Genomic DNA, 72,089 nt, shown 5'->3' on the forward strand with positions numbered 1-72,089 from the left:
CCCTTTTCAAAGCTCGTGGTTATCTTTGGGTGTTCTTATCTCCCCAGCTAAAGGACAATGTGAATAAGGGCAGTTATTATATCTTATTCACATAACAGCTCCTAATTCTCGAGTCAAACTGCCTAAATTGTATTCCTTGTCGTCTTGGTTATTTACTGACTAGTCTTGGTTTTCTCATCTGTAAAAGGGGAGGGAGGTATGGCAGGTCATCCTCTACATGGGGTTTGTGGGCATTAAACAAGAAAGCACACGAAAAGATTAGTATTTGGGATTTTGTAATCATCCAATAAATACTAGCTTTTACAACTGATATTCATCTTGCCACCAAAGTACATCACACAGTGGCCTGATCTTCAGCTGCTCAATCCACATTCACTGGACTTGGCTGAGTCAACTGCAGGATAAGAGAAAGGCTGCGCAGGCAGTACATGGAGAAACTTCCTGGTGTCACTAAAGTCATGTCATAAGGCTGCTACTTACTGTTGTCTGCCAGCCAAATTCTCTCTAAGTCCCTGCCACTCTCTTAGTCCTGCTCCAGAGATCTGTAGGTTTGGCTGAGTATACAGGGGCGGCTTTCCCAGAGTATTCCCTCCTTCTTGCCAAAAAAATCTGACCTGCTGCAGAGAGCAGATTGCTAGCCTTCCTGGGGTCTCCAATGTGATACTAAAACTGTGTCCCACAGATGCCAACCTCCTGTCTGCAATCTTATTGAACAGGCCCCAAAAGTGGTCTGCCAAAAGTAGAGAATTGGCTAAGTAAGACACTCTGCTTTCCTAGGCTGACAGTGTCCATGGCATCATGTGAAGGGTGCTTTCAGCTGGGGCCTCCTCAATACCTAAAGTGCAAAACAGATGCAGTGGGGAGAGATGTGATTCTCAATGGAGCCAGGAAGGCAGGTTTCAGTTTTGTAAAATGAAAAGAAACATTCAGCTATACAGTTTGAGCTTCAGTAAATATCATGAATACTAGAACATTGAGTAGCCAGGGACTCAGGCTTAAATGATCTACGTCCTATTGAAAACAATTGAGAAAGATAAGAAACAATCCTAATAAAGGTAGAACATGTAACCAAAGGCGTCATAGACCAGCCCTGAGACAAACACATAGGAATCTTTCTTCTAATCTAAATTGTATAAAATTTTAGAACTTCGAAAGTCTGACGATAAACTGGATCCTAATAGCTAGCTCACCTGGCTGGAATGGCAATTTCATGAAATAAGTAAACTACTGATGGCAGGCACATGGTCTATTAGTGATCCTCCTGTTTCAGTTAGATGCCGCCGTCTGCAAGGGCAAGAAGTAAGACTTTGATGATAACATTTCCATAAGCAGGTGAGTAAGAGGTGGGAGCATTTCTGAGAAGCTGACCTAGATTGCTCTAGGTGTAGTTCACTTCTCTGAAACAGGAACGCTCAGCGCTCAGGGCTATTCACAGGTGTCTACCTCGGTGCACAGGGCTGCCTGCTTCCAACCGAAAGTGATCTACGTTCATCTCGGGTTTAACCTCAATTCCGATGTTGATTGCCATTTCCAGCAAAGCCGGTTTCCTAGCTGAAGGAAGCCCTTCCCAAAGGGTGAATTCCCTACAGCTTCATTTGTTTAAATTCCCTTAGTGGTCTTTATTGCGCAGGGTGTGGTGTTTTGTTTGCCCCTCCCCCATTTCAAGGTATTAATAATAAGTCAACAAACAAGTAACAAGCACCGAGAAAGCAACACGTCGATTTCCTTGACCACTCAGGGCATGATCTGGGATAGTGCAAGGTGAAGATGCTGTGGCCAGCACAAGAGGCGCCATCGGGGACACGGCAGGGGACTGGAAATGTTGTTGGGGAGAGGACTAGGGACCCTAGGGTTGGGCCCGGAGGGGAATGCAAGGGCGGGGAGGAGGCTCGGGTAGAACCCGACAGGTCTCAGCAGCTCCCCTCACCCCTCTCCACGCCTCCCGGGTTTCCCCCACTGGCTTAGGGTTTCCTGTTTCAGTTCTCGGCGTTCTCCAGCAGCAGGTGCTGGTTTGCCAAGCTCCTCTCCAGTGGCAGCGAAGGAAGTCCAGAGAGCGGAGGGGAGGAACGCGGCACGCAGTAGCTGCAGCGGCTCGAGGCGGGCAGGCGGGGAGGCGGGCGAGCGAGGAGCGTGGCGGCGGGCGGCGGAGCCCCGGGGCGCCTGAGAGCCGCGGCCCTGGCGTGCGGTCCGCCGGGCGTGCGGGCCGGCCAGCGGCATGGGGGAGCGTCCCGCTCGGCCCGAGCCCTAGCGGCGGCCGCGGCGGCCCGGCGCTGAGGCGAGAGGCGGCCGCCTGGCGGAGGGAGCCCGGGGCCGGCCCGGCTTCCAGAGCATGCCGTGATGGCTGCGGAGAAAACACTGCAGGTGGGTGGCACCGAGGCCCGCGGGGTGTGCGGAGGGCCGGGGTGGCCGCGCTAGCCTTTCCTCGCCGTCCTCAGTGTGGCTTGCACCCGAGCGAGCGGCGCGGGAGGCCCGCGGGGCAGGGAGGCCGCGCCCGATCGCCGAGCTCAGGCTCCGCCGGGGTCTGAGCGGCCGCGCTCGGGGAGCTCCAGGCCCAGGCGGCTCCGACCCCCGAGGTCGAGTGGCGCAGCGCCCGCCGCCGGGAACGCCGAGCGGGAAAGCCAAGCGCATCCTGTCCGCGGGCGGCGCCAGCCCCTTAGGGAATTCGACGAGGGGAGGCCGGGCCCGGCGGCCTAGAACGGCGGTCCAGTAGCTCCCGCCCGCCCCAGGGCCAGGGCCGGCGAACATGGAGGCGGGCCCGGTCGCCGCCGAGGGAAACGGACCCACGGCTGTGATCCTGCCGCTCGGACCCTCGCGCGCTCGTGGGGTGAGGCGTCGCCCGGCATCTCCATCCTGCCCCGGCCATTCGCTTTCATTACCATCTCTCCACCCGTCCTCTGGCGAGCCCTAGGGAAACCGACCTTCCACCCCTCGCCTGGTCTCCGTCCTCAGCCTCTTGCCCAAAGCCCGCGCCCATTTCAGCTAGGCTCATTTTTAACTCCCTTTGAGCGACAAGGTGTTACTTAACTTGGAGAAATGAATCCCGCTTTTCCTCCCTACACTGTTTTATCCTTTATTGTCCCTTAAAATCCTTACAAACAGCGGTTGCTTCCAAGCACTGATTACTCTAACTGGGTCTCCTGCTGCTTTGGGTATCCGTTAACACTGGGGGTTTGTGTTCTCAGTTTTGTGATAAAGAGATGAAGCCGTAATCCACATTTAAGGAAAGTTCTCCTATTGGTTGCAGGACTGTCTTGGAGTATCTCCAGCTCCATCAGGCGCTTATTGATTCAGATTTTTTTTAACCGCCTTAGAATAGATAAAGAGATAATTGGGCCTAAGCGTTGTATATTTAGAAATCTGAGAAAGTTGTACAGTTCTTCACTCATTTCCTTATTGAGATTTTCGTGTCTACTTCAAATATAAACAGAAACCAGGAGACCTACCTAACTTTTTTTTTTGGGGGGGGCTTTCCAAGACCCATTTAAAAAGACTACAGCTAGAAGCAGCGGGACGCATGCCTGTGAACCTAGCACTCAGCTAATGCAACAGGATCCTAAGTTCGAGGCTAGCCAGGGTTGAGTAGGAGGATGTATCAAACAAAATAATGGGACAAGAGATAACCTAAGTTTATTTATTCTCTTACATGTATAATTAATTGATTTTACGGCTTCTTAAATCTTGGTAGTCTCTGACTTCTGAATAGATGGCCCAAGGCCATTCTCTTTTCAGACATTTCTTTCTGTTCTTGCACTTCAGCGTTGCTAAGTCTACCCACTTGAAGGTACCATAGACACATCAAAATGACCTGTTTGGTTGAATCTGAATTCATGACTTGAACTATTTGAATATTTTTTTCTTGGAGAATCGGTTTTACTTTCCTAGCAAGTTGCAGTTCTTCTAGTATCTGACCATTAAGAAGAGTAAACACGCCTTTAGTCCCAACATTTGGGGGGCAGAAGCAGGCAGATCTCTTGAGTTCTAGGCCAGCGTGGTCTATATAGCAAGTTCTAGGTTGGTCAGGGATATAATGTTGGTATCCTTGCCTCCAAATAGGCAAAAACAAAAACAAAAGAGGAAACATTGTAAATAAAATTAATGACTACTTTCTTTTCTCTTTGATATTTGGGGTTGAATTTTGGAATTTTCTGAATGCTAGGGTTTCTAAACACTGACTTTTAAGCCCATAACCCAAGTGAATGACAACAAAGAGATCAATATTTTTTAACTTCTATTTAATAATGAGAGTCTAATGGAACTATTTTGTTGTAATGGAAATTGACACTTGGAATGTTTGTGTACTGGGGGAGGCACTTTTATTACTCATTTCCTTTTACCATCTTTTTAAATGATTACAATAAAAATGTCCTGTTTTATATTTGGGGGCTCTCTGGAGACATCTTAATGGGTTACAACTGCCAAATTAGACCCCAAGTGGTTAGTATAAAATTATCCTTAAGACATTTTCTACTCCAAAATTGAATTACCTTGTTATTCTAGCCGAGTTCAATGGTTCTTGCATTTAACTACTGCATATGTCTAAAAGTGTTGCTGTCAGTATATACTCGGTGATTTGCATAAGTGTAGAAGGGTTGCAATTCTTTTGCATTCTGATTTCAAGTTTTAAAAAAATAAGATGTTGAATTCTTTTAAAATTTTTAATGTTAGAATGTAAAATTATAAACTGGTCTTCCAGTTATTGTTCATTTAAAGTTGGTATACTTCTGTTTCATTGTTAAATAATTATTTAGGTATAGAGTAAGATCCCTAACCTCTGGAGAACTTCTTACTAACAGAACATAATGTTTAATGGAAATCTCTTAAGCATTGCGAGTGAAGTAGTGAAAAATTCAGATTCCATATAAGGCTTCACAATTAAGTTCAAGTAGATAGCACCATGTGAGGGTCATGTCCTAGGACCCGGGCTGGAAAGCAGAGTCGGTGGGCCTGTGGCATGTGGCAGTCATATGGTATTGTTTGTATTAGGAAGACAGGTAATAAGTGGGTGAATAATTAACATTTCTTGAAGGAAGATTCCAGGTTTAGTCTTTAACTATTGAGAGCCTGGAGGTTGACCTGCAGTGAACCAAATATTCCAGAAAAGCTTAGTGTGTTTTAAGTCAGCCCATGGGCCTGCAGCAGTTTCCCTCCAGTGGACAGTGGTAGGATGAGGTTTCAAAGGTAGCCATGCTACATCCTACTGTGACGATATGAATGTCTCTGTAACTTTACCATAGATTTGCCTGTTACTGTTAAGATGGAACAGTACAGAGCCATCAGCCTTCTAGGGAGTTTGTTTTTAAGAAGGCAGACCACTTTCCCAAAGATGTGGAGTTATATTGTTTAAAGAGTTGAATCCTTCCTTCTGGTTCCTAGAATAACATGCACCAAGGATTTACTTATGGTAATGACTATATTCCAAGTATTTTCTTTTTTTAAATGTTATTTTATGTACTCATCCTCCTGCTGTCAGGCACTTACACTTCCTAATATGAACATCATAATAACTTTTATCAAATAACTCAGTAAACACTTGTTTTGTATCTGTGGTTTAAGAATATATTTCTAAGCATAGCGATGGAAAAGAATGCATGTTTTACCACAAGGTGAATTGATATGTAAACCCATTAGCAAAGAGTAAGAAGACTGTGGGGCAGTAGTGGTACTCACCTTTAATCCTAGCACTCAGGAGGCGGAGGTGGGTGTAGTTCTGAGTTTGAGGCCAACCTGGTCTATAGAGCAAGTTCCAGAACAGACAGAGCTGCACCAAGAAACCCAGTCTCCATTAACAAAGAAACAAACTAGTAAGAAGGTTGATTTTATCATGCTTTAATTAAAGATTAACTTTAAAAATCTTTGACAGTTGGGCAGGTAAGATTGCTGCCAAGCCTGAAGACCTGGATTTGATTGACGGCACCAACAAGGTGGAAGGAGAGAATCAGCTCTCACAGGTTGTCCTGTGACCTCCTGTGAGCACTGTAGTGTGCACATATAAATTAATGGTCCAGGTGACTGAGTTACGTAGCTCTGCCGAATGTCATTTGTGTGAGGTGTGATAATGCCAGGAGCTTTGATGTTGACTCACATCAGTGACGGGGTTTTGTCTGTCAGTAGCTTCTCTTTAGTGACACTGTCACTCACTTTCTCTAATTTACAGATGATATCAGCTCTGCATTGTGAAACTAGATGATAGCTAGCCAACCTTGTACCTAAAAAGTCAGTGACCCGGTGGATCTGTCCAGCCTGTTCCCCACATGAGGCCCAGGATGACTAAGGATGGGGCCCAGCACAGCACTCTAGACTTGCTTCAAACATAAGGGGTTTGGTTCATTTGCTTTGCTAATTCCATTGTGTAGTTTTCAAGCTCTGCAAATCATGTTGTGTGTTACTGTGTCAGAAGCTTGGACACATATGGTAGAGGATGTTAAGATATAGAGGTTGAAGAATGAAGGGTTGTGTTGTAGGGAAAAGGCATATGCAGCCTCTGACGTCAGCCTGCCATAGCCCTGTCATTTCTGGGTCTTATCCTAAATAAAATTCTTCACTTTATTTCTGTTCCTACCCATCAAACACTATCTACTTTGTAGCTTTACTTTTACTGGGACAAAATAATAAATGAGGGCTGATAAGACTGCTCAGTGTAAGGCGCTTGCTTCCAGGCCTGACATCCAAAATCAAGAATCTACAGAGTGGAGGCAGAAAACTGTCTCTCATGGGTTGTCCTCTGACCTCCACAAGTACTATTCTCACACACACACACACACACACACACACACACAGAGAGAGAGAGAGAGAGAGAGAGAGAGAGAGAGAGAGAGAGAGAGAGACAGAGAGAGAGACAGAGACAGAGAGAGAGAGAGACAGAGAGAGAGACAGAGACAGACAGAGACAGACAGAGGGAGAGGGAGAGAGACAGAGACAGAGAGAGAGAGAGATACAAGGCATTAAACCACACTCAACAGTATCATTGGTTTGATTGCACAGGAGATTTTATTTCTTTTGCTTTTTACTTCCTGACTTTTAGTTGTATTGGGAGGAACTGAAGTTGCCAGATGTAAAACTTCTGTAAAATCAAGCTTTTATTGTTACAAATTTACAAGCTTATATTTTTAGATTTTTCAGAAATCCTTTAAATCTATTACTTTGTGTCTTTTAGGATGAAGCTAAAATTAGTTTTTATTCTTAGTCATCTGTGCTCATTTCCTATTCAAAGTTATGTGGGCTTCATTTTACCCTCTTCTGAGAGTTACTCTGTTTCAGATCTTGGCTTTTACTTCATAAGTTATTTTAATTGTTTCATTCACTTACATTAAATGGTTTGCTCATATAATGGAAGCCATCTCATTGGAACTTACCCTTTTTTAACTAGGTGTGTCCTTCTCTGTGGCCTGATTGAGTTGATCATAAACATTACTTTCTGGGATTTTCGTTATAATTTTAAGATGACTGGTACAGCTACAAACAACTTGAAATGTACAATAAATGGCTTTTATAGATGAAATATTCCTGGTTTTGCTGAGACAAAATGTGCCTAGAGTACCAGAAGTCATGGGTTTAAAGTCCAAGTCTATACAAGTGCTCACTCAGTAAACTAGGATATTTTTGTAAATGCTATCTCAGTTATTTTTTTACTACTTCAACCTAGCTTTTAAAATTAAAATTGCAGTGTGATATTTTATCACATTTGTAAAACATTGAAAAGGTATAAAATAATAATGAAAACATCTATAATTCTTACCTAAAGATAACTTAAAATGTTAACTAGTTATATATTCCTTGTTTTTACTTTAAAATTCCTTTAATCATTATAAGCACAGACTTCAAAAATGTTCCTGCTCTTTATATTCCTTTAAGGGGTTCTTTTTACTGCCTGGATGACATTGAACATATTCAAATATTACAATTTGATTTTTAAAAAAGACTCAAATAAGATTAGAAATGAAAAAGAAACATTAAAACTGATATCACGAACATAAAAACAGATTACTTGAACTTATGAAGAACTGCATGCTCCCAACTAGGAAAACCTAAAACAAGTGGAGACATTTCTGGACACAAAGATCCCAATAAAATTTTTTCCCCATAAGAAATAATTGAGGGACAAATTTCTCAGTATAAAGCTCTGTGCCCAATGTACCTTCTTATGAATTTTGTTTTTATTTTTATCATTTTAAAACCATGTGCATTTATGTGAGTATATGCACATAAGTGTCCAGGTCAGAGACCAGAAGAAATGTCAGATGCCCTAGAGCTGGAGTTAGAGGCACTTGTAAGTTACCTGAACTGAGTGCTGGAAACTGAACTCAGGTCTTTTAACTGCTGAAGCATCTCTCCAGCCCATATTTTAAGCACATTGTCTGGTATGTGATCACAGCAGCTGACCTCTGGAGAAGGTACACTAGTTGGCATTCCTGTAAGCATCCTATGAGTGTCCATTTCTATGCACCTGTCAGTGTTTGTGCCCACAGTCTGGTTGATTTGCTACCTGTGAGTGCACATAGTGCTCGGAAGCAGATTTTACAGTCAGGGGACCAGACTGAGCTCCTGTTGTGTTGCTGCCTGGCATGGATGAGATTTGGGCTGCATTTCATTTTCATTTCCTTAAGTCTCAGGTTCCTGGTCTATTAAATGGTGATAGTAACAGCTGTTAGGATATGATCATGTAGTATGACTGTTGGGAAGGACTGGTGGTACACACTGAATCACAGAAGCCCTTAACTGTCATAGTTATTAGTAACAGCTTCTCATTATTTTATAGGAACATAGTCTCATTATGTTAACATAATGCCCCAAGTAAAAAATTACATACCATGAAAACATACTTGATGAATCGCTCGATGAAGTGATTAGAATGTTATATAAGTGACTATATGTTCAATATAATAGCCCGTTACTCAGCTTGTTACATTCGTTATCTCTTTAAAGTGAACTGCTTAGTTTACAAATGCTGGTTCCATATGGACACACTTATTTACTAAATCGTTGCTTCCCTACAGCCTTAGCCATTGTTTACCAAACCCAATGGGTTAAAAGTTTTCCCAAGAAAAATAAATGGGGTTACCAGGGGCTGGAGAGATGGCTCAATTGTTAAGAGCACTGATTGCCTTTCTAAAGGTCCAGAGTTCAATTCCCAGCCACCACATGGTGGCTCACAACCATCTGTAATGGGATCTGATGCCCTCTTCTGGTGGGTCTGATGACAGTGACAGTGTACTTATTTTAAAAAGAAAAAAAAATGTTAATTTTTTACACAACGAATTCAAATTTCTTCCAAAAGACAGAGATAAACTAATTCTCTACGCATAAGCACACACACACACACACACACACACACACACACACACAAGAAGAATAAAAAAGAGTTATAGCAGCTATATTTACCTTTGTAACCTGTCTCAATTAGCATGTCTCTCCTGACAGTCGTACATATTAGTGAGTTGATGAATTTATTGGATACTGGCTTAAACCCCCATTGGCTTTGGATTGGTAATCTTGCCCCTTGTCATTTTCTCACTTTTCATCAAAGTATTACTTTAAAACTATTACTTGTGCAGACTTGCAATAAAGTTTAACTAGGTAACATGTAATTTATATGTCCTGAATTTTAGTTAAATGACTATCAGTTAGATAAACTTTTAAGTCATTGTTTGATTTCTTGCAAGTCAAAATGATTCTTTGGGGATATTTTTAAATACATGATTTTATCCAGTAGTGATATCTGGGGGAACTAATATGGCTTTAATTTTCAATAGTTAATTTGTAGGCCCATGAAGCAAACTAACTGAAGAGTATGGCAAACAGCAGTATATTGCTTTTGGCGACATGGTGGGTAGAAAGGACAAGGTTAGTGAGACCGTTCTGTAGGAAGGACGGCTGTTCTTAGTCTGTCCCCAGCCATGCGTTCTACAGGAAACTTTTAACATCTCCCATCCGAGTCATGAAAAGAAAGAAATGGCGCTATTTAAAGGAAACACCAGTTCCCTTTTAGGCACTTGTTTTATTGTCTTGTAAATATTGTCTTGTGATTTCATTTCTTCTCTCCACCAGTTTCCCTGTCCCTGACAGAGTTTCACTATGGCCTTTGGCTGTCCTGGAACTCACTGTGTACACAAGGCTGGCCTCAAACTCACGAAGATCCACCTGCCTCCACGTTCCTAGCAATGGGATTAAAGGATTGCACCCCAACACTTGCTACCTCCCATATTTCTGCCCACCAGTAAATCAATGGATTTCTTCTAAATTGCTGGTTGCCAACAATTTTCATGCATTTTTTTTTTTACCAGTTACTAACATCTTCTAATTAACATCACTAGCTGGAGTCTCTTCTGGCATCATAACCTTGTTTTTTTTCTAACAAAACAATATACTGTGTTTTTGGCTTTTCTGGACTAAATGTTACCTCTTTTTCCCTCGAGAAACATTGCTCTAGATTATTTTTGTTTTACAAGTTAGTAGGATGATATCACAGACAAAGGAATATAATAGAGCATGTGAACTCTGAAGGCATTTGATTTGCGGCTCTGTAAATGGGAGAACAGCTTGTAAGGTACAATAATAGGCTTTTCCTGAAGGGTGTTCTTTTTTCTGTATTCATAAGAAGAAAACTTTAGAGTTATATCCATGTGATATGAGTAACCAGCGTGAGCTGTTTGTTTCCTTGGCTCTTTAAACAAGTGGTGTGTGGGACCCAGTGAGGCCGTGGCCTGCATGCTATTCTTTCTTTAGGTTAATAGAGAGAACCTTTATAATTATTCTATTAAGAATATAAAATAAATACTATAAATCAAGCTTTCTACTTTCGGTACTGTAGTTTCCATTACTAACATTTTAAAGAATATGCTTCTGCCTTTCCTGTGTGGCAGGTACGAAGTTACTGTATGTATTAATCCCACTGGTGGTTCTAGACACTATGCTGAGGAGCTGAGAGAGGACGAGCAGCTTCTCTGGGCACCAGGTTATTCCAGGCAGCAGGGTATGGTACTCTTTCTTATACTCTAAACTGTAAGTGTATAATTGATTCTAGCCTTGTTCATCCTCTTCTCGTTAGATTCCTGCTGCAGTTAAATGTACCCTAGGACTTACAGTAAGTATTCAGAGACAAAACCAGTGAATCATCTCTAGAAATAGAGGCACCTAAATAGCAACAAGTGATTCCATCTGCTTCTGTGGCATTGAGAGATACTGTTGAATGAAATAACCACATCTCTTTTAAGTCAGCAAACCCTGGAGTCTGTGTGTAGCAAATGGATAAGTTACAGAAAATGACAAGTCCTTCCCTCATGTTTATACATTAGATAACTTAATAGTATATTCATATTTGAGTTAACTAAGAACATACAGGATCACGTTTGGTGCAGAGGTTCACTATGTCGTCTAGGGTACTAGAACTCATGACCCTCTTACCTCTGCCTCTAATATCTGACCTGCTTAATAGATCATTTTAATACAACCAACATTCCTGGTTTTCTTCTGAATATATTTCTACAACTGATATTTGCAAGGCAGCACATAGTATGGTGCACATGTGATATGAAAATATAGTTAATACTGACTTGTTATTACGCATCTATTCTAAGGGCTTGATCATTAATTTTCAAAATCAACCATCTTATATGCCTTTATTTTCCACAACTGGGGATAACCAGGCATGGAGAGATTAATTTACCCAAGACCTTAGGTAGGTCAATACATGGGTAAGTAGACAGACACATACATGTAATCTCTTAGTGAATTATTAGTAAATATAGTCATATATATATTTTTATATCATATGTAGCATTTAAAAATGTAGTCATTCCTCTTACCGTATATCAGGGTCAGCACATACTCATGTATGTGCACACAGGCTCGTGCCATCGCGCGTGCGTGAACACACACACACACACACACACACATTGTTCTTTTATATTTCAATATGACTAGTTAAACGTTACGGAGCAGGTATAAAGGCTGATGGGGCAGAGGCACTCTGTTTCTTTTACATTGTAATACATGTACACACACACATCTGGAACACTCAAGAGTCTCAGAAAAACATGAAAGGACAAGTTGAGTTGTTCACTAAAGTTTCATGTCTAACGTCTAACAAGTATTTTCTAAGAGATTATCAATAGGTAATCAGAAAATATGAGTGAAAGAAATATTCCCTTATATTTCAGTATTCACAGCAATGAAAACAAAACAGCAAAGTATTTTAAGTTTCTTGAGAAATATATGACCTATGAAAGGGCCCATGGAAAGATGAAGGAGACATCAGTGGACTCGGTGTCATGAGTCACGCTGCTCAGCACCACAAGACTCAGTGTCTTCAGTGGGGCCTCTTACGGAAGGGCTGCTGCAGGATCCCCAGCAAGTTCACAACAGCATTTTTGCTAAAAATTTGGTCAAGACAACTAACACAGATCTGGAAGAATGTACATAGACCCATGGCCAGGATATGAATGTGGAAAGAGCAGAAAGGATAACAGGAAAAGACTGTACATAGTGGACCCAGCCTGCTATAGCCTACAGTTGTGCAGTTGTGGTTAGGTACAGAGATAGAGAAAGATCAGGAGCACGGAGCAGAGAAGTAAGCCCACGTTTAGAAGGTGGTATATAAGACTGGGACAGTAGCTGTCAAACCCCAGTAAACCCTCCAGTAGAATTCCCACCTCAGAGTAAAGGCCAAATTCTTTCTATGACCTACAACCTGGGGGCTCAGGACCACTACGAGGATGTGAAAATGTGGACTTGGTAAATCAGAATCTTGAGGATTTTTGTCTGATTCGAATACAGTGTCAAGTTTTTAGAAGCATTGCCCCTTACCACTCTGGTTTCTCTGTCATTATTTCAGTTCCTTGTCACCGCTGCCTGACCCTCTATACACTCTGTGACTTAAGAGAAGAGGATGCCCTTTGACACTTGCTGTATCCCAGTGCAAGACACCTAGGACGCACTCAGTTTAGAGTAAAGCTGCTATTAAAATAGGTCTAGAAAAATTTTCAAGAAAGAGCAAAATTACAATGGGTTCTTATGATTCATTGTAGCTTTGCCGTATAAAGTTCCCACAAACAATTAATGAGAGAATGCTGAGCCATTTCCTCCCACATTGTCTGTGGAAGATACTTTCTAAGACCATAGTGGGTTTTCAGATAGTGTGAGTGATAGCTGTGTAGACGTCATTCGTTAGATCTCGAAGACTGATCTAATGATGGAAAGTCCTTTAATTATGATATCGTTAGGATTATTCTTTTTAGCCTGCTTTACCAAGCAGCTTTAATTAGTTTGCCATGTGGAATTAACACAAAAACGTAACAGACCTGTGTGTAGCTTAAGAAGCTGGACTTGCCTTTACAAGGCCTTTCGTAGACTTACCGATCAGATCAGGTACATTGTGCTCCAGGAAAAAGACAGAGGCAGTAAGTTCTACCCCATTGGGCTCTGCATAACTATGAATCCAAAGGAGCATGCGGGACTCAGAGTCTTGGGCTTCCTTGAGTGTTAGCCACACCAGAAACTCTACTCTGAAATGCTCCTCACTCTGTCACATAATGATAAACTCTTTGAACAGAGTAGCATTTTTGTATTCAAATCGGCAAGGACCTTTTTTTTTTTTTAATGCTTGAATTTTTACGAGAGGATCTTGAGGTTTAAGTGCACTGCTGCATGCTAAATCATCTGTACAAAGGAGGAGCTGGGCAGACAGTAACTCTGCTCTCAGGAAGCTCATCCGCCTCATAGATCAGCGCAGCTTAGACAGACTCAGGTTATAGAAGCTCAAGTCGTTGGGAATCTTTAAGCATTAAGAAGATCTTATGGAAAAGTGAGCCTTGGATTTGACTTAGGGTGACAGGTGTGATCAGGATGAGAGCACCTCGGGCAAATCTCTTTAAGTTCTGCACCTTTGGTTTTGCTGTCTCTTTACTACAAGTGAGACAAGAAGTGTGACTATAGGGCCAGAGGAAGCCCTATCATCTTGAAAACAAAGACAATTAGCAACTCGTGATTTGAAGCTGTTTAGCCTGAGAATGATGTCATTGGAAATGACTTTGTCAGGAGGACACCTGGAGTGAGTGATTAAGGAGGTAAATAAGAGAAAAGTCTCTTAAGCCTGAGGCGAGGGGATTTGCCTGCCTGGAGGTTATTCATATGCAGGAGGAGAACAAAGTTGAGAAGAGAAAATAACCGGGATTTAGTTAACTAGGACTTAATGAAAGAGCTGAACACTGGGCAGAGGTGACTAGTTTCTAGGTGACTAGTTGCCACACGAAGAGCTCCTTAATCAAGTGAGAACCAGCACACAGCTCACGAGTAAATACAGACCTGGGCTGTGTTTTCCAAGGCTGAACATTTGTTGCATGTATATTTTTGTTTTATCAACATGAAAATTAACCTGAAACGTGAGTTATCTTTTGTTTTAATGTTATTCACTGCCACTTTCTTCTCTTCTGCTTCTGTTATATCACCTCATCAGATAACCTCCAGCCCACTCTATGTAACTCTGAGAGAACTGCCAATCACAGCCCCACGTACCTCTGGCCACACTATTTAGGTGAAAGGATGAGTGACCTAAAACTGCACTTCTAAGGCTGTTTCAGGAATTTGAATAGCCATTCCAGAGTCTTTAGATGAAAGCATTCCAGAAACCTGACATGTCAAACCCTGAGTTCTGTCCTGCCTTTCAGAAGGTTTAAAAGTTGAGTTCTTTATTTTTTTTTTTTGATCCTTGTGTCAGTCAGGGTTACTGTTGCTGTGATGTAACAGAGTGACCAAAGCAACTTGAGGAAGAAAGGGTTTGTTTGTTTTACATAATACAAGCAAAGGACCACTGAAGGAAGTCAAAGCAAGAACTCAAACCAGGTAGGAACTTGGAGGCAGAAGCTGATGCAGAGGCCAAGGAGGTTTGCTGCTTACTGCTCCATGACCTGCTCAGCCTGCTCTCTTACTGAATCAAGAAGCACTAGTCTAGGGATAGCACCACCGACAATGCTCTAGGCTCTCCCACACTATACACATCAGTCATTAATTAAGAAAATGTTCTACAGGCTTGCCTACAGCCTGATCTTATGGAGGCATTTTCTCAAAAGAGGTTCCCCTTTTACAAACTACTCTATAGCCTGTACCAGGTTGACATAAAATTAGCCAGTGTAAGCCTGTAAGCTTTTTATAAAATGTATTTTTCTTTAAAAGTTTGTTTTTCCTGTGGATAAAGAGTTAAAAAAAATACACATGGGTTATTTCTTACTGTGTTGTGTGCTTGTTTTTTGAGACACCGTCTCACTCTGCAGCCCAGGTCAGCCTTGAACTCAACATCTTCCCTTCCAAGTGCTAGGTTAGCAGCTGCGAAGCCAGTGCACCTACTTCCTACTCCCCTGTTCTTTCTACTTTTATTTACTCTTGGTATATACTCGTGGTTCTTTTAGGAGCAAATAAGTCTTATACTAAAGATTTTTGATAATTCCTTCTTGGTATGGATTGAGAAAGATGTTTTTATTATAAAACAGTACTTTTTTAATTAGTCACTTTATTTGTTTACATTTCAGACCAGTACTGGTTTGTTTTATGGCTCGAAATGAGTGTCTTGATTATTTTAACCTACTTCCCTATCTGCCAACCATGTTTAACTTAACAGTGGAAACTGCCAAGTGGGAGCAGAGGATATGTTTGGGATCTGAGCTCTGCTCTGTGTTCCAGCGGGCTGTTCCCATTGGTTTTGTTTCCATCTGAATTGTAATGTATTAGTGTACGCTCTGTTGTTTGTTTACTTTGCTGTGCGAGGTGTGGTGTTTGTTGGTCCAGCTGGCCTCCAGTTTGGGGTTCTGCCACCTGCACGTCCTGAGTGCTGAGATGGTGGGCAGGTGCCACTACATCTGGCCTCTTAGTATATTGCTGGCCAGCCAATATGAATATTGTTAAATAATGAGCTTTGTTTAATACAAAATTATTTATATTCGATGACTTTCCTTATTAGAAGGTTCCGATTACAGCTCTTGTCTCTTGTCTCACAGCTGATGTTAAATATAAGATGTACTTTATTATATTTTTGGTTGGATTATATTCAGGGCCAGATCCAAACATAAACTAATGTTGAAGTTTTCATGCTCTGCCCCCTCTTCACTGGTCAAAGGAACTAAGGAGAATGTATATTTCTTCAGAACATTCTAGAATCACCATATAAAAAGTGATATCAGCTCTTGGCATTCAGTTGATCCTGTGACTTTCTTTTAACTGATACTATGTAGTAGTTTGTATTTAGTTCATACAGTTAGTATTCTCAGTGTGGTGGTTCAAGGTTTCAGATAACACACAGAAAAATAGTTTCATGTGCAGAAGGTCTCATGCCTTCCTAACAGAAAAGCTCAGATATGGCTATTAATACCTAGTTCATGTTTTAAACTCTGTTTATAAGTTATCTTTGATTTGGCTGGTTTGTTTATTTTTTAATACCCTGAGAGATAACAAATTAGAATAATCTTTCATGATACTGCTATGGGAATCAAGAGTGCTCATATATTAAAGGGAAAGATAACACATCAAGGGAAAGATAACAGAAAGTCAATTTGAGTCACCTCTGGTCAAGAGACTTGTTTCCAAACACAACCTCAAGACAGGTTGTATCGCTTTCCTGCCTCAAGGCCTGATTTTCAAATGATAGATTCACCCTTTGCATTGTCAAATTGTAGGGAACACCAAAAGCTGTGCTGGCTCCTTTTCTTTGTGTTACTTTGTTTTGTTTCAGTCATATAAGTCTTTTGCAATGACCCAAACAGAGCTCATGAGGGTCAGCTGGTTTTGTTTGTCCTGCAATGAGAAGTGGACTAGGTAGGCCTATGTGACTAAAAAATGCCAGACTGGGCCCTTTTCACCTACAGATGTTTTAATGTGCTTAACATTATCCAATACTGGCAACTGAGAGGGTATAAATATCGCAGCAGGATCTGATTAGTTTTTTCAGATCACTGCCTTTATTTGCTGTTGGGGGGGGGGGGACTTAATCCAGTGCTGTGTAGTTCAGGCTTCCTGCTGCGCTCTGGGGTAGTTTTTTTTCTTTGTGATCCCTCCCCTCTGGCATTAAAGCTATAAACTAGTAACTATGGTAGCAAGTATTGAAGAAAAGGAGAAAACTAAGAGGCATGTAAGTGTCCATTCATACTAGAAAGTTTCCTTTTACAAACAAAAAGAAAAGGCCTTAATATTAATACTGTTCTCACCCTGTCTTCTACTTCGGTTTTTGGTTAGAGCTGTAATTACTTTGCATGGATTTATGCTGTCTTAATCATATTTATCTGTTGTAGGCCTTATTGCTTTCAGAGTTGATACCCTTTTCCTCCACCTTTTAAAAGAGCTCTGGGAACGGAAGGAGGTAGAGATAAACCCTAATTTTCCTCATTTCTGTGATACACATATGTTTACCCCAAATCGAGGCTTTGCATTCTATGTACTTGACCTAGTAATTTGCAATAAACTGTGACGATAAAGACACTTTATCTTGATTTTCAATGAGCTAATAAATTCATACCAGAGGTTTAACTGCTTCTGCTACATCACAACAGTGTTTGGCGGAAAATAGTAGCTCTCAATTCAGAAATTAATACAACATCAAAAATCTAGCCATTGAGTTTTATTCAACAATATTGTCACTGGGCTGACAAGATGGCTCAATGGGTAAAGGAGCTTGCGAAGCCCAGCAACCTGAGTTTGATCACTGAGTCCTATGTGGTGGAAGGAGAGAACCAGCTTAAGAAAGTTATCCCCTGAGTGCCACACTCACACAGGCTCACGCACGTGGACACACAAACACACACACACACACAACTTCAGTAAATATTAAGTTCTATATTACTTATAGAGGGAAAACATCCATAGACATGATGACCTACAACGTCATACTATATCTTTTAATTCTGGAAATAGATACCAGGCTTTTAGTCACCATGGTGCATGTTTTTAGTGAGTTTTAGCTGAAAAATTTAAGTGTATGAAATAGATTTTTCATTTTGTAAATAGAGAGAAACCTGATTTGTGTCTGAGTGAACATGAAGAGGACAAGGGCGGAAGTCCCCAAGAGAACTTCCTTGTCCTAGGTTTTCACAAATGGTCCCACTGTGTGTTAAAAGGGAAGCTGACTTAGGTTGTTTCCAGTATTTTAGTTTTATATCTTTAAAGTCTGGGCTCTGCATAAATTAGTAGTTCTTAGCCTATTCTGGAATTTTATTTGCATTTCAGTGAGAATGGAGTGTGTATGTGTAGCAGTGTGTACAGCTGTATATGTTCATGTGCATAATGCATACATGTGTATGTGTTGCTTCTTCTATACTACACATGGCTAGTCTACATCACATAAGTAGAGCAGCTGTAGATTTGCTCCAGTAAGGAAATACTAATGTTTTCATAATCTAGCCCACTCAAGCAATAGCCTGTGCAGCACTCAGAAGCAAGGAGCCCATGGAATTATAAACGCTCTCATGTGGAACATAGAAATAAATCAAGGGTACTTATTTAGTAAACTTTAGATGGCCTTCAAAATTATCCCAGAATTTCAATTTCTTTTTAGTACTAACATATTCTAGACTTAAATTTGAGTATTACAACTTGCAAATTTTATGAAATACCTTTTTTAGCAAATATGTTATAAAAGGTTTTGTTTTACTTAATTAGATATGGCTACCAGTATCTATAATAAGAGAGTTTTACATTGTTATATTACATAGTTCAGCCGGTCTGGTGTAATGATTTTAAGTTGAAGTTAGTTTTGTTTAAATGTACACTTTTATGTTACTTGTTTTCACAAACTTAGACCATATTAGTATTTTATTTTACTATATTTCTAGAGAACTTTTAAAATTAATTTTATTTGTAAACTCGTATACCTTTTATTTTGCCATTTTCACCAGCTCTCTTTAAGTTTTATTATCTTGTAACACGTTAGTAGATACTTTTTGTTGTTGTTGCTGTCTTTTTTTTTTTCTTCAAGACAGGGTTTCATAGTGTAGTCCTGGCTGTCCTAGAACTCACTCTGTAGACCAGACTGGCCTATAACTCAGAGATCCACCTGCCTCTGCCTCCCTAGTTCTGGGATTAAAAGGTGAGCACCACCACTCACCACCGCCCAGCTAACAAATACTTGAAAGTACAGGTTTTCCACCGTAGCCAGAGAAATAGATTAACCATAACTTGTGCCTCATCTCACCAGTAAGTGATCTATTAAAGGAAATTGCTGCAAGAGTTAGCTGCTACTTTGACACACCTCATTTTCTTTCTCTCTCAAAGAAAAATGAAACACTAATAGACTAATATATAGGCTCAACTTTTTTGGAAACATGCAACTTTTACTACTTTAAAATATAATTGCTTTCTTTGTTTTCGTGCATTAAAAACAGAGGAAGGGCTGTAGCCTGCCCAAGCCAGGTGTTTCTTGTTGGCAGCCTGCTCCCTACTGACTGCTCTCACAGAGCAGCTGCCCTCTTGTCAGCTTTGTATGGCCTATTGTTGCTGCACACCCCTCGTTTAATACACATGCTGCCCGGGGCAGACCCAAGAATGACATCAACTTGCTTATCTTAGAAACCTACGAACCTGACGCAGGGTGCTGAGGTTGTCTTGCATCTGCCTGACTAACTAATTGTGAGCTTTCTGGCCTGTGATTGGCTGTTGCTCCACTCGGTAATAGGTTAAGCAAAGACATTGCCATTCCATCTGTTCAACCACTCATTGTTCTTCTTGCCTGCCTGGAAGTCTGCAGCTAAAATTGTTGTTACTGCTGGAGCTGCCACAGAAACCAATGTCTTTGTATTTTCCTGCTAACGTAAGTATCTTACTACTTAGTGCTTTTAGAAGTTAAACTTTGCTGTAAAGGGTATGTTAGTGCCAGTATGCTGAAAGAACCTGGTTCTTTCTGTAAGAATATATCTGTGAAACAGAGTTTTATATTATTATGTTTTTGCATATACTTACTTTTAGCTTAGTGAATGCATGTAAGCGATGGAAATTAAACACAATCATTTGAAACTTAAGATAAGTTATACAGAAGTTCTAACATCCTGCTAAACAACAAATTTAGATTTTCTCTTGTCAAATGCTTTTGTTTCATACGGCATCCCTGTGAAGTGCTAGTCAGGTTCAGTGGATTGTTTCTGTTTTGTGAAGAGTCTAGTTTGGAGAGATGGATTGAGACTGACCGATGTTTCCAACAGCTGCTTTTAAAGATGATGATTAAGCATTCAGATGCCTTGTCAACAATGTCAGTATTGGTGTTAAAAGTTATTTTCTTTCTCCCCCTTTTCCCCTTGTGTTAGTTTCAGATATTAGGTTGAAGATGCCATTCCAGTTAGTTTCAAGAGTTCTGTAATGGGAAACTGAGGAGTAGACAAAGACTTTCATCTGTCAGTTGGGAGGAAAAGAAAGAATGTAAAGGGTTAAAGAGAGGTTTTCATTTCTACCACATGCCCTATTGTGTGAACATATGCATAAGTCTATTGAAAGTTTTCGGAAGATAGGCAGGCCACCAGTTGCTGGTCTCCTGCAGTTCCAGTAGACATCTGTTGCCCCAGAACATTAACCAATCTGTTCAAAGGAACATCCTGCCTTTGTTAGCTAGAGGGTTGCAGACAATAGTGCTCACTCAAATACAATGGTAATTAAATACGCAAAGACCATAGCAGTAGGTATGTATTACATATTCATTATTTTATTCTCATTGTTCTCATAGTATAACCATTTGGATAGCAACCAGAGCCTACTTTCATGCATTGTGACTTTACAAACAAATGATTTGATGTAGCAAGCTTATGGTCTAATATTCCTGGTCACTATAATGCTCTCTAGAATGCTAAAAACAAGCTTATAACAACTTGAGTTGTTATCCAAGGTGAGTTGTTATCCAAGTTGCCTATTGAGAACTTTCAAACAATCTTTTCACAAAATAGAGGAATTCAGTAGATGCAGTAAATTTCAGAGCAATACCCTTCCTGTCCTAACCTGCATTCAGCCACTATAGAGTTATGGTTTTGACAACTGAAAGAACAAGGCATTTTTCATCTTCATCTACAAAATTAACATAATTCATTCTTTTTCAACAAATACTATTATTTAATCTTTAGTCTTTATCAAGAAAAACAGTGAATTTCTGATATATCTAGAGGTAGTTTATGGATTTTTAAAACTTGATATGTCTTTTATTGTATTTTTGCCTAGTACTTTTTGTGTTCAAGAACAGAATATCTTTATTATATTCTTGTATAATGTCCAAGCCACCATATAGAATGGTTCTGTGATACAAAGTTTACAGTTCTTCTCAGAGTCTTCCAGTGACTCTGCAAGTATGAACTGGTCTACTTTGTGGTGATGCTTTGACTCTGCTTCTGCATGAACAGAGGAAAATTACCATATTAGTTGATTTTATTTGAGTTTTATGAATACTTACATAAGCTTAGGCTTGACTAAGTAAATGCAGAACTTTAAAAGTCTAAACCATTCATGGTTTAAAAATTAAAAGATATTATTGCATTACATATGATAAGTAACATATTCTATGAATTCTTTTTCTTTTACAAGCTTAGTAGTCATTGTTAAAATGCTAAGCAAACATAAACCCTCTACACAGCTTTGGATGTTAACTTCTTTAAGCTCTGTGTGTCCTGCTACAGCTGTTTGTATCTCTAAATATTCAGGCTTATATCAAATTTTTTACTGGATAACTTTAAGATAGTGTCAAATTCTGGATTTTTTTTTTAAATGCCCTATTAAATCATGGCAACTTTTTACTAGCTACAACTTGATCAGAAGTGTTCTATAAATGGAAGTTTTAAAATCCAAATGTTTACCATTTCAGTCAATATAAATCAAGTTATTTCAAATGTTAAAACCTAGACCATGCTGGCATTTAGTTTTAACATTGAAAAGCATTATTGGTTATTCTTGAAAAAAATATTGTGAAATGTTATTTAAATAGTATGTACAACTGAAATTGAAAGTATTAGTGTCCATTTCTCCCAGCTTTACACAATAGCCATGTGGTAAAGTGCATAAGAGAACAGATCCAGGTAGTTTTCAAATACTAGACTGAAGGGGAAATAGAAGTTTGAATAGATTGAAATGCAGCTTTAGACTGGTCAGGCTATTTGTTTCAAAACTTTGCAGTATCTGGATTTGCCACTTTGAAATGTTAAAATTAAGAAAATCTACATATCTTTCAATTAGAAAATTTTATTCTAATGTTTCTCCCTGTCTGTATTTTTCAGAGGTATTTATCATGTCTGGTGCAGATCCCCTAGCTCAAAAACACAACAAAACTGCTCAATATTAAAAGAATATTCCCTAGTTCAACTCAGCAATTTGGTCTTGAATTATCTCACAACAGCATTTATGCAAAACCCAAACTTTTCAGGGGAGAGCAAAAATATTTCCCATTAGATGCCCTTCCTGCAGTCAGAACAGATTGTGGGGTTTACAGAACAATCATGTCGGAGCGTCCAGATTGGTTTGGCAGCTGCATTGTTCTCTGAGGGTAAACCAGACGCACTTAAGTCCCAGTCTCTTTTATAGGCTTTTGTTCATACCAAATTATTCTTTCACTGTGCTAGCATTCATGATGGCATGTTAAAGGAGTGCAGCTTAGCAACCATCTTCTGGTTGCCAGGCAGCCCATCTTCCAATAGATTTTTCTTGTTTAAGATACTTTTGGTGGGAGCTTTACTAAGGCCACGGTGTAGATTTTCTTTTAACTGTATCCCATTATTAGGATGCTGTTGTGATTTGTTACTTACATTATGGTGTTAGTACATTACTGTAGTTAATAAATCACAGGGTGTACAGATTTACTTTCAGAATCCCTTCCTTAATTCTAAGTAACTGGGCCATGCATATCCATATTAATAGAAAAAGTTGAAATGGACACAGCTTCATAACGGAGCAGATGCTCTTTATCACTGGGTTTCCAGGAACTAGGAAACTGGGCATTTCTTTAGTGAGTATTGTATTAGTAGAACAGCTGTATTAGTAGAACATTCCAGTTATTCTCAAAGAACAAACCCTGAAGAAACTCCTATAGAAATGTGTAGGACTTTTACCCTAAGGAAATATTGAAATTTTGTATATTTAAAGATTGCATGATCTCTAGTATTTATCATAGTTAATGAAATTCATTACACTGTGAAAAATATTTGATCCTGTAGTGGGTTTTATTAGATAAATTTTTAAATTTCAAAATTACCATTTTCTTTTAATGTTTATATAATATATTTCTTCTGGTATGTATGTTTTGTTGAAGAGCTTCAGTTTAAAATATTTCTTCAATTTTCTTTATTAGATTATCCAAATAGGTGTTTCACAAGAGCGTTAGGTTTGGCTACTCCTGACTTGCTAATTAATGGAAAAACACCAGAATTGCTGTAATAACTCATGCTGTTGGTTTAGTCCTCAAAATGATGTAGAAAGAGAAAATAGCCTTATTTTTCTGACCTATCCCTAGTAGAGAATTAAATTATCTCTAGTAGGTCTTAAGGAAAAAAAGTATAACAGCAGAAAAATGTAAAACAGTAAAAATATTCCTACAGGGAAAACAAACAGACAAACAAAAAGATGAATTTTAAACAAAATGCAGGTATGCTGTTAATCTGAGATCAGATGACGTCAGGTCAAAGTGGTATGACCATAAATATGTATTAGTCTGATGCAATACAAAAATACTTTCTATCATAAAAATAAAAAACTGGGGCTGGAGAGATGGCTCAGCGGTTAACTGACTACTCTTCCAGAGGTCCTGAGTTCAATTCCCAGCAATCACATAGTGGCTCACAACCATCTCTAATGGGATCTGATGCCCTCTTCTGGTGTGTTTGAAGAAAGCTACAGTGTACTCACATACAAAGAACAAATAAATATAAAAAAAATTTTAAAAAACCCTGATAGACTAGTATGCCTGCTTGCCTCAAATTTTATGTAGAATAAAATCTGTATATGTCTGCCAATAAAAGATCATAATATTTAAAAGTATCTTCTGTTACAATGTTAAGTATTAAAAAAGTCATAACTATTAATGAAAAGTTATATTCATCTCAAAATGGAAGATAATTAGCCATTTTATTCTTCTTGAGACAGGGTCTCTAACACAGACTGGATTGGAACTCGTTATGTAGCCCAAATTAATCTCAGAGACTCCATCTTCATGTGACAGTGGCCCAGTTGCTGGACTCATAGGCAAATAGCAGGATGCTTGACAAAATCATGTGATTAGCTTTATTATTACCCCATTCTTACTGCCCCTTTCTTTAACTATGTAAATTCACTTTTTTGAGGCTTTCACATATGAGTACTATATTTCTGTCATTTCCTCTTCCCCTTTCCCCCTTCCTACTTCATGTGTCAGGCTCCTTTTCAGATTCATAACCTCTGATTCTTTGTTACACGCCTGCATATCTACATGGGAGCAGGGGTTAAGGAGGAAAGGGAGGGAGGGAGGGAGGGGGATAGGGAAAGAGAGAAAGAGAGAGAACAAGAAAGAGCAAGAGAGAACAAACCTTTGTAAAACTCCAGTTTGGCTTTCTGTTTACTTTGTTGCCTGGGAGGGATTCATGGAAAAGAGTCTTGGCAAGTTTGCTGTAAGTGATGAAAGGCTTCAGACAAAATACAAAGTAGCCATTCAATAGTTTGGCCCTTCTGACTTACTCACTGAGGAAAGATTCAAACAATAAATGTGATATATTAACTATTTTACATTTTTTTTCTAGGAATACGGGGTGCTTTGCATTCAGGAATACAGGAAAAGCAGCAAAGTGGAGTCAAGTGCACGGAGCACCTTCATGGGCCTGAAGGAGCACTTGGGACATGACCTTGGCCACCTTTATAAGGAGAGCGCTGACCCACAGCTAAGTGCAGCTGTGCCTTGGCCTATGGTAGAGAAGCCAACAATGGATACAGTCAGTGCAGGGAAGGAAGAAAAAGGGCTGTCTGAAGCGAACGTGAGCTCTGGTGACTCTGAGGAAAGCACGACTTCTGATCATGAGTCAGAACAACTGAGTAGCCTTTCAGTAGAGCCATGCTTATTAACCAAGACTCACAGACAGTTATGTCGTTCTCCCTGCTTAGAGTCTCACCTACTGAAACACAGTGACATTTTGCAAGACTTTAAATTAGAAGAGTCCCAGACTCCATCCAAGGAAGTGAAGAAAGCCCCTGATGTGGTTCGAGAATACCAAACAAAACTGGAGTTTGCACTTAAGTTAGGTTATTCTGAAGAACAGGTCCAGCTTGTGCTAAACAAACTTGGTACTGATGCTTTAATCAATGATATATTGGGAGAACTTGTCAAACTTGGAAATAAAAGTGAAGCTGACCAAACAGTTAGTACTATTAACAGCGGAATGCGAGAAACATCATCCCTGGAATCGCAGAGGTCGGAATCTCCAATGCAAGAGATTGTAACAGATGATGGTGAAAATCTGAGACCAGTAGTTATTGATGGAAGCAATGTGGCAATGAGGTAAGTTGTAATCCAGTTGTTAAACGTTTTCTTTATAGTCAATTAAAATAAATATTACTAAACATCTCTACAACACCTTTTAGAAAACATTTGTTTTCTATCCTTCAGTAGACACTCTTTTCAGATCTCTTTTTCTTTCACCCTCTGACTAAATCATAATGGCTTAAGAATTAGTATATGTTACCAGCTTAGACTGTGAGTTTTAAAAGACTCAAGTGTGATAGCATTCACCAATTCTAGAATCTTAGTCACATAGTCTATTTTTATATGAAAATAACTTAGGAAAACTCACTTCTTCTAGAAAATAAGAGTCTGTTCACTGGTGTGAGAACAAGTCGTAGGTATACTTTTCAGCTCCATACTTTATACAAGAATTAATTCAAACATAATTCTTTAGGATCTGAGGAAAAGAAAAGGAAAGGAAAACATTTTATTCAAGTGAATTTGATGCCCTAAAGTTTAAAGTGAATCTGAATTCAGTCAGTCTGGTTAACTGCCCACAGTGTAATTTGAGAACGAAAGGACACAGAGCACATGAGATCTTCAAGAGCTTACTGCTTCATCTGTTGTATATCAAAGCATTTCTTGGAGACACTTAGCCAAAAGAAGTTGTTGAAATGTTTCTTTTCTAGCAGTGTTTTCAGTGTCAGTACAGTGAAAACTACATGTTATCTTACATGTCTCAGCATTTAAAATGACAACCTAACATGTAATCTGGTTTTAAAGTTACTAATAAGACATTTGACATTATTCTTGTGATGAGTTTTTCTAATGTGATATAGTGTATCTCTATTTGGAATTCTTATAGCTAAGTGCTCATACGGTCACATAAAGTATGAAGAGGACCAGCTTGTATTCTTCTGGGTAGCCCTTCCAAATGGAGGCAGCAGGAACTTTCTTTCACTTATCAACAAATTGAATTGTTCTAAAATACTTACCATGGCTAAACATTATTCAAAACCAAATATGTCTGACTTCAAAAGGTGCCCACTTCATTGTAGAGTAGAAGAGGAAATGTGGCAAAGGTTCTAGGCATATCTTACAAGGCTTTAACAGAGTTGGGAATATAGTTCAGTGGTAGTGCACTTGCCTAGTATGTATAATTCTGTGAGTTAATCCCCAGTACTGCAACAAGGCCTTAAATGCTTTGCAGTCCAAAGATAATTGAAGAGTTTTAAATAGAATTATGCTAGATACCGACTCATCACTAATGTGTATGTATCAAGTAGGAGATAATTTTAATGCAAACAATGTGTTTTAATGGTGAAAAGAACCTTGACAAGTACCATAGAGGTATGAAGCATGCACATGGCCTTGAGAAATCTTTCAGTAAGAACTCATCTGCTGTTTTATCTTTTCCAAAATTGATGGCAGAATGATAGTTTTTCTTACAATAACTCTGAAGTACTAAATGATCACCATGGTGATAATACATAGTTCCAAGAGCCATGAACTTGCAATGAGGAAAGTAGTTAGGACAGTTGTACATCCTTGGGGAACACCTGTTGTCACAGCGATACTGCCAGAATTATCAGAGTTCTTTCAAAGTACAGCTGAAAGTGTTCTACGACTAAAGTGCCTGATATTCAGTCAAGCACAGGAAAGGCCCAATACCCTATACTTCTTGGTGCTATTATTCTGATGAGTATTCATTGTTAAGAATCATCGTTAACAGTTTTGATATCTCGAGATCAGTGCATAAAGGGGGCGACCCGGAGTCGGTAATGTGAAAGAAACTAGAGTTAGAAATACTCAGAGTGCTAGAAACATCAAGAGACAAAAAAGAGGAGGAAGAGGAGGAAGGGGAAGGCTTTCAGGGAAGAATATCCTGTGTGGTGAAAAAAAAAATGTCATTACAGCCAGGAAGTTGTCATCAAAAATTCTGTGCAGTATTGCAGCCAGAAGCCCAGCAACTGAACATTAAGAAGGTGGTCTAGATTTCTAGGGCACTGGTTCTCAACCTGTGGGTCACAACCCCTTGAGAGCTCAGATGAGCTTTGCACAGAGATCTCTGATCAGGTATCCTGCATATTAGATATTTACATTATGATTCATAATGGTAGCAACATTCTAGTTACCAAGCAGTAATGAAATAATTGTATGGCAAGAGATTACCACAACATGAAAAACTGTATTAAAAAATCACAACATTAGGAAGGTTGAGAACCACTGCTCCAGAAAGTTAACAGAGGAAGGGACAGGCAGGCAAAGAGGAAAAGTTGGGGAAAGATTTTGTTGAGTTTTAATATGACATGGCGAAAATTACCTACAGAAAAGCTTTAATGCAAGACACATGGCGTAATTAAATCATTTCAAACAACTCCTTTTATGTAACTCTACAGACCTCTGCCTACACCTAATTCAGCACCATTCTGTAGCGCTTGCTGTAAAAGCGTTGCTTTTCCTCATCCTGCATTCGTAATCTGACACCTAAACTGAAGTGCTTAAGGCATTTTAAGAGAGAACAAGTTGACAAAAAAATTTATTTTAGCAGTGTTATTTTTTCAGTCACAATAAAACATTTCACCATGTCTATAATTTTGAAAGTGTCAGAACTCATGAAAATGTATAGGAAACTTAAACATTCTGCCATTTATAAGTTCTACCTGTGCTTACAAAATCGTTTATAAATACCTATTTACTTCAGGTCCCCAAATTTTCTGTAAGAAATGGAGGTTGCTTCCATTAAATATTATATACCTTACTTTTAAAATTAATTATATACTCATGCTAAGCTTAGCAAACCCACTTTGTATCCAATAGATTTACTTATGTAACACATTATATGTGATAAGTAAATATGGAACTAGTTTAGAATAAAACCTTATTTTATTATCTTTCTTATCTCCTGACAGATTCTGTAAGAAAGTATATTTCATTATCAGTTAAATGCTAACCACAATCTTGATACACAGTCATGTTTGCATGCAGATTTAAAGTAGAACAGCGATACCATCTTTATTAAAACACAAAATGTGCTGAGGCTTGAACATGACCTGATGCGTGTTAGGAAAACTACCACTGAACTTCCCAGCTTCCCTGTGGGCTTTTACACTACTTAATTCCCTGCATAATATGCTTTTCATTTTTCTCCAATTGTTTGAAGTCTCCAGGCTCTATTTTCAGATTCTTGAAGGGGGAGAACCTATTTTCCAGTACTGTTTATTAGGATAAGAGATAATTGTTACCAATGCTTGATATGTAATACACAGTAAATTGCATGTAGCCTTACCTTAAAGAATTAATCTCTTCTCAGTCAAGAATATAGTAACAATTAAAATGAGAATTTGGCCCAGGGCTGTAGCTCAGTGGTAGAGTAGTTGAATTCCATGAATGGAGCCCTAGGTTCAATTTGAAATATTGGGGGGTGGGGAGAGCTTAAATTTAATTTTTATTCCAGTTTTATTTATTTTTATTCACGAACCATTTTTTGAGAATTTTATACACTAAAATTTTGTAATTTTCCCCATCTGTCTCCCCTCCACCTTCTCACATTTCTACCAGTAATATCCCCCTCTCAAATTCATATTTTCTTATCCTATGATTATTATTGTTTTATATATATTTACAGGTATATATACACACATATATGCACTGTCTACAGAGTCTAAATATTGTTACCCTATGTGCATGGGTTTAGGGATGACAATTTAGGTAACCTATCAGGGAACTTGTTCCTGAAGAAAACTGTTTCTCCTCCTTCAGAAGCCTTGCTGCCTATAGCTCTTCTACAAGGGGTGTGGCCTCGTGAACCACTTCCCATCCATGTTGCTGTGCCATCTGGTATGGTCTCTGTGCAGGACATAACCGTTGTAACTTAATGGTTCATATTGTTCTTATGAGCTATAAATGATATAGTTTAATAATTGTGTTGATTTTGATCACCATCCATTCAGTGGTAGTTTCCAGTGTCATAAAGGAGTCTCCAGAAAAAAAATGTGTGCGTGTGTGTGTATGTGCGTGAGCACGTACACGTATGCAAAGTGCATGAGTCCCAGACTTGTGGGGCTTCTGTTGCTTTTAGGGAACATGCTTCCTCTTCCAGCCCGGTTAGTGGTTCTCTTTTGGTGGTGTTGAAGCTGTTGGCTGTTGTTATTAATGTTCTACAGTGATAAGAATTGAACACAGTTTGCCACAAACTGAAAGATGAGAACTCAACTTAGTCTACTGCATCTGAGATAGCTATGTCACTACCAACTAGGTGTAGGATCTTCAAGACATGGTTCCCAAAACTAGAAAGAGTGAGAAACTTTTAAGGTTTCCTGTAAAGTGATGGGAAGCAAAGAAGCACTTGCTGCCTGCGTATGGAACCAAACAGAGTTTGTATTTAGTGGAGCTAATCTGAGAAGCACTGACAAATGCCTATAGCTAATATCAATCCTTCTGTAAAATTAACTAACTTATTTCATAATTATTCATTTAGCAAATAGACCTCTTTCCTTAGTAGTAATATTTCATGGTCATGAAGTTTATACATCATTTACAGACATGGAAACAAAATATAATATCTATCATAGTTGCTAGAATTCTTGTTATGATTACTGTTTCTTCAAAGTTTGTGATTCCATTAAATTCGGGATAGCTCAGCAGTGGAATATAAAGTTGGTTTCTCTCCATGTATACCTATTAGTTTAAATTAGTATGTTTACTTAAAACAAATCCAAATCCAACATTTTAATTTTTCCAGGTTTAGATGACTTGTCATCTCACTAAGAAAGTAAAGCATGTGAGTAGTCAGGAACAAGAGCCGGCGCTCCTAGAAAGCTGTCTTCCTTCAGCAGGCTGCTCTACTCAGCGTGACATTCCAATGGAGCTGGTCTCCATGTGCTACTTATGGTTCTCTTAGATTTCATATTCAATAAGAATGACAAATAAGAAGAGAAACTAAGAGCCTTGTCAGTACTGCCACAGGACATTGGAGCACATATTTTCCTGTCAGATATTGGAAAAACAGCTGGGACACCTGTCTTCTGTTTAATATGACCAAACTATTGAGCCCCAACCCATCGGTGCAAGTCTCTCTTCCTCAGCAAACTCAGGTTTCTAGGTTGGGATAAAACTCCTGACTGATAAGTGGGCCAGAATTTCTTAGTACATATTTATGCCAAGTATCAGAGTCAATATTTTGTTGTCTAATACTCTAACATAAACTTGTCTTGCCACTAGGCTCTGCCTTGTATTACTTCTGTCAGTGCTGAAGAAGCATGAAGTCAATCTTACCAAGGGAAGAGTAGTGTAGTAGACTTGCCTTTAGGAATGATGATTCTATGAAGAAATTTAGAGAATGTATTTGAGAACTAAGACTGGAGATAAAAATATGGACAGAACTGTGGACGACTGGAGAGGAAGATACATGATAAAATCAGTACTTTCACATGCCAATGAAGTGGCACAAAACAAAACCAAATCCAACTGTTTGCTTAGCAGTTTATATTCTACCTCCCACAAAGACTCCTGTTGGGAATGCAAAGCTGGCATGTAGAAAAGGTTTTTTTTTTAGATTTATTTATTTATTTATTTATTTATTTATTTATTATAAGTGCACTAAGATGTCTTCAGATACACCAGAAGAGGGCACCAAATTCACTACCAGATGGTTGTGAGCCACTATGTGGTTGCTGGGACTTGAACTCAGGACCTCTGGAAGAGCAGTCAGTGCTCTTAACGGCTGAGCCATCTCTCCAGCCCAGAAAAGTTTTTAAAATACAAATTTTATCATGTATGTAATCTACTCTATAAAATTGCACAAGCTTGGGAACTCTTAAATTTCAGTAGCGAACACCATCTTGCCCAAGCTAAAATTTACCTTCAGTGGTAGGTTAGTTTCTTCACCTGTTTCCTGTTTACTATTTAAGGATAGCATTGTCTTACAGTTATTAAAATTATGATGCTTTGATTAGATTACAGGAAAAAGTATAACTGGCCAGAATTCACTCAGCTAAGTTTTGGCTTTCTCGACAAACCTTTATCCAAGTCGTGTATAGCAGCCTTCCTGATACACTGTAGTAGCACTAGCAGCTTATGGCTATTGAAGTCAAAATATGTCTAATTGGAGTTGAGCATCCAAAGTGTAAAACACACACAGATTTTCAAAGCTCATTACAAATAATATGTAAATTATTTCATTGACCTATATTGATTACATGTTGATATAATTATGTTAACTGAAATTCATAATGAAATGCACTTGATTTCAAGTGATTTGACTTTGTGTAGTATGTTATGCTAGGTTATTTTTAAAAAATTACATATGGGATACTTATATTTCTGCTGGACAGGCCTCAGTAAAATGCTTTAAGTCCAACTTACAGCATAAGTTCAAGGGCAGCATACTTTCCTTCAAGTTTATCACTAGTATTAGTTGCAAGTTAATAGACAGTGTCCCATCTCTCTTTCTGTTTTTATAAAGTGGGATGTGTTTTTGTTGTTCATTGTAGAAGTATAGAGAGTGTGATAGAGACAAAGCCTAATTATGCTCCATGATACCTCTGTCCCTTTAAGTACATAATTCTACTTGGCGTTGATAATCACACATTATAAGAGAGCAGTGGCACTCTCGACTTAGGTGTGTTTATTTAAACCATAACCTAAAGCATAGCAAACTAGTACAAGTTAACCAAAGATCTTCAGTTACCTAGCATGACTGTCAAAACGTGGTTAGAGTACACCTTTTCTGCTTTTACTAATTTACATGTTTATTTTTTCTTAGCAGGTATATTTTCTTTGTCATCTTTAGACCCATGGCCCACCCAGACCTAGATTAGTGAGATGCGTACTTGCATGTTAATCTCACCTCAAACATGGACCTTGTCAATAAAGAGCTGCCACAGCCACCGCCGCTGCCTCCTCCTCCTCCTCTCCCTCCTCTTCTTCTTCTTCCTCCTCCACTTCTCAGATCTCAGTACTATCTCTCTTACTAGATTCATAATCAATTAAGGTAGAATAGTTTTATTTCCTAAATCAGTGACTTTTCAAAATTTTCTTTTCTCTGGAAACAGTATAAACTTGCAAAATTTGCTTGGAAGCAAAGTGGAATTTTGTTTGACTTGAGGCATGTATGTAGGGCTTTATGGCCCACTGCAAAAATGCCCTTCTCTAAAAGAGCCTCTGTGCCCTGATGTGGAGCTTCTGTCTGTAGCACAACATGTAAACATTGATTTGCATGACCTATAACAGCATGGCTTACCGTGTGATAGCAGCAAGAAAACTAGCCTGGGTGTCTCAGAGACTTGCTGCTGCTGTAAAAGGGGTCAGAGACCTTAAAGCTGAGTAGCAGCAGAGCAGGCTAGGAAAAAAGTCTTCAAATGCTTCCAAGTCTACAGCATGATTTAATTGTAAGTTCTCAAGTACAATGTGAAAGTTAACTGGACTACAAAAACAGAGAGTAAAGTGTTCCTTAACTCTGTGTTGAAGGTTCTAGTAATTCCCACAACCTAATAATACATACTGTATATATAAAATACATTTTCTTTAAAAAAATACTAAACATTGAAAGATAGCCTCAATGAAGGTTTTAAAGACATTTTTTGGTTGCTTTAAAATTAAAATACATTTTATGTGTATAAGATGACCCCCATATAAGGTCTAAAATTGAAGAAATCAGTAAAATGAATTCAAATATTTGGAGAACATCTAGACTTTATCTAAATAAGTTAGTCTTCATCAGATATGTAATAATATTATACTGCTACTATTCTGGGATTATTCTGTGAACTCTTAATTTTCTGTAATATCACTCTAACCATGTGCTCTAGTACTAGAGATTATGGGCCTTAAGCGTTAATGGTGCTCTTCATCCTCTGTCTTTTCTTCTAAACAGTGCTGAGCAGCTCTGCCCTGGTGCTGTCACAGTGGTTGGCTGTTATGGAGATCCATTAAAGTCTGGGGCATTGTGTATATTCACAATTAATCATCCCAGGGAGATTATCATATAAAGGCACATTTTAGAATATAGGAAATGTCTAGGCCAAGTTTTTTAATTAAATAAAAGAAGTATAGATTATAGAACTCTTGAGTCCTCTAATTACCTTGAATCTTTGTTGTTTCTTCTGAAAATTAAAACTGCTTAGTGATGTCCTCAGAGCATCATATCTAAGAGTTATACTGCACGGTGAGATTGAAGCTGTGAAACTCTTGTTTTCCATTCTAAAAGGGCTCAGAGCTCATGAGAAACTGAGGACACTGACGTTTGCTGAGCACTCAGGTGGGTTCCTCAGGTATATCACCTTCTTGTGATTCTCAGTCACGTAAGGTTTGAAATAAGGGAAACTGAAGTTCAGGATAACAATTTGCCCAAGATCATACAGAAAAGTGGCTTCAAAATAGAGACGTGTTTCATTCCAGAGACTGTTGTTATTTTCATTCTATTACTTTTGAAAATCCACTTCTATTTTAAATTTTAAGGACAGCTTTTCTTTGATCATGTGCTTAATATATTTATTCAATAAATACATTTATATAATTTTATGTAATAAAAAGTCACCTGTAATTGGAAAGCCACACTTGGTTCTTTGTGCCCTGTGGCTGCCATATAAATCATGAAGAAGCAGTAGTCTCCTTAGTGGATGACTTTATCCTGTTTTAGGTTCTTCATTAACACTTGGAAGATGAGAGCTGTGGTTCTAAAGTCAGCTTTCTTTTCCTTGGACTAGCCTCGTTAATGTTATGATATTATATTATAGGGACTTGCATTCACTAGATAAGGCAGATAGTGGTTGGTCTATCATCTCCCTTTTCTGAATTACACAAATTATAATTAAATAAATGGTTTCCTGACTCTTCCTATTTTTTAAAAAAAATGTACCTTAAAAATCTGTTAACTCTCATAAGTAGTTTAATGGCATTAATAAGCAAGTATACTTTAAATCTACAAACTTTATGATATAAAATATTATAAATAACAAATTTTGACTTCTTATGAAGTTGCATTTATGTTGAAGTCAGAAAAATAAAATGTATGTGTTTTTTAAATATACTGCATTGGTAAATATGAACCAATTACAGATAATCACTTTTACATCTACAAAAAAATAATCTTGGACAGTAGTTAAATTACTGAAAGTCTTATAAAGAATATATTTATTAGTCAAGATAATTTGTATCCATCATATCCCGTTCTGCTTTTCAATTTACAAGGCATAGAGAATTGTATATGTATATCTGGAACCAATTTGATGGCCCCTGTAAAAGTAATAAAACTCAAATTAACTAATCCAATTGTCAGTGGTCCAGTCATAGCTTCATCTGCAAATTTTTCTCACCTTTCTTTCTTGCAGAGTCTATAGTGTTGTTCCCATTACTGTAGGAAAGCAGTGGCCCCATGTTGGTTACAGTGGGTCTGTGGCATGGAAAACTGTCAGGAGTCACTGTCAGTGAAGTAACCACAGACTCAGCAGCTCAGCTGCTGTTTTTCTCCAGAATGTGGATGCTCTTCTTGACACAGCAGGTCTGTTTCCCACAGGGTAATGGCCTTGAGAGGCAAGAAAAGAACATAAGTAGTTCTCCACAGGATTTAGTTAGTTAGGGACCTCAGAAGGCTGTCAAGAGAAGGTGACCAGTTATTTCTCTTATTGCAAAGCTTTCGCCTTCAATATTCATGAGAGAGAAACAGGTGAAGGCAAAAAGCATAAGCAGGCATGAGGTACTTTCCTTCCCAGCTCTCAAGGTCTGCCATTCTACCTGTATTGTTGGTTTGCTCATTTGCCAGCTGCTCTCTGCCTATTTCCTGAGGGTGTGAGTCGTCTGAAGGCAGCCGAGCTTTAGGGCTGAGCTTCACCCTGTGTCCTAGCTTTCCTTTTGTCAGTGCCTTGGCTTTGTGCCATCTTGGCCTATTGACTTTTATTAAAAGTCTCTTCTTGATAGTGGCCCTTGAAAAAGGTTTGCTCCCTGGTTGTGTGTGTAAATAGATATGTGTTTCTTTTAGGGTGTTCTTTTGTGGGTGCTGATTATCAAACCAGGACTTCATATATACTAAGCAAGTAGTCTACCAACTGAGCTACATCCATTTCTTCAGCATTCTCTACGCAGATTTTTAACCAACCAGGCAAGGTTGCGGCTTAGGTTCCTTTACCTTGTTTATTCTGCTCCATGCTTTCCCTCCCCTCTTACTTATGTTTGCATTTCCAGTAAGTGTCCAGAAAGTCCAGTGGTTGCCCCAAAGTAGGAAAGAGGAAGAGCCTGTTTGAATCTGCTCCTCGGTGCATCCTCACTCATTTGAAGCAGCTCTCAGGAGACACTGGGAGAGCCCAATGAGGGATGGAGCAGCTCTACTGCAGTGTCTCCCAGGTCACCTCCTACAGAAGGGTTTCCAGGGCTGCGGTCAGCACGGGCAGACAGAGCTGTTGGGGGTGATAGCTTCCTGGGACCAAGACACAGCCTTATGACTTCTGCCTTTCCTGTCCCACTGGTCAGGCAAAGTCACTGCATGCAGCATCTTCATGTATAGGGCTATAAGCTGAAAATATGCCACAAAGCATTTTAGTAAATTTTTACAAGTTTTTCCAGAGTTCTGGAAACTTACCATTTAAGGTGAGTAATGTCACCTGGGAAATAAGGCGTGTGAAGTCTTAATGTACCTGATGTTCCTGATAGTCCTGGATCATCATGAAGACATTCGAGAGCCCGATATGATGGCACGCCTTTAATCCCAGTACTCAGGAGGCAAAGGCAGGCTCATCTCTGTGAGTTCCTGGCCATCCTGGTCCTCTGTACATACACACACACACACACACACACACACACACACACACACATTTTGTTTAAAAAAAAGAGTTGGGAATGTCACATTAAGAGATTTCCTTGGTTTGTATTTCTTTGTGGTATCCTTCAGCATACACTTTGTTACTGAACTACACTAGCAGACTCTTAAGAAATGAAGTCTGGTTAGACTCACCCTTTAGATCAGTAAGTAGTGAGTTCTAGTACAGCCAGAGCTGTATAATAGACAGGCTGTATCTCAAAAAGATAAAAAGACATTTGGGTCACTGGAGCTCCAGGCTAGTAGGCTTGTTTGTTGTTGTTTGTTGTTGACTCCTTCTGGGTCCTCTTGTTCAGGTTACCAGGGAAACCACATGCCAACCAGCATCTTCCTCTCTTCAACTGTCTCTGGTTTACAGTGTCAAATTCCACATTCCTTTCTCCTCATGTTTTCTTTCCTAGCTGTGTTCTGAATGTTCAGCTTAGGGGAGTTTGATAAAATGAATTCATATGAGAATAATCTGCTAAAGCTGCAGTTCTCTCCTTTTGAAGGACTAGTTATCCACACACTCTAAAGCCAATGCAAACGTCTGTCCATCCACCCCACTTTTTTAGGTCTCATAAGGAGGCAAACAGAATAAGGAGTAGAATCAAGAGAACCAACAGCAAAGCAGGTCAGGAACCTGAATGTCCTGTTTTCTTCTCTCAGTCTCTAGTTCATCCTTTCTATTCTCTGAGAAATACAATCATTTCCAGAGATACAAGCAATTCTTTTTGTTTTGGATGGAGTTTATCTAAGAATCTCTGTAAATACATGACTTTGTTTACTTCAGATGAGCTCTGTTCATTGCAGAGTGGGATCCTGTTAAGTATACAGCTCTGAGGGCAGCAGAATCAAAATCAAACAAGCCTTCTGTTTGTAAGAATGACATCTGGGCTGTCACACCAGCCACCAAGTCCAGGGGGCCTCAAGCTCTTACCCATTTGCTCCACAGAAACTTCGTATTTGCAGTGGGGGTTTGGAATTTTTCCTGGAAATCCAATACACTAAACCAAAATAGTTGGGGGAAAGGTGCATCTAGTCCATGGTCCTACTTAATCCAAGATGACTACAAATCTTCCACTACTCACCTAATTTAAAGTTTAAAACAAGAGATGTCAACTATATTTATTACTGAGGTATTAAAATCAAAAGAAATTGATACATAAAGAAAATTTAAATTATAAATATAGGATCAGCTTTTTTTAATTGCATGGGAAAACACTCTGCACACATAGAGTTCATAAATGCTTTCAAAGCTATAGTAAATGTTCTGTTCCGTGAATGTAGAGTTAGAAGTGTAGTGCCTTTTTAGTAATCAACAAGCAGCTGATTTGTATCTGAGGCTACAGTACACTTTTAGATCCTGCTTTTTATAATGTTGTGAGAATTTCTGTTTCATTCTCCATAAGCAACTCCTCAGCTGATCCTTCTATTACATGTGAGTTGTCATATCTTGCTACAGTAAAGAAACTTATTAGTTCTTCTCTCAACATTCTCCTCACTATCCAAGTCCCATCTGCAATTTGGAGCTTCCCAGTGGCCATCTGTTCATACTCACTTGTTATCAGGGTGATTCTGAGACTTGCCTACTGATTGGACTTCTCTCTAAATGCATTTTGTATACTATTTAGTGACTATTCGTCTTTAATATTGCATTTTTCTTAATCTTTGACAATTTCATAGAGTATATTTTGCCATATGTAGCACTGCTCCAGGGATGGACTTGACCAGGGGCCACAAGAGACTGAAGAAAAGACAGTCACAAAAAAAGCTAGATTTGGGTGGCCTGAGGTCTGATAGAGAAACTGTATTACCCCAGAGCTCAGCATGTCTGTTCTAGAGTTGAACAATGAGGCAGGGTTATTGCATACAGTTGAATAAGGAGGTGGAGTTATTACGTTCAGAAAAACAAGGAGGCAGAGTTTATGGTAAACAGCTGGATCAAGGAGACAGGTTTAGCTAACCTTAGTAGGAGCAGTCTGTAGGGGAGCAGTCTTCAGGCTGTAAATAGCAGGCAAGGGAGCTATGGTAGACATTTTCTGCACACACTGTTAGTATCAGCACTCAGAAATACGACAACTCCCAAGGAAGGCTTTCCCATTTCCCATGGGTCTGAGGCTATGGGGTCCTTCACTCAAGGGATCCTCTGCTCCCTCCTCTGAGGCCCAGCCCCATCTTCTTCCCCTGTCCAGTTTCTTTCCTCTTTTGATTCTAATGACCCAGTGAGTCCAGTTGTGCGTCTCCATCCGATGAACCATCCACTGGAGCACAGCTGACCTACCAGAGCCACACCCTTAAAGAAAACTGACTCTTCCTCCCCACAAGAAGCCAACAGCTATCAGTAGCTGCTCAGGGGTGGGAACTTAGGAGCCTTCTCCTCCTCCTTGCTAGAATATTGACTGGCTTGCTCTTGTGCAGACAAACACTGTGCTGCTGCTCTAAGTCCATGAGTCCTGTCATGTTCAGGAGACACCGTTTTGTATGGTCTTCCCTAGCCCTCTAGAGATTTCAATCTTTTCTCTCCATATCTGACAGTGTCCCTAATTCTTAGGATGGAGGAAGGTATAGGCGTCCTGTTTGCATCTCAGCACTCCACTGACAGCATTCACTTTTGACCCAATCAGATGGAGCTTGGATCAGAAAATCTTGGACATTCAGGGACTTAACCTGCACAATCCCATTTGCCTTTTATATTTTACGTCCCCTTGAAAGATAGTATAGCATTAGCTTATATCTATTTGAAAAGTAAGACTGGCCAGAGGGAAGAAACCAATGGCTAACTGCATTATATTCCACTTTAGGTTACTACAGGGTTTTAGCTTAGGGATGTAGGATTACTGTGTTTTAAAGAAAGTACAATTTCAACTTTATAATATTGCCAAATTGTTCTCCCAAATAGTTACATCAATTTATATTCCCACCTGTGATGTATGAGTTCCTATTTTCACACATTCTTGGCAACATCTGGTGCTTGCAGATTTTATTTTTACCCATATGATGGGTGTGAAGTGGTGTCTCATTTTGGCTTTCATTTACATTTTTACTATTGAACATTTCATGTATATTGGCCATTGGGTTGCCTCTTCTGTAAAGTGACTGTTCCTGTAGCTCGCATGTGCTCTTGTTTAATCATTGCAGGATTATATGTGTCCATTAGATCAGGATGCAAATGATTGTTCCTTTCTTCTGTGTCTCTTAGTGTCAATTAGTATGAATACAGATTTGCTTGTTTCTTTTAGTAATTCTGTACTGTTCTTACGAATCTAGAGACCGAATCCATAATTACTGAAGCTTCCTATGTATGTTCTTCTTTGCAATAGCCTTTAAAACCCTGGTAAGGTTTTGCCTACAAGTTACATTTTCTCCTAGAAGTAATAGAGCGATGCCAGTTTTCTTTGGATTATAGTATTTGTGGTAGAAGTTAAGGATATGTTCAAGTGCAAACAATAGAAAACTTCACTGTAGCTACATAAGCAAGTGGAGAATCATTTTTTCTCAGAGAAGAAGATTAGGCATAGATGTGGGTTTACTCTAGAAATGCAGGCTCCATAACTGCTCGCCCCGCCTTTGGCTAAGCTTCATCCTCTTATCTGTTTTCTTTCTAAGAAGCTATGATTGGGGAGCAGAAGACAAGGAGACAGACAGTCTCTGTTATCCCTCTGTGTTTGTGGGCTAGTTTCCTCTTCTAGCACCTCTAGAATTTATGTCCTAGTAATGTAAATACTCTACTGTATATAAGTATTTATTAAGTTCTTTATTGATAATCTTACTTTCTTGAGTGAGTATGACGATTCCTGCCAAGTGAAGCACCAGAAAGAAAAAAAACTTATGCAGTCCAGTATTGAGAACTCCAAGAAGCAATTACATTGTTGATTCTCAGATTGCCAAATAATACAGATTACTAGCACAGTATAATACAATACAATACAAAGCATTAAGTCAAAGTAACAATGTAAAGTTTAGCAAGTGGGATATATTTATCAATACTTGCTGTATATATTCTCTCCAGAGATAATAGGATTTTTCTAGATTTTTTTTTTTCAGAAGAATGATGAAATTTCAGTCAGTATTTCCCATGAAACCTAACATAACATCGTGCACTTTGCTGTTGTATTAGTCAGCTGTCAGTCAGCCCATCTTACATAGGAAATGTGGCCTCCGACTCTGCCTTACTTCATCCTCTGAACATTTCAGTACATCTGTTTCACCTCTAGCCTTGTCCTGGACCATTAATACAGGCTACGGACAGAACTCAGTCTGCAGTTGTACTTCAGCATAGCCTTCAACATCTTCAAAGCAAGTAGCTTTTATTTCTAATGTATTCTAAGTTGATTTCCATACATTAGAAGGTTCTAGTACTTCCACCTAGGATACAATATTAACATGCCTAATAGTTGATACATGCTAAAAGTTAGCCAAGCACTTACCTACTTTACTATGCCTTCCTTTGTTGCAAGAAAAATATGTGAGAAATGAATCCTTCGGTGTTCGTACTGTAAAAGAAGGCAACAAACAGAGTGCATCCAAAGCAGAAAGCTTTTCCTTTAAAAACATTAGAATGTGTCTTGTTTTGCTAGGACAAAGGGTATATGCCGAGCTAGCACCAGGTAAATGCTAACCACTGGTCCAGTTCTGAATGTTCTATAGTCATCTTGTCCAACACAGTGGTGTGGAGCAGGGCTCAGGGTAATATATAGAGTGCTTCAGTGTGTGTGTGTGTGTGTGTGTGTGTGTGTGTGTGTGTGTGTGTGTGTATCTGTGTGTTTGTGTATATATATATGTGTCTCAGTGTGAGGTTTCTCTGATTTTAATGAAATTTTTCCTGTTTAAAACTTTCTATTTACCTTATCACCAACAAAAAGAAGTTGTATCTTTTTGATTAGTTAACCTTTGTTGTTAACATTTAAAACTCACCTTTCTTTGTTGTCCACAGTATTTCCATTTTCTTTTTTCCACACAGATTCTGATTTTTAATTAAGTTAATTGAAGTCAACTGCTTTGATTTTTCTCAGTTGTATAACTTTATATTACATTTTAATTTTTCTTCCTATTATTATAATTATGTGGCTACTTCTGTTTATAAACTTGGATTTAGGTTTCGTTGTGCTTTAAGTATTCTAAACTAATTTTTCAGCCATGGAAACAAAGAAGTATTCTCATGCCGAGGAATAAAATTGGCAGTGGATTGGTTTTTGGAAAGAGGCCACAAAGATATAACGGTCTTTGTTCCTGCTTGGAGAAAAGAGCAGTCCCGACCTGACGCCCTCATCACAGGTGAGCTCCTCCCACACAGCTGCTGGGGCCGTGCAGGTGCCTGGTGCTCTAGAGACGCTTGATCTGCTTCTGTTTGCCCATCTGTGTGACTGCCATTGTCTTGGGTGCAGTACTCTTTGCCAGTTTGAATAGAATATAATTGTATTAACTAAACAGTATATATATTAGTACTCTCTTGTTGCTGTGGTAAGACATAAGGATGGAATGAAGATGGCAGCATGAACAGCTGAGAGCTCAGAAGGCATGATGGCATCAGGCTTTGAAACTTCAAAGCCCTCTTCCAGTGACACACATCTTCCAGCAAAACCACACTTCCTAATCCTTCCCACAGAATTCCACTTGTACCTGTCTTGTAGTCCTTCCCAATGAATAAAGGGGAGGAATTACTATGCTTTTAGATTTCCAAGTTCCCCTTAAGGAATGAATCCCAAGAAAATAAGCAGGGATGTAGGTGAAAGTCTAGAACCAAAAATTCAGTGTACAGTTATTTTTAATAGAGAAGAAAAAAGAAAAAAATTGTATACTCACTAGAATAATAGTTCAATAAATAGAACATTTTCTCAATGATCCAGTGTTTAGGCAAAAGTGTGTGTGTGTGTGTGTGTGTGTGTGTGTGTTTGTGTGTGTGTGTGTAAGTGTTCCCACCCCTGCATGCACATCCTCCAGTGGCCAGAGGTCAACACTGGGTGTGCTCTATTGCTTTCTGCCTTATACTGTGTAGAAGCTAGCTTGGCTGGCAGTGGCTTCTGTGTTCTGTCTTTGGTGTTTCCCCAGCAGTGGGATCTGGGTTCCAGGTGTCTGAATTGCTGGCGATTTGAACTCACATCCTCATGTTTGTGCACCAAGCACTTTACCCACCTAACCCTCTCCCCAGCCTATAGACATAATTTTTTTAGAGAATATAGTATCATGTAAAACTCATGACTTTTATTATGTACGTATATGTATAAATTTATGAAGTGTGTGTGTGTGTCTGTCTGTCTGTCTGTCTGTCTACATGTATCAACAGTAGAAAAATTTACAGAAAATGACTAAAATGAAATATAGAAAATGCTAAATACCCTCTAAGTTGTGTTTTTATGTTTTTATAGGATGTTCATTTCTCCCTATTTATTTATACTTCTACTTTCCTAATTTTTTCATAAGTACCTTAAAATATTTTGATACACAGGTAGGTAGATTAAACTAAAATGAAAAGGCAACAACTGGGCCTAGGAACACAAATCTGCAGTCCCGGACTTTGGGAGGCTGAGACAACATGTTGCTCATGTTACCTGGGCTCCTCAGCAAGACCTTGTCTAGAAAAGGGAGGAAAGGGAGAGTGGTGCTGCCGTGTGCACATGTGACTTTGTGCACATCTGAGATCACCAGGGGAGAAGTCCCAGCATGCCAGGCCCCTAGAAGACAACAGGATACAGTTTACTTTGTAAAACGATGGAATGATAGTCAGAGGCTTTTAAGTGCTTCCTTCCCAAAGTAATACTTTTCTTGACTAAAGCCCTCAACCACGTAATCTCTGGTGAATGGAATAGTTCAGTTCACTTTCACTAGGTATAAATAAATAAATCATACATTACAAATTTCAGTCATGGATTCAGACTAGCACTTTTGCTAATCTAATATTCACTTAACAAATATTTAACATGCACTAACCATGTTAGTTACCTTACTAGCTACCTACTAAACCTGTATTTTTTCAAGATGGAATTCTCTATGCATCATCCCAATAAATGTTTTTCTCAACCTCACAATCTGTTTCATAAATGGAGATTAAGCAATGATGGTGACTGTTGGGCTGTTTCCAGTTACTCTGCAGGTTTCTGCAGTGAGGTTCAAAGCATAACATCCATCTATCAACAGACATCTCTCAGTGATAAAGGGCCAGCTACTCAGGAGCATGAGACAAGGGATAAACCGGAAACTTCAGAGTATGCATCCTCTCATGTTTCCTTTATTAATCCAGTCCATAGACATTCATTAAGGATATTTTAATGGGCTTGATGGAAAGACCATGGGACAGGGTCCTGCACTGCCTTCCAAATGTTGTTCAAGATAACACACAGAGTAATTATAACATGCTGGGTTCTATTATTAAATCTGGGCTTTAAGGATTGCACTGGCTTTCTGTGAATCTTAAAGAAATCAACAGTAACATGATTGAAATACATTCAAGTTAGGTTGAAGAACAGTCTGTAGGGTGCAGTAGGGAGGGGGTAGAGCTTCCCGCCACGTGTGCATATGTTAGCTCATTTACTCCTCACAGTCTGCCCACTGCATTTCAGAAATAAAGAAGCAGTTTCAGTGAGATTGTATTTCCCCGTGTGGACAGTAGCAGACCTTGAGTTTCATGCATGATTCCCTTATTCTGACATCCACATTTCTCCACTAGCCCATTCTTAATTTTAGTAGCCACTGAACACTCACAGATACAAGGTAACAGGCAGTAGCTCTCTGTTGAAGAGGTGGGTGTTTTGAAAACTATTAACTGGTATTTATTGCCACATTTCAAAGGACAGGATGCAGAATGTGTGGCGACCATGACTGTAGCGACACTTCTGACCCACTGCCTTCCTTCTTGTGAACCTGTGCTTTGAAGTGTTTCCTTGCTTCAAGTGTTTCCACCATTACTACATGTCCAGTTCTCTCACCACCACACCTCCTATTTAGGACGAAGCCTACAAAACATACCCAGAGAGGAGAGGAAAGGAGTGTGGACCAAATACAGCTTAGTGTGACTGTCCCTTTGGCACAATGCTAGAGCGGCTGTGTTGTCACCCAAGTGCTTGTGGCTTTAGGGCTAGAGCTTTTATGAAATTTCAATAATAGAGATTTCTATTGTTGAGATTATGCTACATCTCACAACTGAAAGTCATAATCTATACACTCCAGTTCCTATTTAAAAAAGAAAAAAAAAACCCTCACCAGGAAACTGGAGGGCTAGCTCAGTGCTTAAGAGCACTTGTTCTTGCAAAGAACTTGGGTTTGATTTCCAGGACCTAGATGGTGCTCATAAGCTACAGTTCCATTGGATCTAACAACCTCTTATGACCTCTGTGGAAACCAGACACACATGGTGCACAGTTCTGCTTCAAGCAAAACACTCATATACATAAAATAAATACCTTTTAATTAAAAAGAAAACCTCTCCTATGAAAGTCATCAAGTATCTAATTATATATTTACTTCTGAAATTCTACTCTTTTCTTATTGCAGATCAGGAAATTTTGCGTAAACTAGAGAAGGAAAAAATCCTGGTATTCACACCATCACGGCGTGTCCAGGGCAGGCGAGTGGTGTGCTATGATGACAGGTTCATCGTGAAGCTGGCTTTTGAGTCTGATGGTATAATTGTGTCCAATGATAACTACAGAGATTTGGCAAATGAAAAACCAGAATGGAAGAAGTTCATAGATGAACGGTTATTGATGTATTCCTTTGTCAATGACAAGTAAGTAAGCCGACTGGCCCCAGCAGCTGCAGGAATATCCTTCCCATTTTGCCACTGACTGAATCTGAGACAGGCTTCTTTTGACCACCAGTTTCCCACTAATCCTAATGGGAACCAGAACTGAACCCTTGTACTATAGACTGGCTGGTGTGAGCTTTGTGCCCTTCCCTGAGATTTCTTAGATTCTGTCTCAAGGACCTGGCTGACAGAAACATCTATCCCCTGACCCCCTAAAACTGCCTGTCAAGTCCACTTAGAGCATGCTAGCTTACTAAAGACACACATTTAAAAAGTTTTTGTTGTTGTTGTTGTTGGTTTTTTTTGTTTGTTTTGTTTTGTTTTTTGATTTTTCGAGACAGGGTTTCTCTGTGTAGCCCTGGCTGTCCTGGAACTCACTCTGTAGACCAGGTTGACCTCGAACTCAGAAATCCACCTGCCTCTGCCACCCAAGTGCTGGGATTAAAGGCGTGTGCCACCACCGCCCGGAAAAAAAATTTTTTTTAATGAAGGAAGACTGTGGTCGTGATTGCAAACTTTAAGTTAGTGAAAGGGTAGTTGACATAAACAGGCACAAGTTACAAGAAGTAAATATACTTACAAACATGTGGAAGACATTTGCATATTGTTAATCTAAGCCCAAAATGAGTTTATTATCTCATCTGATTAATTCACAAAAATATGAACACTTGTTCTATTAAAGATGCATCAAAAACTAGGGCTGGAGACATGGCTTAGCAGCTAAGGACACTGCTTTTCTACAGGACCGGGGTTGAATTCTCAGTGTCCACATGGCAGTTCGCAACCATCCGTAACTCCAGTTCCAGGGGATCTGACACTCCCTCTGACCTCTCTGACCACTCATACACTTGCTGTAAGACGTTTGCAGGGCAAACAGAAAGATAAGCAAGCAGGTACACAGAAAGATAAGCAAGCTTAAAACATTCAAATGCATGAAAACTGTTGTACAATTTAGCAAAAGCTTCAAAAATATCTTTACACTCTCAGCCTTAGAGTTATTTCTTAGAATATATAAATGAGGACAAAACAAAAACCAGATAAGCTAATTTCTACATTTAGAGTTACAGGCATTCTAAGGTGATCAAGCCGACTGTAGAGTGACCCATCAAACTGCAGTGCTGCTCGGCTGTTCACTGCTTACACTTGTTATGAAGACTCTTGAGGAATGTACAGATTGAGGGTTGGCACACACCTGTGGTCTTAGCACTGTATAGGCTGAGACAGGAGAATTACAAGTTCAAAACCACCTGGGCTACGTAGTGAGACTCTCAGAAGGAAAGAGAGCCATGGAAACATGAGTAAACATGGAAAATATTTTTATTTAGCACTGCTGGGTATGACTCAGGTTACATGTGCTGTACCACTGACCTGCAGCGCTGACCTCTAGTCTTTTTCACTGCGTCTTTCTTTTGTCATAGTGACACTAGTTACCAAGTGCTTTCTGAGCCATCTTGGTTGCTCCTCTTTGCCCTCTTACGTTGCTCACATTCGCATTTTGCAGGTAAACATTTGGGCTTACTTCAAGTTAGAACAAAGATGTAACAAGTATTCAAATTTATTTCTGTGCATGATTTTGAGTTTTTCTTTCCTCCATTTGATAGTCAATCAAATGATAGGCTTATGTCCTTAGATTTTGTTCCTTCTTTTAGTAGTAGGGATCAAAGCCAGGACCTCACATATGCATGCTGGGCAAGCATGCTGCCACACTCAATTACAGCCTCAACACTTTTGTTTCTTAGTCTTTTTGAGACAGGGTCTATTAACTTATTCAGACTGACCTTGAACTCATTCTGTAGTCTGGGAAGCCTGGATGTGCCATCCTCTTGCCTTTACCTCCTCCCCTCTGCCAAGTCTAAGAGTCCTGCCCCCTCTCTCGGCCTCAGGCAGCTGGGACCACAGGCATGCTCTGTCTCAGCTGAGAAGCCATTGCTACAATGGGAAAAGAATAGACTTTAGAGTCTTGACTTCAGAGTTGGATGTCAGATACAAAGTGACTTAATTCATCAGAACCTGAATTAGAATTATTTATTGATCTATAAATGGAGCTTATACTTGGAAATGCAGTGATGTGTGAGGCACATCTGGCACATAGTGGTATCTGTTCTCACTACTGTCCCTCCCTTCTCTACCTGCCCTGCATCCCCTTGCCAGACTGGTGTTGACCGAGCTCTCCTAAGATCCCCTGGTAATCAGTACTCTAATCCTTATAAGCATCCCAAGACTAAGAGGAATTTAAAAAAAAAAAATGATAAGACACACTGTCACAAAAGTTGTTTAAATTAAAACAAATACAAGTTAAGGTGAAAACTGAATGCTATAGGAGAATGTGGTTTAAAGTTTGGTTTTTTTTTTCTAATCTTGTAAATATTAGTCAAAACACTTGGAATAAAATTTCAAAAGAAAATAGAATAAATAAATATTTATATCATTAGCATTAAATTAACCTTCTTTTTGTGTGTGTCATTCTTTATTGTTATCTTTGTGACAGGTTCATGCCCCCAGATGACCCTCTTGGCAGACATGGCCCAAGCCTGGATAATTTTCTGAGGAAGAAACCTATTGTTCCTGAGCACAAAAAGCAGCCTTGTCCCTATGGTAACTGTCCTTATGGATACTTGACAGTGCCTTTAGAGTGCAGTGCATTGATAAACACTGAAAGCCTCACATGCTATATACTGTGTGCTTCTTTTGATTATAAGTAAATTTAAGGAAATGTGCTAGCCTTAGACAATTGTTTTTTTCACCTATTTGGGTTCAACATAGGATTTCTCAGAGTGAAAATAGTGCTAATTCTGTTTGAAGTTACTTTTTATGGGATGAGAATTAGAAATTCTTCTATGTGGGTATGAATCAGATAAGTGTGGCTTTGTTGTGTTACAGCAGGACAGTTGCTCTTCATAGCACACTTTCCTACCCAGTTGTAAAGAGCTGGAAGAGAAGAGGCAGATCTGATCTGAGAGATCAACTGAGAGCTTCCTTGATGTTCTTAGTAAGCAAGAAGGGAGCAAGGAACACATTAGGACATAGCCCAGCTCCCATTTCTGCCTCTGTTACCCAGGTTCAGATAGGCCTCGCTCGCTGACTGTGCAGGATCTCCTGATATCAGTGCTCCTTTGCCTAACTGATTTTATCTTCATAGGAAAGAAGTGTACGTATGGACACAAGTGCAAATATTACCACCCAGAAAGGGGCAGTCAGCCTCAGCGGTCAGTGGCTGATGAACTTCGTGCCATGTCTAGAAACACAGCAGCCAAAACTACAAATGAAGGGGGACTGGTGAAAAGCAACAGTGTTCCTTGCAGCACCAAGGCTGATAGCACTTCGGATGTTAAACGAGGTGCTCCAAAGAGGCAGTCAGACCCAAGCATACGGACTCACGTCTACCAAGACATAGAGGAAAAGCTTCCCACCAAAAACAAGTTGGAAACCAGGTCTGTACCTTCCTTAGTCAGTATCCCGGCCACTTCTACTGCAAAACCCCAAAGCACTACATCTTTAAGCAATGGCCTTCCATCTGGAGTTCATTTCCCACCTCAGGATCAAAGACCACAGGGACAATACCCTCCAATGATGATGGCAACCAAAAATCATGGAACGCCAATGCCTTATGAACAGTATCCAAAATGTGACTCCCCTGTTGATGTTGGATATTATTCCATGTTGAATGCATATTCTAATCTGAGTATCTCAGGCCCCCGAAGTCCTGAAAGGCGTTTCTCAGTAGACACTGACTATCGAGTAAATTCTGTAGCTTCAGACTGCAGCAGTGACGGGAGCATGAGCTGTGGGAGCAGCGACTCGTATGTGGGGTACAATGACCGGTCCTACGTCAGCTCTCCTGACCCGCAGCTAGAAGAGAGTCTCAAGTGTCAGCACATGCACCCCCACAGCCGCCTTAATTCCCAGCCCTTCCTACAGAATTTCCATGATCCCTTAACCAGAGTTCAGAGTTACAGTCATGAAGAACCAAAGTTCCATCACAAGCGTCCTCTTCCACACTTGGCTATGCATCTGCAGCACCCCGCCGTGGGTGCCCGCTCCAGCTGTCCTGGGGATTACCCCTCTCCACCAAGTTCAGCACACTCTAAGGCCCCACACCTAGGGAGGTCCTTAGTGGCCACGAGAATAGACAGCATTTCTGATTCTCGACTCTATGATAGTTCTCCTTCAAGACAAAGAAAGCCTTATTCTCGCCAGGAAGGCCTAGGAAGCTGGGATAGGCCAAACTATGGGATGGATGCGTACAGCTATCGGCAGACTTACTCCTTACCCGATAACTCCACACCCCCGTGCTATGAGTCGATCACCTTCCAGAGCCTGCCTGAGCAGCAGGAGCCCACCTGGAGAATCCCCTACTGTGGAATGCCACATGATCCTCCGAGGTACCAGGACAGCCGTGAGAAGATTTATATCAATTTGTGCAACATCTTCCCCCCTGACCTTGTGAGGCTCGTCATGAAAAGGAATCCTCACATGACAGATGCCCAGCAGCTTGCCGCAGCCATTTTAGTGGAGAAATCGCAGCTGGGTTATTGAAAAGATGATGCATCTTTGTGGTGTTGAGTAGTTTTTTGTTCAGCTCAGTTGCTGAGGGAGGTTTGCTACAATAGCACATGTGATCTCCTTCTCAGCAGGGAGGTTATATAGTATCCATTTATGTGAAATACTGTATCATGGAATCTGTATGGAACCCCACTTGGTGGACTTATCACGGGATTGCTTTACATTCAAACTTTTTTTTTTTTAACATTTCCTTTTTAAAGCTATACACTTGGCTGGAAGTTTCTCCAGTTTGATTTAATAGATGTATCTGTGATCTTTGATATTCCTCTTTGGTGCATCAGGGGTTTATATGCAGCACTTTTTATCCTTGTTTCCTGTCCTGTTAACTTGGTGTTTGTCTGTCAACTGCAAGCAATTGCAGTGTCTCCAGAATGTGGAGGTACTGGACTAGACCTAGCAAACTATTTCCTCAAGCCAAGCTTAACTAGAATCCTTTACAGCTTTTTAAGTTATTTTTATTTGGGGAAAGTGGGCTTCTTTGTGCTATAATCATTATTTATAGAAACAAAGATATACTACAGCACTGACTTTATATTTAAAAAAAATATATGTTTCCAGTTATGTTAAAATGGTAATAGTACATATTAGAGTGATTCCCAGTATGGCACTTTTTATTTTATTTTTGTTTGGATGTTTCCTGTTAAGAAAATTAGTTATTTTAAATGGTCAGTTTAAAAGAAAGCAGATGCAATCAATGGAAAAAAGTTTCCATTTTTTTTTTTTTAAAGAATAAGGCAAAAGCTGTAACTGTTACAGGTTAAAGCTTTGCTTTCCAGCTAAAATGTGCTTTTTGACAGTAGAAATGGGAGTGCAGTCCTTGATTTCCATTAACATGTATTTTTAATCTCTGTCTTTTTGTGGGAGGCACAGTACTGGATGAATAGCCCTTTCTCAGTACTTGCCTGTTTTTAATGAATCCAAGTATTCTCAATGCAGCTTTTATATTTAATACACTCTAGCTTTCCCGCTATTTATTGAGGCTGGCCTGAGGTGGTCTGATGTGTTGAGAATATGCAACATTTACTGATACTGCACTGTAGAAATGACAACAGAGGACTTGTAAATGGTAACTTAAAGTTTTTGTAAGATATTGTATATTTTCCATTTTCCTGAAGGTAGTTTTTTGGGGGGCCTGTTATATTATTAAGGCCAGACTCTTGCCACAAATAGTGTAGTTTTAGATACAGACTAAAGTCTGTTCTAGTATTAGTAAGGGATATTTCTGGTTGCATCATGGGTTTTGCTTGCTGTAGTGACCTTTCTGAGCATCGGGAGATTGATTTATGGTCAGTGCAGACAGTGTTGTGATGGACAGAAGCTGCCTCTGATTGTACTTGTTGCAAGGACAAGTCCAGCTCTGGTCCTGTAGTCAGCCTGGATGCTCTGACCTAGATGTTCCTGCAGTCTCAGAGGCAACACCCTGAAAACCAGAAAGTACCTTTTACTGTTGATACAAATTGTATCTTTTTAACAATAAGAACTATTTTGATTTGTAGATCTAGTTAAAAACACAAATGTGTAACTATAATTAGACTTTTGGGCAACATTTTATCCCTTATTTAAATGCAAAATTTTAAAGGAAAATTAAAATCTAGAATAGGATAGAAAATAAAAGTAACAATTAAGGTAAATAAAGGTGTCTGTCTTAGTTTTATATATTAAAATATATTAAATAAATTTATTGGCATTTTCTTTTTCCTAAAACTTACCTAGTGTGAACTTAACTTAAAATAAAGGTAAAATGCTGCCTGAAAATAATGTCCAAGCATCTTCGACTAGGATAACATTTTCACTACTTGTGTGACACCATGTGTTGCATGGAGTAGGATTTGGGTACACAGTAAATGCTTCTAAACGGCATTGTGCATATTAGCATATCCAATAATCTGAACCATGTTCAGCAAACTTAATTCAGGAAAATGATGTTCTACAGTTACTGCTGTTGTGTTTGAGTGAGCGTGGCACACATCTTTACCCGGAGTGCTGCAGGTGGTGCCATCCCAGCCATCCCGAGTGGCATGTCTGAGAGTGACACAGCCAACCTGTGAAACTGTCCTTGATCCTGTCAGTCATGATCTGAAGGGCAAGTTGAAATATGAAGGCTAAGTGAATGCCAAGAACAAGGTTGCAAGCGTGGGGTTCCTCTTAGCCAGGCTACCCAGTCGCATTGTGAGACGAGGCTGAGGAAGTCACTTAATGAACGTGTCACTTTTGCTTCATATTAGCACTGTGATTGTTTGGAAATGGGCACACTTGACTAAAATAATTTAAGTGAGACCTTAGGTTAAAAGGATATGACTTAAAATTTGACCTTCTTATGTTTTTAGCTGAAGTTGCCCTTTCTCCTCTTTAATATAATCTTTGCTGGTGTGTGTCATGGCGTAGGTGGCTCCGACCCACCCACTGCTACATTTCTCAGTGCCACTGGCTGAGAAATTGTGCTAAGAAAAGGTTTTCTTATGACAAGAGGGCAGTCCGTCTGTCCCCTTTGATGAAGCACCAATGCTGCTTTTAGACGTTAAGATTAAGGTGATTGGCAGATTTTAGCTACATCAATTTCTCAGAAAAAAAAATCTCAGGTAATAAGTAAAAGGAGTCCATTATTAAATTCATAGCTGGTCATAAACCTTAATTTTAGCTAAAATACTTCTTCCCAATCTCTAATTTCTGTTTATCAGACTAGCCAAAATAAATAAATAAATAAATAAATAACCTGAAATGGTGTGCTAATGAGTAGTAAAATGTCAGAATTGGTCAGCTGATTAAAAAGGACTCAGACTGGAATATTCTGCCCCTGAATAATAGACAGTCAACTGTACTTTATGCAGTAATAGCAGTTTGTTGTCCCTGTGTTTTAGTCCAGAGGGAATAGTACCTAACTGGCCAAAATGGCCCTCAGAATTTCCTCTTTTCTTGCATGTAATACAGACATTTCAGTCTTGTTACCCTAATGGGAGTTTGTCACTGACCTAAACAGTGAAAGTAATTAATGGTTGCCAGTGTAAAATATTTGACACTGGTGGCAACTTGAATTTTTGTTTTTATGAAAATACATTTATGAGAATATGTAATTATCTAAAGTGGGTGTTTTATATATAAACATGTTTGTTATGAAGTATTAAAAAAATAGGGGGTTGTCTTTTAATGAATAACATTTTTCTGATTGAACTGTGTCTTTGAGTTGTGAATGACCAAGTCTAGGGTCTATTTGACCAATGATAAGATTCAGAACCACTTACATGGAAAGAAACACTTGGTTTTATTCTTGGTATTTTTAAAGATTATTTTGATAATTTTAATAGAATGTGTAATTTTTAAATACACAAAAGTAGTATTGATTATATAAATGATTATTTAACATGTCTTTTATGGATGTATCTATATGTATATAGACAGTAATATATTTATAAAACAAATATACTTTATGTTGTATTTTTAGTTTGTAATGGATATAAGTATGACTGTGTGTATGTGAGCAAGCACACACATGTGTGTACACATACACACACGTATTCATGTGTCTGTCTACCTTTATGTGTTTGAATGCTGAAACCTTTTTCCCTGACTTACTGGGATTTACTCTAAAGTGTATTTGACTTTTGCTCCTTTTACTACCCTTATTCCTTATTCAAGATAAAATAAGAGGTACAGTTTTCTAGTCTGTCTGTTGCCAGATGGCTCTTCCATTTTATTAATCTCTAATTCTTAGAGAGTGCCTGACATCAAACAGATTATGGCTAGAGATAATGATTGTGTTCCAAATATATTAAAAGTGACTCCCCAGCTATGATGTGAAAGTTTCAGGCTACACACCAGTGAACAGAGTCAGCCTAGAAGATGAAGTCATCCACATACGAGAACTCAAGGAGGCCTGGTCCCTGTGAAAGGGAAGAAGCATGTGTTCTAGATACTCTAGGAAGAAAACTGGAGGTGATGTGCCAACAACTCTCTCTGTAGGATCTGGTAGTAAAATTATTCAGGCTTCTCAGAGAATCAGATAGTATCTTTACTATACACCTTTGCCTTTACAGTGTGAAAGCCACAGGTAGCATAGAGATGAAAATGTGACCTTCTAAATAAAATTTTATTTACAGAAACAAGCAACAGGCCAGGCTGGGAATGGGCCATTCCCCAGCCCTGTCCTTGAGGGAAGAAAGCCAGACACATTAAGCAGTAAATTCTTGTGCATGTTAATATAATCAACAGTAGCTGTATCTCAGCAACCATTTAGAGGTAGTATGATAATCACTGGTGTCCTTCAGAAGATGACTGTGCGATTGTCATATCAAAGCATTTGTTAAGGTATTTGTTAAGCTCATCACACCCATCATTTGAGATGTTACTTGTCTAGCCACCAAGAAATCTGAAAAAAAAAAAAAAAAAAAAAAGAAAACGGTTTCAGTATTGGGAATTTTGCTTAAGTTCTTATTTTTAAATAGGAATCCTTTATCTTTTGTTTCTTGCTGGCTTCCAGGGCCAAAAGCCAGGCTCTTTTAAAACTCAGTCTATAACTAGCCACATTTTTCCAAGATTGCATTTGTCAGTTACATTTTTCTGTTTTGTTTTTTTTGTTGTTGTTTTGTTTTTGTTTTTGTTTTCTGTCTTCTGATACTTAACAGACTCACCTTTCTTTACACGTGATTTTAAAGATTAGCGTACTGTAACTTCACAGTTTCCAATGTTTCTGTAATGTTTAAAACTGACTAGTCCAGTGAGTGTATCTGTTACATTGTCACTCTTACTAAGAAACATGTGTCTTCTTTCTCTGTCTCAGTGTTCCCTATGGAGTTTTTAGATAGCTTAGGGACTGCCAGTGGAGTGATGTCCTTATGATCAGCTCTGAGTCTGAACTGACTGAAGGGCCACACCAGGGAGCATGCCATCCACACTGCTTCGTTCATGGTATCTCAGCAATAACACTATCTCTACAGGGTTGTGAGACAGCTACAAAAGCCACCTCCTCCTTAAGGAGTTATGCTTTCTTTTAAAATCGGAGTGCAGTCCTGGCTTGAACAATGTTGATGTTGTGTCTGTTATGCCCTCTCACCTCCTGCCTGTCAGTCACCCATGTTATAACACTGTCATAGTTATACATGACATTCCCCTAGGATCCTCTCAGTCCTTCAGACTTAAACATAATTTCAGGTTTTGACTATTTGGCAGTAGAAAATATCTATGCATGTTTTCAATTCTTATAAACCTGTAAAGTTTCATTTCTTAATCCACGTACTGAACTTTCTGTCCAGGTATTTCAGGTGAACAAAAGATGTTTCCCAGAAAAGCTTTTAACACTTCTGTCTAAAGCAGCTCATGTATTTAAGAAAAAGTAGTACAGTGGTTGCTATGTAAGATATAAACACATACATTTATGTATATTTCCTCTGGGGTTTTTTAATTATAAATTTTCAGCCTTCTATGAAATACTCACAAATGGTCAAATACTGCAGACACGGTATGTCCTCACTGTTGGGCCTCTTACTCCTCCCAACTGTAGCTGTTTGCCGGGAGAGAATTTCCTTACTCATCCTTCAAGCTTTGCTTACAGGAAAAGTGAGGTAATGAATATGTTTAGAGCAACCATTTTATAAACATATTATTCTGTTTATATCTCTCTCTGCTCTGTATGTTTCTGTAATAGGATTTTTGCAATTCCAAAAACAGTGGAAACAGCTATATGATTCTGCCATAGAGGGGAAAAATACTACACTATCCATTTTTCCTGTGGTAGGTTGTTACATGAAAAAAAAAATCTCATATGACAGAATAGATGCTAAATAAAGTGTTTCCTTCTCTGTTCCCCTGGCTTTCCCAGAGTCTGTGGTTAATGACATTGGGCTCCTCTGAAAGTTGTACACATGTTCGGCATTGATGTAAATGTTAGAGCCACAGTTAATTCCTATTAACCTGAAATTAAATGTCAAAAACAACTAGTCATGACTCAAAACATGGTGAGAGTGTTTTCTTTCTCTTAGTCGCTAAGATGTTTTGTTTTCGGTGATTCTGAAGTATCTGGTTGTCTAGCTAAGACAGTGTGGTTGTGGATAGGGCCCTTAACCACTGAGTTTATAGAAAGGCTGGATAGTGTATGTGTGCTCGTTCTAATAAAGGCCAGCACAGCATTAAAGGGTATTGAGCAGGCTTTTCTTCATGGGACGGTATGGACTGGGTGGTATACCAGCTTGGGGAACTGATACATGTGAACCCTAAACAGGTTCCATGTGCATCCTCCAGGGTCTCTTTCTTGTAAGTTAAACTGGAGGCTAAACGCAGCACAGCCAATATGAATAAGTATTTTAAAAGAAAAAAAAGCAGATCAAACAAATAATAGATAAGTTTTATTTTGTTGATAGTTGAGGTTCATTCAAAAACCTAGATCACGATAGAAAATGTCTCATTTCTTCCAGAGGTTTGGAGAGACTGCAGACAGAGGTCAGTATGTGACACTCGGGTGCCGCGGGCTTGCAGCACTCATCAGTCTGACAGGCAACACACACAGTATCTGCTCGCAGGGTCTTTCCCACAGCCCGGTATAAAGTGGCATTGACACCTTTCTCCTATTTCCAGTGCATGAAGGGGAGAACTCAAGGGCAGGGCAGATGAGTGTAGTACTGCCTGGCTCTGCTCTTGAGCCTTGAAACAGAATGGGATCCCTGCTGTTCTCCAGAACTTGTCTTCCTGACCCAATTTTATGATCATTTTTGGTCAGTGGAAATATTCTACTTCTGGTCATTTTAACAAGATGTTCTGATTAAATTCTAGTGGGATTTTCCTCCTGTCACTTCACAGACCTTTGCTTTTCCTCCAACATTGTCCCTAAAATTGGTACTTTCCATTGGCCAGTGTCAACTGGTCATCTGCCTCTTCTCCCACTTTATTATCTATGTATGAGCTGAGAACATGCAGTCTCAGGCTGTACTCTGGTCGGGCTGCACGTGCACATTAGAGCATTGATGTTCATAGCTTCCAGAGACTCCAACATATCCAAAAGCAATAAATCAAAAGCAACACTTAAAGAGAGAGACCTCCAACCTTCCCAGGTCTACCTGAGCTCAAAGAACAGGAGTTGGAGTGGAGTGCTAACTTGACCTAGTGCTTTCTTTTCTCAGATCCAGTCTTGTCTGAAGGCAAATGTTAGCACACACTGATGAGTTAATACATGGTCATGCACTAATACTCATTACATTAATACTCAACAATGCATGAAAGAGAAGTGTCACAAAACAGCAACTGTAATGCTGAATTTATTCAAAACAAAGTACCTGGGCCTTTGCCACCCTCCTGTCATCCCCAGTTCAGAGGCAGCAGGGAAGCTGAGAGCATCCTTAACTGCCTCTGGCAGAGAACCCAACCAAAGTTGTCAGGGATATTAGGATAAGCTAGCTGCCAGGAACTGTAGAAAAATGTGGAGTAACTGAAAGATTCTCCATCTCTCTCACAAGAACAAGAAGTCTCTATGGTAACATAGAAACTGTGACAAACTCCCTGGGAAGGGTTTGGAGCAAGGGCACAGTGGCTCTAGCATGAGATTTTGGAATAGTGCCCCCATGTGAACATGACTTTGATCTTGAAGCTTGGCTATGCCTTCCATTGTAGATGGAATCATTTCCCACCTCGTGGATCTTCAACTCAGTGATGACAGAATATGTGGGGTTCAGGATGTAGGGCCTGGGTGTACATGCTTGGAGACTGCTGGTTCCTCTCCAGGGCAGCCTCTGGTCCAGAGAGTAGACTGGAGGTAGGGAAGGAGGACTCCTGGGGTGAGAAGTCCCACTGATGCTGTCTTCTGTAGTTCTGAAACAGGAGACTGTGATCAATATCACAAATCCCTTCTCCCTCACCTGGACACTGCTGTACTTTAGTCTGGCTACTCACTTGGCCCCACTGAAGAAGCCAGGCATGTAGGCCATAGCCTACTGTCCAGCCCTGCCATTTCAACCTCTCTAAAGCAATGGCATACTCGTGTACAGAGGCCACAGACTGACGAAGGGAAGGCGTAGCTGACAGCCATGAGTGGATATTAAGGCTACATACAGGCCCCTTACACAATGGGCAATGTTTTGTGGTATTCATGGTTTTCTTCCTGGATGTCAGTTCTATCCAATCCTAATAATCTTGATAAAAATATGTCTTCTGGAAGGGTTGTTTCAGTTCCCATAGGACCAGAAAACTTAGGAGGTGAGCCTGCCCTCAGCCTTTCCTCACTCAGCCAAATCCCCTTCTGTGTCTTCACTGGTGGTACAATGGGCACCCCCAGCCCTCATCAGGACCACATAGCCAGGATTTTTGGATGATCAGATTCATAAGTCAAACGTCTTTGTCAAATACCCATGTCCTATAGTCTAATACAAGAGATAAACTAATGCCCTCTTAGAGTTTCTATTGCTGTGATGAAACACCATTAGTAAATTGTGAAGGAAAGGGTTATTTGGCTTACACTTTTATATCATAGTCCATCAGTGAAGGAAGTGAGGTAAGGAACTCAAACTAGGGAGGAACCTGAAGGCAAGAGCTGATGCAGAGGCCATGGAGAGGTGCTGCTTACTGGCTTGCTCCACGTGGCCTACTTAATAGAACCTAGAACTTCCAGCCCAAGAGTGACAGTACCCACAATGGGGTGTGCTCTTCCACATCAATCACTAATTAATGAAATGCCCTATGGACTTACCTATAGCCAGATCTTATGGGGGCATTTTCTCAATCGAGCCTCTTCCCTTTCAGATGACTATCTTGTGTCAAGTTGACAAAACTAGCCAGCACAGCCCCTCACCAGATAGTCCCCATTTTCAGTTTTGATGAAAACTCATGACCCTCAAAATGCCCAGGAAGAAGGGCATCTGAGGCTGTATGTAGGTAGATGACTACTGAAGTCAACTTATGGAGCCTTTCTGTAATCCAAATGGGATGGGTGGCAAGGAAGGCATTTCCACTAGGGTGGACCAGATTGCAAGAAGACTAGAAAATGGAAGAGTCTAGGCATGGATACCTACAGAGGCTTGCCTAGGAAACCACTGGGCTGGGACATTAGAAGACTTCACTGCCTTAGCATCTATCAGCCTTGATGGTAAAGGTTGGAGAAAACACTTGATATGGCTGTCACAAAAGCCAAAGACATTTGAAGGAATTCTTGTGTTGGCTGAGTAAAATCAGGCAAGGAAGAGTGTATGCAGATTAACTCCAGTTATATGAATTCCAGTAAGTGAAATCTACCAGGGATGATACCCATTTCAGGGATGCTTGGGGTCTGGGAAGCATCCCTGTCAGTGTCCTCTCTTCCGCTGATCCCTCAGATGCATGCCCATTCTGAAGACCTGTCATGACATCTCCTGATCTGTGGATGTTCGACTTTTTCAATTCAGTGAAAAGCTGACTCATACAACTCACTTCTCCTACCCTTGCTGAAACGCCTGGCTATGTGCTTGTTTATCTGTGCACAGGGCTCTCCAGAGAAAATGAGACTCTGTCCTTAAATCCCCATTTCAGGAGAGACGTGCAGCCAGCATCCATTTATGCTGTCTTCTACCCAGTCTGAAGTGAGTGTAATGCAGAACCACTTGTTTGTCCCCAAGCCCATGGCCAGAAGAGGATATTGATTTGTAAGAGTTACTCATGCTGACCAAGGAATGTTCACTGGTCCCTGTTTAGCAAATGCCACCCAGCTGACTCGGCCAGGAGAACATTTGGTTCTTGCAGTGTCTGAAGAGAACAATAAATACAACTCTTCCCTCCAAACAAGTGCTGCTAGGTCTCAAGCATGGTTCCTAGGGAAGGAGCCTTGGTCTCACCCAGGAATGTGGTAGAAATGGAGATGCTTGAGGCAGGGCTGTGGTCTGTGTGCTCTACCAGAAAGCCTGAGAAAGGATGCTAGCATGTGTCTTAGCAAACCTTCCCAGTGAGTTAGATGTACATTAAATGAGAAACACAGGACTGAGCAACAAAGCAAGAGGTTAAGTAGGTGTGGGTGAGGATCACAGTGAGCCTGACTGAAGCTCCTTGCTGGAGTGTATAGACCTGGCTGGGGTAGCTGGGCCTCCTGTCTACCACTGAATCCCAAGAAGGCAGGCCCACCCTCCCTGTGGTCACCTCTGTAAGGCTGAAAGGTGGGGGTAATTGGAATTTCTGCAGACAGCCAGCTCCCCCAAAAGAAAACATGAGAAACAGTGTTGTCCACAAACTCTCCAGTCAATGCCTGTATCTTCTTGGGAAGGAATGCAGAGTGCATCTGGAGCCAGGGGCGGAGTGCTCATCCTATGTATGGGTTCTCTGGAGAGAAGGGAAACCTCTCTACCCATATGCTTCTTCAGGTATTGTCTTCTTCCTATCTGACAGGGACACTGTAGGCTTTGGGGCTCTGAGCCATCAACTTCCAGTCCATTTGTCCAATGATATGCAGAAGAGTCATAAAAGCAGCCACCAAAGCACAAGCAGAGAGGGCCTTTCGTAGCAGGTTGGGCTTGGCGAGCTGTGAGCACAAACACTTTTTAAAGAAAAAGATTTATTTATTTTAAATGAGTACACTGTCGCTGTCTTCAGATCCCATTACAGATGGTTGTGAGCCACCATGTGGTTGCTGGGAATTGAACTCAGGATCTCTGGAAGAGCAGTCAGTACTCTTAACCTCTAAGCCATCTCTTCAGCCTGAACATAAATACTCTTAATCCTCCTGCCTCCGTGGCCTATCTGTACCATCCAGCCACCTTCAGCAGAGGAGTAAGGTCTATGGCTGGAGGAGAAACTGGTCCAAGGTTCAACCACTAATTCCCACTAATTTACAGCAGATCACACACTGCAGCCCCAGACACACCGCCTGCTGAGGAAATCCTTAGGCATCTGCAGCCTCTGCTTCCAGGCAGTCTCCCAAAGGACTCTCCCATATCCCGCCACAGTCATATCTTTTCTAATTTCGTCTGCCTGTGTCAGTCACTAGCCCCAGCCAGGATCTGTCCCGAAAAGCAGCACTGGCTGTGGATAGCAGGCTCGTCAGTCACTAGCCCCAGCCAGGATCTGTCCCGAAATGCAGCACTGGCTGTGGATAGCAGGCTCTCTCGAGCAGTAGATTGGAGTCTCTAGAGGGTCTGCTAAGAAGTGGAATTGAGGATGGGCTTGATACAATCCTACAGCATGGCCAGGGTCTGTAACTCCCCGCCTGATGAATCCCACGTGCTTCTGGTCCTTATTTATTTATTTATTTATTTATTTATTTATTTACACAGAAAGTGGCCTTTCAAGTAGTCCAAACCCTCCCTTGCCACAGTATGTTCCAATCTAATTGTACGCCCATTTCTGTTTATGGCCCAGGAGAGGCCTACTGAGAAAGTTGATAAGATATCACCACTACAGCAAAGCACATGATTATCTGTTAAGTTATAAAAAATGTTGATAACAAAAGACTAATCGCAGGAGAGGACGGTGTGAATGAACACTCCTTGATAGTAAACAGTGTTATGTTGATAAAGGTCTGTCTGCTCATGAGCCTTCTGTACCACCCTCGTATCCTGAAAACCGCTGACCAGTGAAAAAACATCTCTTGTGACATACTTTGGTTTTTATGAAAATCTTTAAAGTTTACCTTTGTGCCTGGCAAGTACCTGACACATTCTTTGCAGCACAACACATTCCTAAGGTGACAGTTTGCAGTGTGACTCAGCTATTTGAACAGTCACCCTAATGTCAGACCGCTGAGTCACATTGCAAACTGTCACCCAATGCTTCAGTCCTTGCACATTCAAACCTCCCTCAGCTGGGCTGGGTGCCACTGCATGAATTACTAATGCACCTCACATCCCAGGTCTGCCCTGAACCCTCCTCACCCTTCCCCAAACCCTTGCCTGCGTCTTAGTAACACTGGTGCAATTGGAGAAGATGAGAAACTGAGACAGAGCAGGAGGTCACAGTGATCAGGAGGACCTGTTAGTGAGTGTGATAGCCACTGCCTGCCATGAGGTGCAGAGAGAACTGGGAACCCAGGCTCCAGGTGGTGTTAGAATATATTTATTACTTATATGTATATACAATTATACAAACAGCCCAGACAGGAGAGTGTATGTCACATCAATTTCTGCAGATTCTACAGAAATACACATGGAAGGAGATTTATGCCACCAAGTTTGCTCTCAGAGAAAAGCCAAAGATAAGTCACGTACATTTTTTTTTAAAAATGTTGTAAAGACTTGAAAACTCTCCCCATATATTCCATCTTATGAGCTAATTAATCATGCAGAAAAAAGGTGTTGGAGGGAGGGGGGATGTGGGGGATTTCCAGAAGCTCATGCCTTCCAGCAGGTTTCAGAAAGTGGTGTCTTAAAAGCTGAACTCAGATGTTGGCTCAAGACTACAGGGCTGCAGATGTCCCAAGTCCTGGTCCATCTCCTGAGCTCTGATGCTAGGAAAGGCAGTGAAAAAGTATACAAAGACAGTAACAGGAAAAGGGAAACCCATAGCAAACAGGGGAGGGGAGGGGCATCAGCAAGAGCCCTGGCTGATGGAGATACCAGAATATGGGAGTGTATGTGTTCAAGACTCAGGGCTGTCTCAGTACATCCTTAGTTCTACAGCCCACTGTGGATCAGCCACCTGGGACCTGTACAGAAAGATGACAGGAGAGTCAGAGAGAAAGAAGAAACTTCAACTTAAATATTCCCAGAACAGGCTGCCAAGAGCATGGCCTTGAAAGTTCATGTTCAGAACTCTGGGAATGTTCAGGGGCTGTGCAGGGGGTGGAACGCTGCTGAGGAGATGCCAGGAGGCACGGGCTGCTCTCTGACCTCAGACGGGCTGGAATTGTTCAGAGTCTCAAAAGAAATCAACAACAGCTTGGGAACATTCTGCCCCAGGATCATGTGATGGATGTAAAGGTACAGTCAGAGGCATTTCTGATATGAAGGAGAGTGTAGGGAGGAGAGCCTGAGGTGTGGGCTCATCTGCCGGCATTAGCTCCACGTGGTACACACCTCAGGTCACTTCCTATTTCAAGGACCCCACAGAGAGAAACCTGAGGTCAGATCTAATCTGGCCTTTAAACAAAAATTTGGCCCAGAGCCTTGCAGAGGACCTAAGGCCTGAATGTTAAGAACAAGAAGCCTGTGACCCACACAGGATCACTGAGCCAGCAGCCCGCTAGACTGATCAGTCATTTGGCTCTGAGACTGATCTGGTCCTGAGACTGTAGGGGGCTCCACCACTCAGTAAACCAGCCAGCTAGTTCCTGTTTTGTGGCTTTGGATGTCACCTCTAAGTTCTTGCCAACAGAATCCCACCAGTAGACTGGATGACGGTTCTGGAGGGAAGCCCTAAAGATGGAAGAACCAAAGCCATAGGGACAACTGAGTCCTGTTCCACTAACAACGGACTGCAGAGGCTGCAGCCCTTCCAAGGCTGACAACTATGACATTTCAGACTGAAAGAGGCAGAGACTGCCAGCTCCCTCGGTCCCTTCATGAATTCATCTGTCATCTGAGCTTGGTGGCTCTGCTGAGTCACACAGGCACCTTTTCTTTCTCTTCTTTTGACAACAATAGCTTGGTGACAGCCTCCCTCAGAGGCACTACCTTGAAGGGCACATCCTCAGTAGGTGAAAGTCACTGAGACAGTAGCAGAGCAGCCAGTCTATTTTAATCTGGGGCTTTTACTAATCAAACAAAACAGGGTAAACTAATTTCTGTACTGCAAGACAGGGTTTCATAGTGAAAAGATGCAGAGAATGTTGTCTTGTAGCAATCTGTGAGTGTTTAGGATGTGTTTCCAGCAGAGATTTTTGTTCAAATACCAGGACTAAGAACAGCTGAATTCTATGAATTTATGGTTGGCCACACCCATTTCTAAATGAGTGAGAGTGAGAGCAGACGCAGCTGGGTGTTCTGAAGCCTTCAAGCTATCTTTCAAACTGTGACAGTTTCAGTGGCGTCAAGAGTAGTCTGGGAGTCTAGTGTGACCTGGACCTCACTTCAAAGACTCTAAAACTCAAGGCTAAGGAAGTAAGTCGTTTCTAAACTTCTTCCCCTTGTATGAGCATTCAATACCTGTTCCATCACACGAAAGGAGCGCAAAAGACACACTGATATCATGGAGCCTGTGTCATGTCTTCAAGCACTGCTGCAAGTATGTCCGTGTGTAACCAGGTGGGGAAAAGTTTGGAAAACTCTCCCAGAACGTTTGGGAGATCTCAACCAGCATCCTTCACAGTCTCTAAGACGAACTGAAGTGCTGCGGCTTCATTTAGAACTAAGTAATTTTCTAACAATCTGTCATCATAGTGAGCACGTTCAAATGATTTTTAAATACAGCCAGACTGAGGGAGGTGCATAATAACTTTATTAATAAGGCCTATGAACCAGTTCTTTGACCTTCTGACTCAACATGCATGTACAACATAGCCGTATGACTTTAATATTCCAGGAATCAGAAGTGTCACCTGTGAGGGAACTCTCTTAACACCCCTTTCTCACTTATCCAGAGTCTTTTTACAAATGCAAGAGAATGTCCTAGCTAAAATAGCGCTTACAATAATCACTTGACCACAGTCACAGATAAAAATCTCACTTTCATAAACTCGAGCTGACATCGAAGTGATTTATTGGAAGATGGCGTCCATGACTGGTGAAGAGCCTGGCGGATGCAGACTATCAGGAAGGTAAAGATGACGCAGGAGGGACGCTATAGCACTCTCTGGCTCAGCTCCTTCAGCTTGACGGTAACTAAAGGCTCTGGTCAGCAGGTGAACAGACACACAGGTTCTAGGGGTCCCCCAGGATCTGTGCATGTCTCCCGGGAGCATACTTACCTCATGAGGAGGGAGGCACCATCCTGTTACATCTGCTTTATGCTGCTTTGGCAAGAACGCATCTGGAACAGTGCATACAGTTTTGGTCCCCACCTTTTGAAAGAGACATCAAGAGGTTAGGAAAGTAGAGTGCAGAGGGGCACATGGGTAAGCGAGGTGGGGGGAGGGGCAGGGAGGCCGCATGCTCATCAGTTTCAAAGCTAGGAAAGTCTTTTTGGATTATCAGAGGGCCAACTGGGGAACTCAGCTGCTAACCTTTCTAACTCTTCTTAAACTCACCTTTGAAAGTCTCCTAGCCAAACATGGAAATAAGAAGAGCTGAGGTCCCTCTGAGGCAGGTGCTAGAGGGTTCTCTAAGAACTGCAGCAACTATCCACTGACTGATTAGTTTCTCAACAATCTTGGCTCTAAAGCCATACACATCAGTACTTTTAACAGTGGGCATCCTTGCCTTACTGAGTACCTAAGGGTGACCTTGAACTTCTGTTCTTCAAGATCCACCTCATAAGTGCCGGATCTACAGGGCGTGTGCCACCATTTGATTCTATGTGGGGTGACAATGGAACCCAGGGCTTCCTGCAAGTTAGTCAAGCACTCTTAACAAGTGAGCTCCATCCCCAGCTCAGATTTTCTACATTATTTTAGTCTGTTCTATGATCTAGGAACTGGTCATGTCCTTGAGGGAACAACCAGTCTAATGGACCTAACAGACTTTGTAGTGCCTACTTAGAAATCACGAGTTGCTGTCTCTGAATGAGCAAGAATTCTCAATGTACTATCACTCTTCCCTAGTAGGCTGGTGTTTGAAGAGAAGCTGCAAGATGTCTTCACAGCTGCACTGACACTGGCTATGGAGACCAGTGCTGGCCGAAGTGAATTTCTTATTCTTAGATACAGACCAAAATCAAGGTGAGCGTTAGCCCAACCAAGAAAGGACTGCACTGGCCACGACTACTCACCAGCCAGCTCCCCAACTAGTGCTCGGTGGCCTTTTCTGCACTGCTGAGCTACGCAATTAGAAACAGATGTCTCTGTCTCCTAAGTGGGTTGTGTCGAAAGGTACCTGTGGTATCTTCCTATAAACTACTGTGGATAGTGGTTCTTCAGGTCGTTGAACCCATACTGAAAACCAAGCCCTTACAGTAAAATATAGAAGAAACTTCAAATTTGTCAAATCTGGTAATGAAAGGATAGAAATAATGAGAGTTACTAACAGCTTAATAATTTTCTTTAGCTCTTGAGCTTGTTAAACTGAGCAGAATTAATTAGAAAATGATTAGCAATTGAAATGTGAGTACATCTTAAATGGATTTCAAGCACTTGGAGGATGTTAGCAGCTAGCTGAGCAGAGCTGACACTCAAATGCCCCTTCAAATATATGGTTGGTTGTACTTTTTCCTTTGGTTGGCAGCTCTAGTCTCCATCATTAGCCACTGCTAAAGGAGGCTTAGACGGGCAAAGAGACAGAAGGAGAAGGAAAGCAAAGGAATTAAAGAATGGTTTAATGCGCATGTTAACGTTTAGACAAAGGAGGGTGGGGTGTGAAGAGAAAAGGGTGCGACTTGGAGAAGACAGAGCTAATAAAGGAAGCCCAGCGCAAGAGGGCAGAAAGACCAGCAGGTGGCGCTATTATATCGCACTACGTTGAAGACTGGATCCTCAGAAGGGAAGGAGAGGGAGGTACATACTGACCAGGCTGGCGGGATAGTCACAGGGCAGGAGGCTCAGGACTTGTGGAGCACTGGCCATAGCTAGGATATATGTTATAGTGAGTTATTTCAAACACATACATTTGCATTAACAGATTTGTGTTCATCTAGTTCAGAAGATTAACCAAAAATTCTTGGAACATAGTCTCAATATGCACACAAATTACAATGAGATGAATTTGAAAGCCTCTTTTGTAAACAAACCTCTTAGCAAAAATATGAATAAGTCTATAAAAAGAATTTTCATTAATCTGGTAAAGGTCATGACCCCAACCCTAGGACACAGTGTGGTATTAGAAACCTTGATCTCAAGAGAAATAAGAGACCACCAGCATTCAGCCTGAATTGGAAAATCCATCCAATAAGCAATAGAATGGAAATGATGGATGCTGGGAAGACTGAAAACTGTCATTACTGCAGAAATTTTAGAATGTCCCAAAGAATTTGTAAATTATTTTAAAAAAACAACAGGAATTCAGAGAATGCTCTCAAGGCTAGTAGACAAAAGCTAGTTTCATTTCTCCACCCTAGCCAGAATACTTTCGGTCACAACCCTTAAAAGACTGTGAGATAAGAGTACTAATAAACCCAGCAAAAAAGATGTACGTGGCTGTAACAGCTTAAGCAACTTTACCTAACTAACCATCTGAGAAAGGACGTCAATACAGTGAGATGCGGTTACTGTTTCTAGGAGTCTTTAATATTGTACAGATGTAATTTCTTCCCAGACTAATCTAGTCAAACATTTCTCATCAAAACCCTCTTCACCATTTAAAAAACAAAAAAAACAAAAAACTAATTCCAAGATTTACACAAAAGAGCTGGATCCACCAGGAATTTCTCATCAGAATAAAGAGGAGAAACTTCAGAAGTAAGCTACATCATGGATGAAGACCTGTTCGATTAACACAGGACAGTACTGACCAATGACGGCCATATTGGTTACTAGAGCATCAGAGTGAGGTATGGAAGAGGAGTCAGCAATGGCAACCAGAAGCCTCCTGTGGCAAGGAAGGGACCTGACACCCCTGCCTGGGTCCATCCACACTGCCTGGGGACGTGCACCAGCTGCCAGCATGGCTTCCTCCACTAAAGCCCACCTGCAGTTCCCAGGGATTTTGGTCCTGGAGCCCAGCACAGGCTCCTGCATGAGTAGAGGACCCTCTCTCCCATCCTTAGAGGCTGCCCAGGTCACTCCAGGATGTCCTGCACCAGCCACACAGGGGAACTTTCAACCCTACTCTGACTTAGTCCCCTCCTGGACACTGTAAATCACATCCTCTGAAAGAAACGGGAGAAAGAAAACATTCCATAACCTAGTCCAGGTATGCAGTGTAGAAGCAAAGAAAATACAAGACAACGTGCCTACCAGACAAGTCTCTAATCCCATCATAATTACAAACTGACCCAGACAGATTGACTATTGCTGTGTTCAAGTTACTAAAGACATGAATATATACATATATATATATATATATATATATATATATATATATATATATATATCTCAAGAGAGAAAGAGGGAGGGAAGAAGAGGAAGGTGTGGAGGGAGGGAAGGAGGGAGAAAGAAAGGGGGGGTGGACAAGGAAGTTAATCCAGGATATGAAAATAAGAGGCAAGAGAATTACTGAAGAGAGGCCAACTTAAATGGTGCTGGAAATAAAAACTTCAATAAGCCAAATATAAACCTCAGTGGTGAAAAATCACCAGTAGATTGGATCATGCTACAATCAGAATCAGGGCAGGAAGATTTGGTAGCGGAATCAGATTGCTCAGCAAAGGCCGATGTCTGTCACGTGACTGACCCTCAGAAGGCATGTTGGTTTAAGTCGATGCTAAAAGGTCTTCGAAGGGCAGGGCATGCCCTTTACTACAACCAAGTAAACATCCACTGAGACCCTATCACCCTTCCTGACAGCTGAGCAATCCACACCGCTCACCACCTATGGTCTTATCTTTAAGTTCAGGGTCTATGTTAGCCATGCCTAGCCAAGAATTTATTATGTAAATTTGTTATGTAAAACTAGCCTCAAAATTAAGGAGCTCCTCCACCCTCCACCTCCCAAGTGCTGGGCAACAGGTGGGGGCATCTGCATGGCTATGGATTCTGGAATCCGGCAAACTGGCCTGCAGAGTAAGTGAACTTATTATCTAACCTATCCTCCCACCAGTTTGGGTTCTAACAGTGATCTAAGCTTCCCCCCAACCCCGTTGCTTGCAAATCTAAAGCCTCCCTTACAATGAAAAAAAAAAATACATGAAATGTAAATACAATTGTAAATACAAATGAAGCCTTGCTAAAACCCATGCTTGCTCCATATGTGCTACTGGCTACACACGTGACAGTAGTTAATTGTTCATGAAGGCTAAAGTGTAGTTTCTGGTCTTAACATAAATGATTTGTCACGGCAAGTGTGGCAATTCACATCCGTGTTCCCAAGCACTCAGGAAAGCAAGGCAAGAGCGCTCTGAGTTCAAGACCAGCCTAGGTCACTTGCCGGTCCTTGCTCTGATTTGATAACAAGTACCTACAAATCTAAATGGCATCTCTAGTGATTCTCTCTTAATAGTGTAGTTTTTCATTTGAATCCCTCCGAGTAAAAATGCTATCGATGAATAGAATTCATGTTTACCTGGAGACACAGAACATGTACAAAATTTTTGTTTCTTTTCAAATATCTGAATTAGGCATAGACAACTGACTTTTCATAACCACACTCAGTTCTGAGAGTTAATTTAATATTCCTCTGTTACACACAGCCCTCCACCCCACAGCTACAGATAACTAAGGTCCTGTTCAAGTCACAGCTGACCTCACTCCCCAGGCTGACCCTGCCCCAGGGTGCCTTCCTCCCTTGTGACGTCACTCTTCCGGCTTCCTTCCTCCCTCTTCTGTTTCCTCCAATCTCAACCTCTTGCATTTTCTCCAGCCTGAATGGAGTCCCTATGCCCCAATTCCTGCAGAGTCCTGAAACATTTTACTCAACACCTAGTAGGACTCTGCATGAGTCTGTTTTTATCTTCCTCTTCATTCTTGCATTCTCTATAGACTTAACTTTAAAAAGAATTACATAAGCACTGTATTCCCATCCCTCTTCTGCCAGCTTCTCCTATGTCCTGCCCACTCTCCCAAATTCATGACCTCTTAATTACTACTACATATGTGCACATATGTACATACACATAGTTTGCCGAGTACATTTAGTGTTGCTTCTGTGTGTATGCCTAGGCAGGAAAACTTATCAGAGGGCTCGTCCTTGGAAGAGAATGATTCTCCTGCTCTCAACAGCCATTAGTGAAGAGCCTATAGCTCTTCACCTAGATTAGGGCCACCCTCTTGGGTGCATGTTTCTTTATGAGTTGGGGAGCTTTAAAAGGCAATGAAAAGATGCATTCTCTCCCCATGCCAATCACCTATCTCAGTTTGAGTCGAAGCCACATTCACCTCATCTTGAAGTAACAGAAGGAGCCTAGTCACCCGTTGATGGTTTTAATTTCCAATCTACTACCACTCTGTTACATTTGAACTGAGGGTTCAATATATTCAGCCAGCCTCTAATGGACACTCACTCAGGTGTATGCAGACAAGATAGGCCTACAAGAGTATTCATCATGGCCTATACAGAACATACAGACAGACAGATCTGGACAGATACAGTTCCCACTTCAGCACAAACAAAAGTTCAACTACGGACTGCCATGATGGTTGTCTTCAAACTACGCAGTACTGAGTAGAGTAACTCACCTACCTTCAAAGCCACCTGCAGGCTTCCTGACACATTTCTGTGGATAAGGCAGAGGCACCCTTCCTCCAGACACACACATCCCTGTGCCTGGCTCATTAATTACTGGATCAACACCACATGTACCCAGTTAGAACCCAGTGTATCTTCACCTTCTGTCCCTCCAACTTCTACTGAAACCACACTTTGGGCCTAACTCTGAGAATCATATTATCTCCAAGGCAACACTGCTCAGTGGGAACGTGGCCTAAGCACCAGGAACCAGGAAAGACATGGTCTGGCCCCTTTGCGACTTCATACACCAGACTCCTCTGACTGTTCAGCCATCAGTCATAACCCTTCCCTTCTTTTCCTGAAGCCAGCCCAGCCCTTTCTTGCCTAAAGGTCTTCTGTGTGCTAGTCTCTCTTCCAAGAATGCTTGCAGCAAAGACTGTGAACTGCTGTCCAGTGGGATCCTTCAGCTAAGCAGGTATACTGTGCTTGGCTTGATAAGCTTTTTTTTAAAAGTTGTAAAATAAGGGGCAGATTTCACACAAAATTACATTTTACCGTCCATCTATTTTACTGAAATAATCACCCCCAGTTTGGAGAATCAACCTAGCATTCTTCTCCATACATGCAGTTAGATTACCTGAGGTGAGCCTGTCTGAAGATGTGTGAGACCTCACTTCCCAAAGCCTCCATCCCTGTCTTCTCTCTGATCCTAGCTGCTAAACTGCTGTTTCTGGATGTCTTTCTGACTGGACTTGGAAGATAAGGCTGCACGGCCTTCTTATGTTAGGGCTCCTGTGTCTGAGGAACCATGTGTGCCCCAGAGACAGCACATGAAAATCCTGGACTAGAGTTCTGGCTAGGCCCAGACCACCTACCATCCTGATTTAAGTGAAGGAAAGGGAAGATTTCTCTTCCTCTAAGTAACAACTTAACGTACCAACACTTCGAAGAGATCCTCACGACCTTCTAAAGCCTGATTATCAGGCCCAACAGTTTTTCCTAATTCAGTCTTATGCTTTTGTAAGTTAAGTGAAAATTAAACAGGTCAAGGATTGTTGAATCCTGGCCACGTCACACAACTAAACCTAGTACGGAAATGTGCAGTGCCTTAATTTTGCTTACTTCATGAAGCCCTTTGCTTTTCCTCCAGAAAGGGAGGTCATTAGGGCAAGGACTTATGTCATGATGATGTCAGTATATGGTGTCTGGAAGGTTCTAAGATATTTGAATGACTGTGTGCAAGTTCTTTCCCCACCAAAGTCCTTCAGCAGTTCCACAATAGATCTTAATCTTCTCCCTTGACTCACCATGACCCAAGGCAGCTCAGCAGTACTCAGCCTTGCCCTTCACCCAGCTGCTCCAGAGCAGGCTTCTGCCCCCAGATCCAATCCCTGCCCACAAAGCTGATGCCCTTGGTCCCAGCGTGGAGGCTACTTAGAAGAGCAAACTGCCATGGAGAGCAGCTCTCCATCCACCAGTGTGGCTTTGCCTAAGGGCGGAGGATCGGGGTGGCCACACTGACATCCGTAGTCGAGCTGACAGCAGCAGGAGACTGGATGCTTCTGTCTGCTTGCGGCTTATCTCTACTCTTCTGCTTCCTCCCGACTGCACTGTCTTCACTCATCTGTGAATCCTCCAGGCCTTGTCATTAGTGTTCCCAACAAGATTATGAAGTAACAGAATCAGTTAAGTGCCACATGGAAGATATTCACCCCACAGGGTGATCACCACTTTACTAGCGGTAAGCCTGTGGACTTGGGCAGGAGTGCCAGGGGGAATTCATGCTGGAGTGTCAGCTTTAGGCCCTTGGAGATGACCTAGGACTGTTCAAAAGAACATTCCCCTGTTCTCTGAAACTTAAGGATCACCGAGATTTATGGAAAAACACCTTCCAGAACACTGTACACTTCAGCTAAACTGTAACTTCAAGTGCCCTTTCCAGCCAACTGTCTCCCATGCCAGTGTGACAACTGATGACAGCGTCCCCCTGTCAATCTTGACAGAGGTTGAGGGGAGTCAATCTTCTGCAGGGTTTGAGTTCTTCCCTCTCCATGTTCCTCTGCTTAGCAACTGTGTAGCTGCTCCCCAAGGTTCTGCCTAACCCCACTTTCTTCTAACATTTCCCTTGGATTTCAGCAGCAGCCCAAAGTGCACATCCAACCTACTTCCCCGCATGACTTTCCTGGGTGTCACACTGCCTTCTGAACCTCAACCTGGAATACTTCAATATGAACAGGCAGTGGCAGCCTGTTCTGTCTACAAGTCTATATGGCCTTAATATATTTGCACATATAGTTTCTTTGATCTCTTGTGCGTATAGAAATTTCCAGAGTGGATTGCCCAAAGGCACTGCAGCCAATAAATAACTGTAGC

General features: G+C 40.6%; 2 protein-coding genes across 2 annotated transcripts in view; one reads left to right on the forward strand and one right to left on the reverse strand.

Annotated features, from left to right (window-relative positions):
* The first annotated feature begins 2,743 nt into the window (after positions 1 to 2,743).
* Positions 2,744 to 51,033, forward strand: Zc3h12c (zinc finger CCCH-type containing 12C). The gene is made up of 6 exons (XM_028780218.1): positions 2,744 to 2,824; positions 24,702 to 25,453; positions 41,326 to 41,465; positions 44,679 to 44,913; positions 47,420 to 47,526; positions 48,071 to 51,033. The coding sequence occupies exons 1-6, from the start codon at positions 2,744 to 2,746 to the stop codon at positions 49,465 to 49,467; spliced, it is 2,712 nt and encodes a 903-aa protein (XP_028636051.1). The 3' UTR covers positions 49,468 to 51,033.
* A 12,746-nt stretch (positions 51,034 to 63,779) lies between these two features.
* Rdx (radixin) overlaps positions 63,780 to 72,089 on the reverse strand; it is a 51,822-nt gene continuing 43,512 nt past the window's right edge. The window contains exon 15 of the mRNA XM_028780217.1: positions 63,780 to 64,363. Coding sequence (XP_028636050.1) covers positions 64,297 to 64,363 — 67 coding nt within the window. The 3' untranslated portion in view covers positions 63,780 to 64,296. The remainder of the gene's footprint in view (positions 64,364 to 72,089) is intronic.

Source organism: Grammomys surdaster, unplaced genomic scaffold (genome assembly GCF_004785775.1).
Source record: "Grammomys surdaster isolate TR1022 unplaced genomic scaffold, NIH_TR_1.0 365, whole genome shotgun sequence".
Lineage (NCBI taxonomy): Eukaryota > Metazoa > Chordata > Mammalia > Rodentia > Muridae > Grammomys > Grammomys surdaster.

Bases quoted from the DNA above. Each gene is read 5' to 3' on its own strand.
- Zc3h12c (XM_028780218.1), top strand. From the start codon at position 2,744: ATGGAGGCGGGCCCGGTCGCCGCCGAGGGAAACGGACCCACGGCTGTG. The intron at 41,466-44,678 runs GTGAGCTCCTCC...TTCTTATTGCAG, and splicing joins ACCTGACGCCCTCATCACAG to ATCAGGAAATTTTGCGTAAA. The intron at 44,914-47,419 runs GTAAGTAAGCCG...TCTTTGTGACAG, and splicing joins TATTCCTTTGTCAATGACAA to GTTCATGCCCCCAGATGACC.